This window comes from Leiobunum rupestre, chromosome 1 (assembly GCF_980474605.1).
Source record: "Leiobunum rupestre chromosome 1, qqLeiRupe1.1.hap1, whole genome shotgun sequence".
NCBI classification, from domain to species: Eukaryota; Metazoa; Arthropoda; class Arachnida; order Opiliones; family Sclerosomatidae; genus Leiobunum; species Leiobunum rupestre.
Window position 1 is genome coordinate 16,322,003 of NC_143384.1, and position 53,876 is coordinate 16,375,878.

At 33.6% G+C, this 53,876-nt stretch overlaps 1 protein-coding gene across 1 annotated transcript; it reads right to left on the reverse strand.

Moving 5' to 3' along the window:
* Positions 1 to 585: 585 nt before the first annotated feature.
* On the reverse strand, positions 586 to 50,993 carry LOC149961197 (uncharacterized). The gene is made up of 2 exons (XM_090175709.1): positions 50,356 to 50,993; positions 586 to 7,285 (listed from the first exon to the last, which is right to left on the reverse strand). Exon 2 carries the CDS (start codon positions 7,145 to 7,147, stop codon positions 5,528 to 5,530), a length of 1,620 nt encoding a protein of 539 aa, XP_090031835.1. The 5' UTR covers positions 7,148 to 7,285; positions 50,356 to 50,993; the 3' UTR covers positions 586 to 5,527.
* Between the last annotated feature and the right edge of the window lie 2,883 nt (positions 50,994 to 53,876).

A 53,876-nucleotide genomic window follows, 5' to 3' on the forward strand; every position in this document is an offset into this window, starting at 1 on the left:
ATCGCCCATTTTTTCGTCGCACGTGTAATTATTTATTCTGATAATAAAATAGAATCACGTGGGCTTAGCAATATTTATCTGCATTTGTCTTAGCCAATAAGATTATCCCTTCCGAGCAAGCACGCGCCAATTTACACAATGAACCGATGAAGATTTTCAAATCAATTTCTTTTAAGATCTATTCGGTCATTCGTAACTTAAGCCGTGTTCACACTAGACACTTTGGAACCGTTTTTAAACGGTTTCGAAAGCTAAAATTGAACATTTTCGGAGTCAACTGTATTAATAGCCATACGATAAATACATTCGACAGCAAAATTTTACAATTTGTACTTTCGAAATCGTTTTAAAACGGTTCCAAAGTGTCTAGTGTGAACGCGGCTTTAGAAACGGCTAATCGATTTTAAATTGATATCGATTCGACTATTTTCTCCTCTCCAATTTAAACATTGGAAAATGTTTTTCTTCTATGGAGGCCGCCATTTTAAATTGTCGCGGCTTTCGGCAGTGCAATCTTAACCCGTTAATGACGTTTTTCACGGGGAGATAAGTAGGATTTTAAATAAATCGAGAAATATTGCTCCAAACGTTTATTACAAACTTAAAAAGGTAACAATGTATGAAAACACATGATAGTGCACACTTTGACATAGAAAGTTTTAAGAATATTAGTTTGTATCTTTTCTTTTTCATAATATCTCTGGTATAACATGATTCAAACAACAACTAATGAAAAAAGTAAAAATTCGTACATTTTTTTTTATTTTATCGTTATTTTTTTGTTTTATCCGCCATCTGGTGGCTGAACTCTTCGGTCTTAAATAGAAACATATTCTTTTGTTTACATATATGACGGACTTAATTTATTAGATTTTTTTATTCCATTTTCGTTAAGGTTCTGAAATAACAATTTCTCTTTCGTGTAAATGGCTGATTTTCTTTTCATTTTTTATTTCATTTTATCTCATCTTTATTTCAGATTTATTTGCCAATATTCTAAGCAAAAATATTGATATATGTCTTTAATTAAATTGAGTATTACTCAAATGTAAAGTTAAATTAATTAAAATTAAGTACTTTAAGTTTAAGTTTTTATTTCGAACAGAAATATCATTTCAAAATTGCATTTTAATATAATTACGTTTAATATCATTTACAACGCATTAAAATTGTACCATTGGATATGTCGTTTAAAACTTATTTTTTTTTTAAATTTTATCAATGTTTTTGCTTATTTGGTGTTTAAATGCTGTTTATTTTTTTCGATTTATAGTATTTATCTCAATTTAAATATTTTCACTCCCCAGCTATTTATTTTTACTTTTGACACAAGAAACAAACACCTAATCATTATATTTTTTTCGAAAACCCACTCTTTGACTAACGTTTTTTTTAGGCCTAATCGTAATTATCCATTAAGAAAATTAAAAACAATTAGACAATTTTCCGAATATACTCAATTATTTTCTAATTATTTTTATCTTTTTTTTATATAGAAATATTTCACACATATCTAAATACGACTTTATATATATAGACTTTTATTAATTTTACGTAGGTTTTTATTTTTTACCGGTAATTATTATTTTTTCAATATATCAAGAAATGGTTGAATTAAGTTTTGCACGTAGAATTTCATAGAATTAAACAATTCTATAGAAAATCTATTTTATTACAAATTTTTTAAGTCTTAAATTTTCTTAAAAGGGGGGACTTTTTTGCTTTTTTTTTAAAGTGACGTATTACAGTATGACGCCATTTAGTTGTCGTGACGTCATGTTGTGGAAATATTTGTTTTATTTTTTCGAATAAATCGGTTTTTTGACGATTTTTCGTGTAAAAAAATTAACTTTTTTATATTACAAGCACATTTCAAGCATCGGCACAACAAATATTTTTTTAAAATTTAAGATTTAAATTTTTAAACCACTTTTTTATGGAGTAAAAAATATAGAAGTTTTGGTTTAAATTTCCACTTACGGTACATAGTATTAGACGTTAGCTTAAACATGTTCATTTTTTTTTAATAATCGACAAATTCGAACTTTTTGTCGGCTTAAACGTTCAATATTACGTTATACTGTTAACAGACGAAGTATCAAACATGGCGGGTTTTTACTCCCGAAAGATACGGTACATTTTTGAATTCCATTCTCTAGCGATGATATTAAATGAAAATTAAAATTATTCATTTTTTGAATTAATAAAAATTTAATAAATTAATAATTTAATATTTTAAGATTTTTCTTATATTCACATTTTTTCAAATTGTAAATATTATAATTTTAACAAACAAATTTTCATAAAAATTAAGTACGAAATAATAATAATAATAATATTATTAATAATAATAATAATAATAATAATAATACGGAGTTAAAAAATTTACTCATTTTAAAAAATTTCAATTTTCTTTCGAACACGAAATTTTTATTATTTTAACAATTTTCCATACTTTCACTACAATTTCACATCAAACGTAAAATAAAACATTTAGTAGGTTAATATAATATCGTTGGATGCTTGACGCGGGTGTAACTCTTAATTATGATTAGTATAATTATGATCGATAATTAGTGCAGTTGAAAAAACGATAAATATATATTATTTTTCAGTAAAAAACGTCTTTTTTAAAAATGGTACAAAAAAGGTATCATATAGTCTATGCTACTAAAAAAAGTACTTATATATTAGCTATATATTATCTCGATTTTTTGAAATAAATTACATTTTATCACCATAGTTGTTTTTATACATTAACGGTTTTAATGTTTTTTGGCTTTATATTTTCTTCTAAATATAGGATTTTTTCATTTATTTTTAAATACAATTTTCTTTTCTCAGGTATCTTATTTTATTTATGTTTGTTTATAGGACTAGATTTTCTTTGTTAGTTTTTGTTAATGTTATTTTTCCGTAAGCCGTTTAAACTCAAAATTGAATTTGTCCGAAGCCTTATTTTAACGTTATTTCTATGCGATATGCACATTTGTCTTCAATTTAACAAAAAAAAACTAATTAAATTTAGAATTCAAATTTCGTCACTTAAATTTTATAAAATATTTTTTTCCCGACAATCTTCTCATTTTCAACACACTGTACATAACAATCTCCCGTTGGTTTTATTTTAAACCATTTCTTAACCATAGACTATTAACTAAACAATTTAACATTTGTTTCTTACCTATATTCTTTTAGCTGCCAATTTCAGTAAATTGCTTATTTTTTTAATTAAAACGAGTTGAATTAACATTTAACTAATTAAAAAATAAATTTAACTTTTCATCCGCGATTTTTTTGTACATTTACGTACCCGTTCTAAATATTCAGTTATATTTATATATTTTTTCATTGGCAGGTCGTGTTTGTTTTATAAGTCATAATTATGGGTGCACATAGTTTGGGGTCCTTTTTTCCATAAAAATATATTTTATTTTATTTTAATAAAAGGGGTATTTTTATCGGCTTAAACCCGCCCATTTTCTTTCCAGAATTATTAAGAATGGTTAAAAACAATTAACCGTTTTTTTTGTTTAAACAAAATATTAATCGATTTTGTAATTACTAAAATTTTTAGGTTAAAAATATACTTTTTTGTTCGCGTTAACCATTCTTAAACCATCGTACCATGACCCTCATTTTTCCCATATTCTCACTTTTTATGTTAATTAGAAAAAAATCCTTTGTACATTATTATTGTTAACGATTCTTCGTTCCAAGTCCATTTGTACCTACCTAGTCCTTTTTACGGCAAAGACTAGCTTAGCTTTGTATGGCATCATTTTTTTAAACATCACAGCATTTTACCTTTTTTTTTCAAACCTTATAACACTCAACTTAACATTCTCAATATCGTCATCGCATTCGAACATTTCTACCGCTCAATGCGAAGTTTATTCTGTATGGAAGTCAAAACTGACTAGATATAGTTAACAACGCCATCTGTAGAGCTAACGCGAAACTATTCATAGCCGGGGATTTTAATTTTAATTTAATTTTAACGAATATGTACTTCGCATTGTGTACGGTAAAAATTATCCATTACCCCTGAACAAAAGTTTATTTTAATAAAACAATAATTTATTTTCGCATAGTCTTTTTTGTTTATATTGAAGAAGTAATCGATTACTTTTCAAAAAAAAATTCAAAATCGTTTTATCGTGAAAAAAATTCGTGTAAGTTTTCTTTTGCGATTTTAATCGAGAAAGGGTCGTTCATTAATTTGTACTAATATCTGTCCCTTCACCATGGAGCCAGATTTGTTTTTTGGGGTTTCGCTAATATTTGTTTCATTCCACAAATTTTTTTATTTATTTTTTTTACTGCACACCCCCTGAATATATAATTTTTAAATCTACAGTCTTGTTCCAAATCTTACGAGCCATAAAATAAAAGAACGTATACTTGTCTATTTTTCAGTTTTATCACAATATAGAATATATATTTTTATATTTATACATTTGTAATTTTTTTTTAAGTTTTGGAAACGGGGGTAGAGAATTTGAAAATTTTGTTTGGGGAGGGGTAAAGGAAGGGGGAGGGGGACGAAAACTTTAACGTAAAAAACTATAAAAAACATACCCTTAAATGTATTACCCTTTTTAAATATTTTTATCTATATAAATTAAATTTCATTAAAACCCTAATAGTTAAAAATCTATCATTTCCCAAGTAAAAAATTATATATTTTTTTAAATATTCTGACGAAATAAAAAAAAAACCCTAAAAGTCCATTCAAGCAAAAAAAACTTTGAAATTCATAAATCTTTAAAATCTTTTTTTTATCGCTTTAGAGTTTGTAAAACAAATGTCTAAACTTAAAATCTATTTTAATACAAACTTTCAACTAAATATAATCCTTTTTTTTACTTTTGTCTCACATTAAATCAATGTTAAATGTGCTTAGGGGGATTACGTGGAATTGTTAGTATATATTTAAGTAATTTTTTTTTCCAAAATCTTTATATTTTTTGTACTTTTTTTATATATACCTCAAACTTCGTGTTATTTCGAATATTTAAAAAATAATTAAGGAATTTAAAAAAATTCCAATAATTTATTTCATAAATACTCAAATGTAGCCGATTAATTCTATACCAAGCACCTTTTTTTATTTAATCCCATATCTTAAAATTTTTCATCGTGATATCTTCAACCAAATTCTCTTTTAATTAAACCCTTTTTTGAAAGGTAATTTACAAGCGATTATTAACAGATCCAAATGACCAATTACACTTTGATGTTATTATCCCAAACACAATCACGTACGCGGCAAGATTAGCTACCCAATTTCATTCCCGTCCATAAACGCTTGTAGACGTACCTTATATTTTCTCAGTTTCCGAATCTCAAAATCCTTTAAATAACACCCAGATTGGCATTTTGTATTATTGGCTTATAAAGTGTTTACGATCCGTAAGACGACGTCAGTCCGTGAACCGAATCAATCTTTTTCTTAAAAATGTAACGTACCGGTTTTTTAAGAAAACGTAAAAAACGAAATACGAAAAAGAAGGTAAACTTAGAGTTAGTTGGCGACCAGCAAGTGTTGATACTGGTTGGGGTAGGGACCAACGTTGAGGTTGAAGGTGACTCCATCTACCAACGGCTGTTGGAAGTTCTTGGCGTTGTTGGCGCCACCTGGCGATACCGAAGCGGCCGCGACGGAATTCGCGCTGGTTGATGACGTAACGGAGTTTCCGGACATGTGACCGGACAGGGACTGACCAATGGTGTAAGCGTCCAATTGCGTGTGAGCTTTGCTCTGCTCTGAGTGGTAGGGCGAGAACCTACTGGTCAGTTGATGACCCTGTTGTTGCGCGGGGCCGCTGGAGCCGGCGGACGTCTGACCGGGTGAACGTTGACCCAACTTGGAATTGGCCGCCGCCGCGAATAGATCTCCCAAGTAGCCGTGGTCGAAGACCCCGAAGGACCGTGGGGAGTTGCCGTTAGCCATCGTCGCGTTCTGATTGTTGGCGCCGAAGGGACTGGATTGGTGATGATGGTGGCTGCCTTGAGAACCCATCAGCAGGTAGCCCGGATCCAAAGGACTCAGAGATCGAGGTCGGCCTCCGTTGGACGCGTTATTCGTCGAGCCATTCTGATTGGAGGCTGCCGCCGCAGCCGAAGAAGCCGCCGCTGCCGCGACGAACATGGCTGCCGCGGCTGAGTGCTGTTGTTGCTGCTGTTGCTGCTGAAGCATGGCCCGTTGCTTGATGTAGGCGCTGAATTCAGTCGGTGACATGCGGTGAGATCGCTTGCTGCTGGTCTTCAATTTGGTCGAGCCGAACTTAGTCTGGGCGAAGGCGGCCGTCGTGAAGGTCAGCGCCGGGGTCTTGCCACCCAGGAAGGAAGCGGGTCCGCAACCGGGTGACGAGGCGTTGGACGAGGCCGTTGACCCGGGCGAACTGTTGTTTCCGTTGTTGCCATTGTTGCCGTTGTTGTTGTTGTTGTTATTGTTGTTGTTGTTGTTGTGGTGGTGGTTATTGTTGCTCTTGTTGAAGCCGTTCGGAGGGCTGACGGAACCGGTGGGTGAATTTGGAGAGGATGGCTGGCTGTCGGCTGTTGCGAAAACTCGCGTCGGGGATGATGATCCCGGAGATCCTGGACTGATTGGCGAAGAGCCGGTCGATTCAGTGGGACTGGTGTTGCCGTTAAACGAAGCGACGCCTTGCTGCAGACCGAGACCGGCGAGTTGGGACGACAGGGAGTCGATGGGTTTGAAACATTGCGCTTCCGGGTTAAATGTTCTGGCCACATCCCGTTCGTGACTGCGCTCTTTCTCGCCGTCGCTGTACAAGATTTTGACCGGAAGCTTCTCGCCCATGCGGTAGCTGACTTCGCCGGGGTCCACCCAGATGCTGAGTTCCCGGGGAAGGTTCTCTTGGATGTCGGCCAGGTCCATGCCCGATTCGCGGGCTGCTACCTCGAAGACGGGTTCCAAGGGAGGAGCCGTTTTCAGACATCGGAACGCCGACCCTTTGTAGGGTTTCTCCGGGTACCAGTGGCCCTGGAATTTCTCCTTCAGGGCCTTCTCCAACTCCTCGCCGAACTGGTTGACCCTTCGACGAGGGAGTTTGTTGTACAGGAAGGATATGAGGAAGTTGAGCGCCACTTGGATCTCCACGTGCATGTTGCGCCCGGACATTTTAACACTCTTTTGTATTTTACGGTGTTTTTGGATGAGTTTTGTATATTTGCTATAGATTATTTACGCTTGTCCCCTGTACTAGCCACCGGCGGATCACTCGGAGCGTCTCGATGTTTTGAAGTTTGTCTCGCAAGTCTGGAAATAAACGAAAATTCGTTATTTATATTGTATATTTGGTATCGTACGGTAATTATATATGAATACACTAGGAATGTCTAGGCCTTGATGATAAGCGGCGTTATAGATAAGTTATTATTACTAATCCGGGCCTAAATACCTAATTTGCTTTTAATTAACTATCTAATTACTAGACAAGTTTGGTGATAATTAATCAGAGTTTCGTAAGTCAATTTTTTAGTTATTTAATTTAACATGTGAGCATCCTTGATTAGCGACGGCAGCCAGCTAATGATGGTGTAAATACATGTAATTTAACCTAGTGTTGTTAATTTTCCGGAAACATAAGATCGGAGAAATAAAAAATTAAAACATAAATTACTTTTAATGTTTTTAACTTTTTATCGATATAAAATGTCGAATATCAGTAAACAAACTAAACATACTACAATACATTAATAGTGTTACATTGTTAATCAGTTTTAACTAGTCTAGAGGTTTAGTTTTACTTTCAGATTCGAAAAAAGTAGGCGAAAATGTCGCTTTATTTAAATTTGCAAAACAATATATTAGACTTATCATGGAATGAAAACTTTTTTTATTTTTTTCGGAAAAATTCGGGAAATTTTCCGACTTACAGCAATAGTTACACCAGTGTATACATATCCTATTCTATATATCTCACGTTTCAAATTATGATAAGCTTTTTGATAGTATTATTATTAATAATAATCAAGTACATTTATTCTTGCAGTAAGTGATACATTTTAAACTATTGAAATATAAATTAAATTATTCCTTAGAATAAAATATTTAATTTAGGAAGTCGATTATAAAATTTCACGTTTTGAGTGAAGGCATTTCCCAAAGCCGCCACCATGTCGCTAGTGTTGCTCGAAGCTAACTTAGCTGCCTATTGAGTGTACCTTCCCTTATTTGTTGGGGTGTCGAGGTACGTGAACCCCCCGAAGACCGTAAAATCTAAATAAAATGAAAACCCACAAACGTCGTCCATAAGAACAAATTCTTTAATTAACCCGAGATGGGCGTCGAGTATTTTTATTTCACAACAGAAACAAAACCGAATCGTCCGTTTTTAAACAATACATTTTATTAGCAAAGCCAAAGTGAGCTCAGAAAAACCTTTTTTACTGTAAAACGGCAACGACAGAACAACCATGGCACGATCCCTCTGAAGTCTATCCAGAAAACTATTTTGTGGGTGTTTTTTTTTATATTTCTTGAAAAGGCATTTTGGGCCTGACGCCAATTCTTTATTTTCAAATTCTCCGCTCGCTCAGAGCGGAAAGACAGAATTCCCTTTTTGAATAGAACGGGTAAAATGTAAAAGAGAAAGAATTGAAAATGGGTCTATTTCGGTAGATGAAATTTAGAGATATTTTACGTGAATGAAATAATTTCATTACTTTTATTATTATATTAAATTGGTTTGCTTCTTAAACAATTCTCCTTTGGCCACTGAATTAGTGTTTAAGGAATTTATCATGAGTCGAACAACATTACAAAGAATCGGGCATTTATTTAACTTTACTTTTTGTATTTTAGAGATGTGTATATATTTTAATTTTTCGCGATACGCACACATCTTGATTTTCCGAAATACTTACACATCTTGATTTTCCAAGATACGTACACATCTTGATTTTCCGAAATACGTACACATCTTGTTTTCAGAGATATGTACACATCTTGATTTTCCAAGATACGTACACATTGTGATTTTCCGAAATACTTACACATCTTGATTTTCCAAGATACGTACACATCTTGATTTTCCGAAATACGTACACATCTTGTTTTCAGAGATATGTACACATCTTGATTAAATTCCAAGATACGTACACATCTTGATTTTCCGAAATACGTACACATCTTGATTTTCCGAAATACGTACACATCTTGTTTTCAGAGATACGTACACATCTTGATTTTCCGAAATACGTACACATCTTGTTTTCAGAGATACGTACACATCTTGTTTTCAGAGATACGTACACATCTTGTTTTCAGAGATACGTACACATCTTGATTTTCCGAAATACTTACACATCTTGATTTTCCAAGATACGTACACATCTTGATTTTCCGAAATACGTACACATCTTGTTTTCAGAGATACGTACACATCTTGTTTTCAGAGATACGTACACATCTTGATTTTCCGAAATACGTACACATCTTGATTTTCCAAGATACGCACACATCTTGATTTTCCGAAATACTTACACATCTTGATTTTCCAAGATACGTACACATCTTGATTTTCCGAAATACGTACACATCTTGTTTTCAGAGATATGTACACATCTTGATTTTCCAAGATACGTACACATCTTGTTTTCAGAGATATGTACACATCTTGTTTTCAGAGATACGTACACATCTTGATTTTCCGAAATACGTACACATCTTGTTTTCAGAGATACGTACACATCTTAATTTTCCGAAATACGTACACATCTTGATTTTCCAAGATACGTACACATCTTGTTTTTAGAGATATGTACACATCTTGTTTTCAGAGATACGTACACATCTTGATTTTCCGAAATACGTACACATCTTGTTTTTAGAGATATGTACACATCTTGTTTTCAGAGATACGTACACATCTTGATTTTCCGAAATACGTACACATCTTGATTTTCCGAAATACGTACACATCTTGTTTTCAGAGATACGTACACATCTTAATTTTCCGAAATACGTACACATCTTGATTTTCCAAGATACGTACACATCTTGTTTTTAGAGATATGTACACATCTTGTTTTCAGAGATACGTACACATCTTGATTTTCCGAAATACGTACACATCTTGTTTTTAGAGATATGTACACATCTTGTTTTCAGAGATACGTACACATCTTAATTTTCCGAAATACGTACACATCTTGTTTTCAGAGATATGTACACATCTTGTTTTCAGAGATACGTACACATCTTGTTTTCAGAGATACGTACACATCTTGATTTTCCGAAATACGTACACATCTTGTTTTCAGAGATACGTACACATCTTGTTTTCAGAGATACGTACACATCTTGATTTTCCGAAATACGTACACATCTTGTTTTCAGAGATATGTACATCTTGTTTTCAGAGATACGTACACATCTTGTTTTCAGAGATACGTACACATCTTGATTTTCCGAAATACGTACACATCTTGATTTTCCGAAATATGTACACCTTGATTTTCCGTGCACCCCGAAACGTATGTACAATATATTTTTATATTTTTCAATTGTGCCCCAAACCATAATCCTGACTACGCCACTGATTTTTAGAGTTATTTAGGTGTTCATTTTGATAAAGCTTCGAATAGTAGTTTATGGTAGTTTTTAGTAGTTTCTTATAGAGTTTTTAACCCTATAAATACCATTTCTTTTGTTGGAAGGACTATAGGCTGATCCAGTAACCATAGCTAAATCCGTTAATTTAGTTACCTAGTCTAATCCTATAAATCTAATATAATTTGAAAATTAACTTTTTTGGGGGATTATAGGCCAATGCGGTAAACAATTTTAAATTGATTAAATTAGTGTCTTCTTTTTCACAGTTCATATAAATTTATAATCAATTTTTGCTCCTTCACATATTAGCCTAAAATTTCGGGATAATCTGTTTAATAAAATTTGGGGCCTTCCCTTAAATCTTCCCCATTTAATCCCCTTTTCAAGCCGCTACATTGTTTTATATTAATTCGATTCTTTCATCCGCCGCCAAAACCTCCCAGGCTAAATAATACTATTATTCAACGAACTCCATCAATTTAAAAATTTTCAATTAAGCGGGAGGATTTTCTTTGGGTAAAGGAGAAGTAATATATTTTGGGTAGCGCCTGCACGACCGCTTTTCGTGTAGGGCTTCTCGCGTTTACTACGGAGCCTCCTAGAAAGGCGTTAATAACCTTTAACCTTTAGAAAAGGAGTACGTTTTTTAAGATAATAAATAAGGCTTTCTTCTTAACTTGACGTTTATAAGGCTTAATTTTCTCTTTGGTAAGAAACAATAACGACCGGTATAAGTTGGATGTTGAGCCTAAAAGCAGGGCGCGATTACTGGGTGGGTTACGATGTTGTTAAAATAAGATAAAAATCCATACGCTGAATTGCTTGATAAGAAAAGGGGTTTTTTTTTTATTATGTTGGCCAAATAGGGCGGTAACCGTATTAAGTACTCTTATTTACCGGCTTTTGGTTGTTTTTTTTTGGGGGGGGGGGTTATAGAAATGTTAGTTAACGCCCTTTTAGGGTTAAATGTGAGCCAAGGGTTAAAAATATTATCCCGATTTGATCTGTTGAAATTTTTAAATCGATAAACCTATTCATATTTCATAAAACTGGGACAATTTTTAACTTGGGTAACGCCATTAGAGGGAAATTTTTAAATACTCGAATTCTTACGAGATGGCGCTAACAGGCCTTTTATGCCCAATTTTTCCAAGTTGAATTTTTATTTCTCGATTTGACATAAACCGTCGTTTGAGATAGCGTTAGAAGTAGATTATTGTATTAAATTAGTTAAGTATTTATTCCATTTCCGCTTAAAAGTTTAAATGGGAGTAAAAGCATTAAAATCGAACCTCTAATGTTATCCTCCTTCATTTTCGTTTCCCTGTAAGCTAATTGTAAATAGGACAAGTTATTGATCAAACTATAAATAGCTCGAATCCGAGCTAAAATGAGAATTAAAAGTATTCGAATGGTTACAAACTAATTATATAACTATCACACCCACTTAACGCGACGTCACTCACACCTTTTCCTACGCCACCCACGCTTTTTCTTACTTCACTTACGCTTTTTCCTACGTCACTCACGCTTTTCCTAGGTCACCCACGCTTTTTCCTACGTCACCTACGCTCTTCCTACATCCCACGCTTTTTCCTACCTCACCTACGCTTTCTTATACTTCACTCACGCTTTGTTCTACGTCCCACGCTTTTTCCTACGTCACTCACGCTTTTCCTAGGTCACCCACGCTTTTTCCTACGTCACCCACGCTTTTCCTACATCCCACGCTTTTTCCTATCTCACCCAAGCTTTTTCTTACTTCACTCACGCTTTGCTCTACGTCCCACGATTTTACCTACCCCACCCACGCTTTTTCTTACGTCACTCACGCTTTTCCTACATCCCACGCTTTTTCCTATCTCACCCAAGCTTTTTCTTACTTCACTCACGCTTTGCTCTACGTCCCACGACTTTACCTACCCCACCCACGCTTTTTCTTACGTCACCCACGCTCTTCCTACATCCCACGATTTTTCCTACGTCACCCACGCTTTTTCTTACTTCACTCACGCTTTGCTCTACGTCCCACGATTTTACCTACCCCACCCACGCTTTGCTCTACGTCCCACGATTTTACCTACCCCACCCACGCTTTTTCCTACGTCACCTACGCTCTTCCTACATCCCACGATTTTTCCTACGTCACCCACGCTTTTTCTTACTTCACTCACGCTTTGCTCTACGTCCCACGATTTTACCTACCCCACCCACGCTTTTTCCTACGTCACCCACGCTTTTTCCTACGTCACTCACGCTTTTCCTAGGTCACCCACGCTTTTCCTACGTCACCTACGCTCTTCCTACATCCCACGCTTTTTCCTACGTCACTATAATGCTTTTTGGCCACGTCACTAGCACTTTTTTCCTATGGATAATAGATTTGCCACCAAAAATAGCATCTCCTTCTACAATTTCTGATTAAATTTTAGTAGATATTTGATTTATTTAGGAAGCTCCAGTTTCGTTTTGAGGTTTAGAGGGTCCTTTTATAAATCCATGTAGATGCGCTATAATCGTGGTCCACTAAGCCCTGGAGCGTATGTTTGGGCTTAGGCCTAAGAGGAGAGATAGAATTTATCCCTAATCCTTGTTCACTTCAATCTATCAACTCGCGGACCGGCTTCAAAATTCCGAGTACTTCGCGAACTTTAATGGCAGCGGGCTCTACCCAAGTTTTTTTAAGTACCTTATTTTGATCTATTTATAGAACTTTTCCGTCGGGGAGTGGGACGATATTTAAGGTTAAGTAGAACACGCGAAGAACGGAATTTTAAAAAAAGATTAAATTGTTTTATGTCGAGTATACTTTATTTTTTGGATTAAGTGTAGTTTTTCGCTTAGTTACTGTTTTTCTTGCCTGCCATACTAACCTAATGGGCTCGTAACACTTCCTTCCCGAAACCTTAAACTCGTAGAATCTGCCAAATCAGCGGGTTTCTAAATGAAGTTTCTTTTTAATACAACCACTACATTTTTTGGAACGATTTTCGATGACATATTTCGGACTATTTTTAAAAACGTATTAGCTGTACGAAAAAAAAATATTTTACGACTTGTATTTGCGTAATTTTGTCAATATTTGAATTGAAATTATGGAAATTTTTATTAATTTCAGGGTTCGTAAGGAAACGTGATAATCTGGAATATCTGTGAGATCGCCAAATGGTGGGAAAGATCAGGGATTTAAAAAGTGACGAGGAATTATCAGGGATAAGTTAGGGATTTAAGAAGTGGTGGGGGAAATCAGGAATAAGTCAGAGATTTAAAAATTGACGAGGAATGATCAGGGATAAGTTAGAGATTTAAAAAGGGGGGGGGTCAGGGATAAGTCAGGGATTTAAAAAGTGACGAGGAATTATCAGGGATAAGTTAGGGATTTAAAAAGTGGTGGGGGAAATCAGGGATAAGTCAGGGAAAAGGGAGGTATTTTGCAAAATGGTGGAAAACAATCAGGGATTTAGCTGAATGGTGGGGAAAAGGCCGACATAAGTCAGGGATTTAGCTAAAGGGTGGAGAAAAAGCCAGATTAAGTCAGGGATTTAGCTAAATGGTGGGGAAAAAGACAGGTTAAGTCAGGGATTTAGCTAAATGGTGGGGAAAAGGTCGGGATAATAAGAGATTTCGCAAAATGGTGGGAAGAGTCAGGGATAAGTCAGGGATTTAATAGGCGTTGCGACAAAGTTAAGAATAAGTCAGGGTTTTAGGAAAATAGTGAAAAAAAAGTCGGGGATGAAACGGTTTGGTGGTCAGTGATTTGAAAAATATAAGGTTAAGGATGAGGGGCATCGTGGCTCACTATTTTTATTTTTGGGTTGCTTCGAAGGATTTATTTATTTATTTATTTCCTAAAAGCTAGTAAAAAATGGAGTTTCATCATCAAAATTAAAAAGGCTCCCTATAGTAAATTTCAGTAGAATTTTAAGAAACATAAAGTTAGCCTCTAACCGGTTTCTCTAACCTCTTGGTTGGACTTTGGTGGACCCCTTAAAATGTCAAGGTAGGTATCCCCTTGGTGCCATTCAAGGATTTTATTAACCAACCGAATAATTTCAAGAGTACTGTTGTAACATTTAATAAAGTTTGGCGATTTTTATTTATTCTGGTAGTTGTTCATCCACTTAAAAAATACGCCTAGAATATTACCAAAACGGTCGGTGATATTAGCCAAATTAAGTCCGGGATATTAGTCAAAATTAGTCAAGAATGTTACTCAAAATTGTCAGGGATATTAGCAAAAATTAGTCAGGAATATTAGCAAAATATTGTCAGGGATATTAGCAAAATATAATCAGGAATATTAGCAAAAACTGTCAGGGATATTAGCAAATATTAGTCAGAGCTATTGGCAAAAAATAGTCAGGAATATTAGCAAAACAATTGTCAGTAATAATAGCAAAACAATTGTCAGGAATATTAGCAAAAATTAGTTAAGAATATTAGCCAACATATGTCATAAATAACCTGAAAACGTCATGGATTTTTAGAACCGAATCTCTCGTACGAACCCCTCAATTGACTTTTTAAACTTAATATAATTACTATTTTTCTTCACTAAATAATTATCTACTTCATATATTGATTTTAAATCGCGTCCCTATTCAAACAAAAACACCCTTATTTTATTTAATTTTCCCTTAAATTCTTTATATTTTAAAGTTTGCTGGGAATTTGTTGGCTTGAGTCAAGATCTGAAAGAATTCCAATTTGTGTTCCGAGCGCCAACTTCTCAATTTGTCATTAGGGCCTTTATCATCTTTCCTTTCAGTGGAAAAAAAACAAAGCTAACAATATCTTGGCAACGAAGCGAAAGCCAAAACACCCTAATTATAATTACATACCGTCAAATAAAGACGAAAAGCGACGTACGCTATTTTGGCACAAATCGTTGTTGTTCTTACCAATCGCTGGAAATTGCCGTAAATTCGAGTGTAAAAACGCTTCATCTCAAAAATTGTTGCCATAGTTCCATTTAACGATCCGAGAAAGTTCCGGATAGTTTTCCGCCAAAAAACCCGTACACCGCGCGTACAGCGAAGCGCTGAACGTTAGCGGCTCTCGGCTGAAGGATTTACTACCTACTTTACCCCTAGCTCGTCTCGACCGCTTACGGAAGCTTAGTTCCAGCCGCTAGAACTCTCAGGAAAATCGATGCTCCATTTAACGTCCTTGAAAGAGGCTAGAAGTTGTAAGAATTCGCCCGTTTCACTTGACTCTAAACCAGCTTTTATTCGATATAGCTACTAGCATTCCGGCGTACAGAAAACTAAGATTGTACGCACTCAGGCGCGAGAACCTGCGACAAGAATAGATATGAGGCCATTTTTAGAGAATGAGGAACGATTCCCAAATAAACCATACCAAGCTTCTTTGAAGCAAAACTGACTTATAAATATTTTTGGAATTCTTTTTTTTTCTCGTTGTGGAAAAGTCGAAATTACTCCTTTGGTTAGGCTTTCCTTTCGAACGCGATTTAAAAATAATAATATTTCTTTCTTCAAAAATCGTATTTAATTTAATTTGAATCAGTATAGCGGTAGTTTAAAAACTGGAATAATTTACAAAAAAAATATGTATTCGTGTTTACTTTCCAAAATAACCCATTCCGTTATCCACCAAAATAAAATATTAAAATCGTTTTGAGAAAAATGGGATGAAAAACATTCGCTTTAATTTGAAACTCTCTATTGTTAAATGATGCAAATTTGGTCCCAGAAGAGGTACAACGGCGACTTTGTATTACTTTGAGACCTTAAAAAACGATAAATTTATGCAAAATTCTATCTTTTCACGTAAAAATGTTTAGTTTTTTCTTCCTTAATCCGTTTTGTTTTTAATTCTTTAACATTTATTCTTTTTGTGTAAAGATATTCATTTGAATATTAAAGTTGTCGAAGAATAAAGAAATTCTGGCAAACCCTCTAACGGAGATTGGTGATTGCTACCATGACTGACAATGAGACCTCCCGAAGTGTAACCCCCCGGTTTTGTTCAAACTCAAGGGATTTATTCAATGGGCAACCGTTTTGCCATGGCAACGAAAAATGTTTTTGACTACATAAAATGGAAATTTTACCATAACATGGGATTATGACCCCCCCTGGAAAAATATGAACAAATTTATAATATATAGATTTATTTATTTATTTATTTATATATATACAAAGACCACTAAGCCACAAGCGACTTTTGAAGAAATTGATTTATTTTGATCAAAATCGTTAAAAATAAATGAAATTTAGCTAAATTTTAAATTTTTTAAATTTCTTCGTATTTTTCACAGGGGGGCGGGGTCTTAATCCCATGTTATTTTCAATGGAAAAATTTCCATTTGATGTAGCCAATAACATTTTTCGTTGCCATGGCAAAACGGTTGCCCATTGAATAAATTCCCTTTAGGATTTTTCATGATACATAAAGTTCTACCAATCCCAGTGCCTAAATCTATAATATCAATCGTAATTTATATTGGAGAAATTAGTAGGTAGAAGATTTTGTTTTAAAATTACCAAAATTTCTGCCTGGCAGTTTACGGACGCAGCCTTAAATCGCAATGTTGCATAATTATCGCGTATTTAGTCGACGATTGTTAAGAGCTTTTATTTAGTAATATAACCGTGGAGCTCAGACTTCTACGCTGAATCAGGGAAATTCAGGCACAGCCTAGTTCCAGGGATAAGAGTAAATGCAGCTAGTGAAAAAGGGGCCCAGACTCCTTATCTGCCTATGGTCCCAGGATCTCTAAGTCCGGCCTGACCAATCCCCCGAGTTTGAACAAAATCGGTGGGTTACACTTCGAGATGTCTCCTTGTGAGTTGAATGGAAGCAACCTAAGCATTAATACCACGAGGATACGCAACCGGAACTTCGTTTCCACCTCAATGTCCGATGACGTCGCAACGATAAGTCGCTACTTCCGACTTCCGTTTTCATTTCCTCGCCTCCCAAAAATTGCCGGTTCATCCCCGCGAACTAGTAACGCTGTTGAATAGGACGGTTACGCGGGTTGAGTTGGATAAGCGATAGATACAAGACACCCGGAGTTATTTTTTTTATCTCATAGAGAAAACTCTCCTATCTATACACTCGAGACCAGACAAGTAGAGAGTGGTAGAATGGAAATATATTTCGAGAAGATGAGAAGAGGAGAGGAGTGTGATGGGGATTGAATTATGAGGGCTGGTGTTTTATTCTTGGAAGTCAAGTCGAAGTTGCAGCGCGCGCCCCACTTGACGTCATTATACGGAGAAGTTGTAGGGGGGAGGGGGGGAAACCACGTGACCTCGTTTTATAGGCCTTCTTTTCGACGGGTTCATTGAACTTAGACTTCGGTCGCCACCCGGGTTCGAACCCGCTTAGCCTCCACCGCTCTGTTGTGTTTACGCGATTATTGCGACGAGGGTCTGGTTGAGATCGAATTGCGCGATTTTGCTTTCTTCGTGGTTGGTTGAAGAAACGTAAGGTTTGCTATATATATATATATATGTATATATATATATAAATAAAGTTGTTTTTATCAACTTGGAAACGAATTTATGGATAAGAGTTTGTCATTCATCTATACACTTTTCAAGAGTATAAGATTTTGATAATCTTGAAATCCAATTTAAAATCGACTCCTTAGTCTCAAAAGGCGAGTTAAATATCTTGAAATCCAATTTAAAAGACTCCTTATTCTCAAAAGGCGAGCTAAATATCTTGAAATCCAATTTAAAAGACTCCTTAGTCTCAAAATGAGAGCTTAATATCTTGAAATCCCATTTAAAAGACTCCTTAGTCTCAAAAGGCGAGCTAAATATCTTGAAATCCAATTTAAAAGACTCCTTAGTCTCAAAATGAGAGCTTAATATCTTGAAATCCAATTTAAAAGACTCCTTAGTCTCAAAATGAGAGCTAAATATCTTGAAATCCAATTTAAAAGACTCCTTAGTCTCAAAATGAGAGCTTATCATCTCGAAATCCTTTATGATAGTTTTGGAAACATCCCAATTTCCAATTTCAATCATTTTGTTAATATTTTAGACATATCAACAAATTCAGAAAAATTAATAATAATAATCAGCTAGGCTAATACCCAAGGCACCACCTTAGGCCTAAGTCATCAAGCAACTTTTAAAGCCATTAACTCAGGTGGCCGGGTTACAATGCGTAGGAGGGTGGTGGCAAGCCCTGCAAAGATCGTAGAACGATTGAAAAGTAGTATCTTTTCCACCAAAAATTATTCTCTTTAGTGAACAAGAAAACTGCTACTCTTAAAATATCGTTGTTTTTGTTACATTAAGTCGGTCGTTTTTCTTCGTAGTAGCATCCTCCCCCGTACGTACTGCACATAACATAGCGCTAACCCACCCTCTTGTACGTACTAACAGTGTGCTACTATGAATATCGTTCTCTCGGGTGCGCCGGAGACAACTGGCTTGCCAGAAAGCAGTTGCCTATCTTCTATTTTTTATCAGGAGCACCATCCTAATAAAGATGTCTTCGTCTTGTTTACGAACGAAGGGAATGGCTCTTTGCCGGCCCCTTTTCCTGATTTTTTCTCGGAAAAAGTGACTGTACCCTGGTGGAAGATTTATGTTTGTTCCAAGATGGCAGAAAAATTTAAAGCAGGCTACAGGAGTGGATATATGTGTATTTTTCCCAGCGCCATCTTCTCGGAGATTTGAATTTATAGGGTGCCCTTATCGCACTGTTATAGCATCTGATGTTTACCCTGGCCTTTTTTTTGCCCGCATATTTGTTTGCTTCGGGGAAATTTAATATCTAGGTGGCTTAGCAAGGTCAGAGGTCAAATAAGTTGCTTTATTAGGTGGATACTGCGCGTTTGTTCTGGCAAAAAAAGTGTACGCTTTTTACCTCGGTTACCAATTTCATTTCATCTAGCCAAAGAAGCCAACTACAATTCATACTAAAGTCAAAGCAAGTCAGCTAGGTTGTACATTTTATTTTGCAATTGTCTTCCTCAATGCTGGTTTTATTCTTTCAACATGCAAAATGGCGATAGTTGACTCAAAAAATCCCGATTAGGCCTAACGAAATTTTTTCTCGTCGACGCAAAAATATTTTGGATAGGCCTAACACAATTTTTTCTCGTCTACGCAAAAACATTTTGGATAGGCCTAACACAATTGTTTTTTCGTCGACGCAAACATATTTTGGATAGGCCTAACATAATTTTTTCTCGTCGACGCAAACATATTTTGGATAGGCCTAACACAATTTTTTTCTCGTCGACGCAAACATATTTTGGATAGGCCTAACATAATTTTTTCTCGTCGACGCAAAAACATTTTGGATAGGCCTAACACAATTTTTTTCTCGTCGACGCAAACATATTTTGGATAGGCCTAACATAATTTTTTCTCGTCGACGCAAACATATTTTGGATAGGCCTAACATAATTTTTTCTCGTCGACGCAAAAATATTTTGGATAGGCCTAACACAATTTTTTCTCGTCGACGTAAAAACATTTTGGATAGGCCTAACACAATTTTTTTCTCGTCGACGCAAACATATTTTGGATAGGCCTAACACAATTTTTTTCTCGTCGACGCAAACATATTTTGGATAGGCCTAACATAATTTTTTCTCGTCGACGCAAACATATTTTGGATAGGCCTAACATAATATTTTCTCGTCGACGCAAAAATATTTTGGATAGGCCTAACACAATTTTTTTATTTAGACATATGCCTTTATAAAATAGAAGTATGTGTCATTTATTTCTCGTTTTCTTCTAGTGTCAGGCTTTGTTACTAACGAGGAGACTACCCGAGGTGATAATCACCGATTTGGTTGAAACTAGGTGGGCATTAGTTTTGCCATGGCAACCGAAAATGTTTTTGACAACACAGTATGTATATTTTCTCATTGAAAATAACATGGGAATCTGAGCACTTTGAAAAATTTAAAAAAAATTTCAAATTTCAAAACCAAAAAAAATAGATCAAAATTGACAAATGAAATGAAATTTATGATATTTTGATGAATTTTGGTCAATTTGATCAAAATATGTAAAAATTGATCAATTGTTATTTTCAATGGGACAATATACCGACTGTGTTGTCAAAAACATTTTCGGTTGCCATGGAAAAACTAATGCCCATTGCAACTTTTCCCTTGGTGAAATTTCATGTTACCATAAGGTCTACATACCCACCTAGTTTCAACAAAATCGGTGATTATCACCTCGGGTAGTCTCCTCGTAAGTTGGCCTTAGAAATAGCCTGTTCAGTTTACGTAAAGTCACGTTGCAGCCATCGCTAGAAGTTCATTAGCTGCTGAATTTATGCGCTTTAAAAATGCCAAATCGTCTACGGACGAAACTCCAGCAGCTAATGAAGGTCTCGCGTTATCTGTTACTTGGCTGTATGTAATTTGCAAAGTGCTAATTGAGCTAATACAACGTTCCCACTTTAGTTGTTCAACAGATGACGATGTGACTATCCGTTTCAGAGTATATTTTCTATACTTCGTCTGCTATAACACTCGGAAATATCGGCTTACTGTTGTTATAACTTTGAGGTCAATTATGCTGAAAGTTGAACTGAAAAAATTCGGTCAGGCTATCCCAACTTCCAATGGTACTGGGATACCATCAGTGTATAAAAACCTCTTATATTAAACGCAGTATCATAAATAAAAATCCCAAAGGTCTCCTAGGTCTCCTAGGTCTCCTAGGAAAACAGTAGCGAAACGCGTAATGCCTTGAAAGAGTCCAAAGTTATTATCTAGTCCATAAAGCGAGATATGTCTTGGACTTGGTAGAGAATGTATCTTTACAGCTCATCTATAAATATTTTATTCCCGCAGGACGCGGAGGGGTTATTGCAACTATTATTTTCAAAGGTCATTGGTCCTCGGCGATGTTTATACATTTGGAGTCTGGCTTAAGCCTATAACTTTTCGAGGCAAAGTCAACGTAGCCAAGGCGTCCTACAAGGCCGTCGCAACTCCCACACGAGTACGTTCTACGGAGCCAAGGTGGAAGTTCCAGTTTGGCGAGCGACTCCAATATCTATTGACCCATTAATATCGCGGATAAGAAAACCAACTTCCTTATAGCCGCGCGCGCGTGCCGTCTAGGAAATGGAGCAAACGTACGTGGCTCCCCCACCGGCCGGCGTCGAATTTTCCCGCGTCGTCATGGCGATAAATTAAGCGAAGATACAATGTTTTGAGAGCATTTTCGCAGCCAAATGGGACCTCAGATTTAGAACTTATATTCGCTTCTTATTGGATTTTTCTTTCGAGGAATATTTTTGGGTTTCTTTATTCCGTACAAACAGAACGTAACGAGCGACCTCTATAAATCCTACGTTGAACTAACAAGGAGACGACCCGAGGTGATAATCACCGATTTTGTTCAAACTCGAGTATATTGTACACCTCCATGTACCTTATAAAATCTGCAAGGGAAAAGTTTCGACGGGCTTTCGTTTTCCCATGGCAACCGAAAACGTTTTTGACAACATGATTTGGAATTTTTACATTGAATATAACATTTTAAGGATTTTAAGGACCCCTGTGAAACCTTTTAAAAAATGAAAAAATTTTAAAATTTCAAAAACGTTACAATTACATTTAAATTTATTTTAAAAATTAAATTTAATCAAGTTTAAATGCAATTTGGTCAATTGGGGGACCATTAAAATCCTTCAGATTCCCATGTTATTTTCAATGGAAAAATTCCAAATCATGTTGTCAAAAACGTTTTCGGTTGCCATGGCAAAACGAAAGCCCGTCGCAACTTTTCCCTCGTAGGTTTTTCAAATTACATGGAGGTGTACACTATACCCGAGTTTGAACAAAATCGGCGATTATCACCTCGGGTCGTCTTCTTTTAAGTTTGCGAAATGTTTCAGAATTTTATTATTGCAAAGGATTTGCTATTTTGGTGGGATTTTTAGGAAGTGTCAATTTAAATTTAAATTTATAATTTGATTTTTCTTTTCTACTTTTAAGTACATGATAATAGGCCAAGTCATCTTGCGACTTATATAACATAACAACTCCGTAATAAACCACTAAACAGTACCAAATATATTATATTATATGTATATATATTATTATATCTTTAAATTTGTAGATGAAATATAGACTAAAACGCCTGTAGAAGTGTTCGTCACGCAGTACTTCAGTGTTCAGGGTGAAGTAGGCTACCAAGATTCGATACAATCTCCAAAATAAAACGTTTAATTTTATTTATATTACTAATTAAATATTATTTGTAACCTTTCATATTCCCGGACTCATACAGACCTTGAAAGCCTGGAAATATCAGGGAATTAGATTGTTGACATAAAAGTCAGGGAAATATCAGGGAATTTCCCATTTTTAGTAATAATCACGGATATCACAGAAATTTATGAGGGTTCAGAAAGTTTGACTTAAAAATTAATTATTTTGAACGTTTCATATTATTTATATTACAAATAATTATTTTGAACGTTTCATGTTATTTATATTAAAAATTAATTATTTTGAATGTTTCATATTATTTGTATTAGAAATTAATTATTTTGAACGTTTCATATTATTTGTATTACAAATTAATTATTTTGAACGTTTCATATTATTTGTGTTACAAATTAATTATTTTGAACGTTTCATATTATTTATATAACAAATTAATTATTATCTTGAACGTCTAGAATAATTTTTATTATTAATTAATTATTATCTTGAACGTCTCGTATTATTTAAATTATTAATTCATTATTATTTTGAACGTTTTATATTATTTAAATTATTAATAATTATTATTTTGAACGTTTCGTATTATTTATATTATTAATTAATTATTATTTGGAACGTTTTATATTATTTAAATTACTAACAATTATTTTGAACGTACAATATTATTTATATTACTAATTATTATTTTGAACGTACAATATTATTTATATTACTAATTATTATTTTGAACGTACAATATTATTTATATTACTAATTATTATTTTGAACGTTTAATAAATTAAACAAAATGAATACATCATTCATTTAAAAAACAATTTGTGAAAAGAAATATCTAGTCATGACGAAGGGCAAAGCTGTAAGAATAGAAATGGAACCAAGGTTGTTTTAATGCCAACTTTGATTTTTGAATGACTTTCGAGAGAAGGAAATAAATATAAAAGAGAAAGGTGTCTTTAAGACGTTTTGATTGGCTGCAAGGCCGAAAAACCAGGAGTTGTGTACTTTTGAGTTGTACAAATAGCTCGCTTGTACGCTTGAGAAAATGGTTTTTATACACTCTTCCCCTAATCAAGGCCAGGTGGTGTTCCATTCCTATCTGCCATTGCCAAGAATGTCGATGGGTTGGCACAATTTCAACTCCAGCCTGAGCTAGAGAGAATGATTTTCGTATATTTAGATTATATTTTTCTTAAGGGATTCAAAAATTAAAACGGTGTTTTTTTAAAGACGAGAATATATGCAGTTTTTAAATTTTTGTTGAACCATAAAAATATTAATAATAATAATCATCACCATAGACCCCAGTCAGCTAGCGACTTTTAATGCCTTTAATTCAGATGGTCGTGTTTTACTGCGCCGGGGGGTGGTGACAAGCCATTCATGCTACTCGAGCTAACAGCTCCCTACACTCACAAGGAGAGTACCCGAGGTGTTTATTGCCGATTTTGTTCAAAGTCGGGCGTAATGTAGACTTATATGAAATATGAAATTTCCCAAAAGGAGACATTGCACTACCCATTCGTTTTGCTATAGCAACCGAAAATGTTTTTGATCACTTAAAACAATAAAATCTCCATTTAAAAAAGCATGGGATTTTCTCGGTTTCACGGGGTCCTAGCTACGAAAATTTAGAAAAATTTTGAAAATCACGAAATGTGTAATTTGGACCAGATTTAGGTAAATTTCATCAAGTTTGGGTAAAATGAAACATTTTTAGGGTAAATTTGTAACAAATTTTGGGTAAAATAAGGGAAAAATCTTATTTTGGTTGTAAGTAGTCAAAAACATTTTTGGTTGCCATGGCAAATCGAATGGGTAGTGCAACGTCTCCTTTTGGGAAATTTCATATCTCATATAGGTCCACATTACGGCCGACTTTGAACTAAATCGGCAATAAACACCTCGGGTACTCTCCTTGTCAGTATTACTGTTAACTTCAACATGTTTTTATGGTAAAGGAAATCAAAGAACAAGGGGGTAAACCCACATGCCCCAGTCTGCTAGCTACTTTTAAAGTTTGTAATTCAGGACTTTTGGTTGTACTGCGTAGGAGGTTGGTAACGAGCCATTCATACGAACAGCTCCCTACATAAAGTGTTTTTTTCCCGCTTGTTCCGGGATTTCGGAGTAGGTTTAGAAGAGTAAGGCTATGACGTCATTTTACTCCGATTCTGTTGCGAATAGCTCGAGTCGGAGTAAAAACGTTTTTCCAAAATGGCTGCCTGAGGCTTTTTCAGGAGATAAATTCTGGCTAGCAGACGACAAAATCCGATATACTCCTTTACACCTCCTTTTCAGGAGTAAAAAGATTAGCCCTAATACTCCGGAACAAGCGAATAGTTTATGGAGTAATTCTCATCTCCGGAACAGCAGAATAAAACGTTTTAAGGCAAAAAGAGTACACTTTTAGTCCGAGAACAGGCGAAAAGAAACAACCTACCCACTATTACCATTAACCTTCAAAAGATTTGATGTAAATTGGAATCCGAAGAAGTCGGGGAAGACCCCTTCAACCAGTGGTATAGTCAGTGGAGAAACAAAAGTCGAAGGTGGGTTTGGACCTTTTTGAGGCCACCAGGCGCGGTGCCATTTTGGGGCTATGTGTGAAATTGCCATTGATAATGTCTGAATACAATGTTCAGCTCCTTTTCGATGTTTCGTACTCATTTACGTTCGCTAGAATGCTAGATATTTTTGAAATAATTTCATTTACAAAGTTCTCGAATTCGGAAATTTAAATAGAGCCCCTAATAATAATAAAATTAATACTAGTAATAATAAAAATAGTATTATTAAAATACAATATGTTTCGCTCTAAGAAAAGTCAATATTTCCAATATCAGACACCGTGGTGCTACAAGCGGCTCTGCTCTAAGAGAAACAACTACTTATTTATATTTGGGTGGAAATCTTTACAACATCCAACATCGTGGCGCTACAAGCAGCTCTGCTTTAAGAGAAACAATTACTTATTTAAAATTTGGGTGGAAATATTTCCAATATCGGACACGGGGGCGCTACAAGTGGCTCTGCTCTAAGAGAAACAATTACTTATTTAAAATTTGGGTGGAAATCTTTACAACATTGGACATCGTGGCGCTACAAGCAGCTCTACTTTAAGAGAAACAATTACTTATTTAAAATTTGGGTGGAAATATTTCCAATATCAGACACCGTGGTGCTACAAGCGGCTCTGCTCTAAGAGAACCAAATACTTATTTAAAATTTGGGTGGAAATATTTCCAATATCAGACACCGTGGTGCTACAAGCGGCTCTCCTCTAAGAGAACCAAATACTTATTTAAAATTTGGGTGGAAATCTTTACAATATCGGACACGGTGGCGCTACAAGCGGCGCTTTTCCCAAAGAATGAAGTGCGATCTATATTCTAGTATATTTGTCCAAGATTTCTCAACACCGTTAGAACTGTGAGGCATTTACGTAACCGTCGCTATGGGAACCCGAGACATTCAAACACGTCACGAGGAACCATTGATTTAATTTATATCGGGGAGAATGGACAGGTACGCACCCGCAGAAACTATCATCATCTTCTAAATGTCAAGTTCGAATAACAAATGTAATCGGGTATTGGTTCTGAAAAGGAACCAAATGGATTCCGAGCTTCGCGTCACTTTGCGTGGTAGCAAATAGCACTTTTCTCAAACAATGCCATGCTAATGGTAGTTCTATACCCCCACTCCCCCCCCCCAACTTCCAACACGCGACTCCAATAATATCCGTAAAACTTACTTAAACGCGTTTACTACCAACTTTTAGCCAGTACGTAAACAAACCTACAGAAACATTTTCAAGGTCGAAGCTGAAATTAGGCTAAAGAGCCGGGTCGCACGCGATATTTTCGTACACCTGTTTTTTTCCGTGTCGAAATATTGGCAAATTGTCTTGCAAATAATAATTTATCCACTTATTTCAATAGAACGTTTTACAAATAAAAAGAGTTTTTACAACTTAATTTTATTTATTAAAACTAATAGCCTTGGCCTAAGTGAACTTGTGACTTGTAGGGGTTAACGGTAATAGTCAGTGTAAGCTAGGAGCAACAAACACAGCACCCCACACAAGGAGAACGCAACCCGTCAAAAGTCGTGGATTTTCTTGTGTACAGTTTTCATTGGCTAGATGCTTTAGCGCCTGCTGCCGTCGGAAGGGGAAAATTCGGAAATTGTCTCCCCCCCCTACCTGTAAAACGCTCAGCGTAAAGGCTAGTCCAATGAAATTTGTCCACAACACTGTGTTAGCGTGTTTAAAGGCTAGCTGCGTTCTCCTTGGGTTTGTTGCTCCTAGGTGTAAGGAGCTGTTGGCTCGCGTTGCATGAAGGGCTTGCCCCTACCCTCCTACGCGTTGTAATTTAATTAAATTAAAACTCACTAAAGTGGTGCCTTGGGTATTATCATTAGAATGGCCTAAAATCTACGTAGAATATATTTATTTTTACTTACCTCAAAATTATAGGAAATTTACTTGAATAAAAGGTGTTGATTTATCGTGGTTTTATTGGGTTAAATTATCGAAAAATATGTATTTTCTAGGATACATTTGAAAGGAATCAAAATAACTTTTTCACAAGGATTTAAAAAAAAATATGTTAGTCTGTAATCTGTTTAAACATTTATCAGAAGGCTTTCCACTAATAAATTGAGAAAATATAGAAATATAAAAAATGTAGGGTTTTATAGGACCATTCCGGAATTATAGGCTATAATGCCAAACAATAAATTAAAACATTATTGTTCCTATAGTTTCCTATATTTATAGGAAAATATAGGAACAATATTGTGTTAATTTATTGTTTGGAAAATGCTTTACACCTCAATCGCTTCGGAAAACGTCAGTTTTAGGGAACCAATCAGATACTGGGCTGATTTTGATTGACTTTTAAGGGGAGGAGTTTACTGTTAGACCTGATACGGATTGGATGAAACGTTAAAAATCGTCTAAACTTGCAAGATTGTAATTACGTATGACCATGACATGTCTACAGTAAACTCGTCCCCTATAAAGATAATCAAATTAGACCTTACTAGTGCTCGCCATTCGATTAATTTTTATCCATGAATAAAATAAGCTCGGCGATATTTAAATAACATTTATTTAAATAACCAATAGTTGAATAAAAATTGTAAAATGTTTAAATAATCGAAAGTGAATAAGCCTATTATTTAAATAAAACAAACAATTATTTAAATAAATACCACTTTTATTCAAATAAATGCTTGGTTGCGTAAAAAAAACATAATTAAATAAGTTAAAATGATATTCTTTTTATAAACGTTTTTTAAATAAATCGGAAAATTTGTGGATAATGAATAAACAATTCCGACCACTAGACCTTACGGCGTTAATATTTGGGGTTTTTGATTCGCTATGAGAAAAATTGCTGGAGGGAACAAACGTACTAGTTATTGAGAGGCATTTAAAGCAATAGATTTCATAGGCACGTGTTCATTTGCATAAGTTTTCAGAGCATTTGAAAATAATGCTCAATCACTTAAGCGACTCAATGTATCAAGAAAATTTAAATGGTTACGTTGAATGTAGGACAGTATTTACTTAACCATACACTCTTTACCCTTACATAGCTAAGGCCTTTAAATCAACAAACGATAAGTTCAAAGCAGTATAATCTAAATAGAACGCCACTAGCGCCAATCTCTCATATCGTCTGTTAAACCTGGCGGTATAAATGTGAATAAATATGGAAAAATAAGAAAATATTAATACTTGGCACGCAATTTTCAGATATCTAAAGATAAACAGTTAGCGATATCAGGTTTATATTCCACTCACACAGCAATCTGATCACAAATTTTATCTGATTCATTATCCCAAGTAACCGATCTGAACTTATCTGCTATTATATTCATCTGAAGACGATAACTTAGTCAGATCTGGTTGATCTTCTATATTCTTCCCTACCAGAAATCTGATCTGAAATTGTGCTGATTCATTCTTAAAAGTAACCGATCTGAACTGATCTGATTCATTCTCGAAAGTAACCGATCTGAACTGATCTGATTCATTCTCGAAATTAACCGATCTGAACTGATCTGATTCATTCTCGAAAGTAACCGATCTGAACTGACCTGATTCATTCTCGAAAGTAACCGATCTGAACTGACCTGATTCATTTTCGAAAGTAACCGATCTGAACTGATCTGATTCATTCTCGAAAGTAACCGATCTGAACTGATCTGATTCATTCTCGAAATTAACCGATCTGAACTGATCTGATTCATTCTCGAAAGTAACCGATCTGAACTGACCTGATTCATTCTCGAAAGTAACCGATCTGAACTGATCTGATTCATTCTCGAAAGTAACCGATCTGAACTGATCTGATTCATTTTCGAAAGTAACCGATCTGAACTGATCTGATTCATTCTCGAAAGTAACCGATCTGAACTGATCTGATTCATTCTCGAAAGTAACCGATCTGAACTGATCTGATTCATTCTCGAAAGTAACCGATCTGAACTGATCTGATTCATTCTCGAAAGTAACCGATCTGAACTGATCTGATTCATTCTCGAAAGTAACCGATCTGAACTGACCTGATTCATTCTCGAAAGTAACCGATCTGAACTGATCTGATTCATTCTCGAAAGTAACCGATCTGAACTGATCTGATTCATTCTCGAAAGTAACCGATCTGAACTGATCTGATTCATTCTCGAAAGTAACCGATCTGAACTGATCTGATTCATTCTCGAAAGTAACCGATCTGAACTGATCTGATTCATTCTCGAAAGTAACCGATCTGAACTGATCTGATTCATTCTCGAAAGTAACCGATCTGAACTGATCTGATTCATTCTCGAAAGTAACCGATCTGAACTGATCTGATTCATTCTCGAAAGTAACCGATCTAAACTGATCTGATTCATTCTCGAAAGTAACCGATCTGAACTGATCTGATTCATTCTCGAAAGTAACCGATCTGAACTGACCTGATTCATTCTCGAAAGTAACCGATCTGAACTGACCTGATTCATTCTCGAAAGTAACCGATCTGAACTAATCTGATATAATTCATCTGACCAGATTCAGTCAGTTGAACACATAGTATATATACTTTTGTGAAAAATGAATCAATTTAAACAGTAATTAAGTCTTATGATACGTAAAGATCGATGGTCTTGTGAACATAGGTTTCAGAATTCAGGAATGAATTCAGATTAGTTTCGGGTTTAAACTATCTGGTTTTCATTTCGAGCCATATAAACTAATCTGATTATGTCGAGGGGCTAACAACTTCCTGGAATTCTGTACACCGATTACAGCGAGTACAGTCTTTGGCAGTGCTAAATCTGTAATCGATTACGTACGGTGTAAATCGATCTGATAATATCTTAGCGTAAATGTACATAATTTGATACCTGATCTATAGTAATTATTGCTAGATAACGTAAATATTATCTGAGAATTCGTTTGGAAACACTTAATTATATAAAGATAATTAATAGGTTGTTCTGTGATTTGGGAGAAGGGTAACAAGAGTAACCCTATGAAGCAATTTTACTCTGATTCTGTGTTGGCGAATAGTTCGTGTCGGGGTAAAAACGTTTTCTCAAATGGCGGCGTGTAACCATTTTAGAAGATAAATTCTTAAAAAGAGGATGATTTGATTAATTTACTGGGAACAGGCGAATAAAACGTTTTATAGAGTTAGGGCCCGGTGCAGAGACGTTTTGAGATTCCTTTTAATCGGCGACGCTGTTATTTTAACGAATTTTTATACCAAAGTCACCGACCAATAGGATAGCTCGATTTTTGACGCAAAAAGCTGTCACGTGGTTATGGTTGGCTTGCATTTTGACGATGAAATCCTGGCTCTTCTAATTAATAATTTTCTTACTCTAATTTTATTATTAGGTTTTATAATTTTTATAGTTAAATCCGTTATTTTATTAAAATATATTTATATAATATAGCCACGAAGGGAAAACAAATCAGTTTCTGAAGAATGAGAGGTTATCCAAAATCTTTTTAAAGCAATAAAATAGTGCATGAAAATTAGTTTCTTCTTATTATATAATTTTCTTACTCCTATTATTTATTAAATTGGTTGAATTTATTACACAGTTTAATGGTTTTGTTATTTTAAAAATATATTTTTATAATATGGTTGGTACACCAATAAAATAACGAATGAAAATAAGATTCATTACTATTATAAGCCAACATTTTCCGAAAATAATTCTGTTAGAAAATGAGCCGTATCATTTGGTTTTCAGGAAAATATGTATTTAAAAACTTAGCTGATAGCAATTAAAATAAATCTAGTTATAACATAAATCAATAAATAAAAAAACAGCAATTTCACGAGTGTACAAAAATTGGTAATTGTCTAAAGCAATTTCTAGCGAAATATCCTATATTGATCACACGTAAAACCATGGTCCTGCTTTTAGATATAAGTTGTTGTTCTACTTAATTACCTGGCATAGCCTAGTCCAGGTATAAATTGTAACAAATGATATAAGCGTGTAGAATTAACTGACAAACACTTTTAAGGTAATACCGGGTAATACATCAAATTGGCTTGGTAAGCTCATGAATATTCCAATACATCTTTTATCGCAACTCCTAGTCTACCTGAGGAAAGGTTTATCTTGGTAGATGATTTGGTATAAACGCTGGTTGATCTTTGATACACTGAACAAATTCACCAAGTGCTGCATTAGCGACTGCCCAAGACCACTCGCAAAATAAACAGAGCGACTTCCTGTTATTTTAGCGAGTGAGATGCCTCTGCACACCGATTTGGCGCGAAGTTCGATAGCAAGCGCGTTTTCTGTTAATTTAGCGAGGAATCGCTATTTTGCGATAGGAAAAAATGTCTCTGCACCAGGCCCTAAAATATTTACACTTTAAGACCGAGAACAGGCGAATAAAACGTTTTAGAGTCAAATGTTTACACTTTAAGACCGAGAACAGGCGAATAAAACGTTTCAGAGTCAAATGTTTACACTTTAAGACCGAGAACAGGCGCATAAAACGTTTTAGAGTCAAATGTTTACACTTTAAGACCGAGAACAGGCGAATAAAACGTTTTAGAGTCAAATGTTTACACTTTAAGACCGAGAACATGCGAATAAAACGTTTTAGAGTCAAATGTTTACACTTTAAGACCGAGAACAGGCGAATAAAACGTTTTAGAGTCAAATGTTTACACTTTAAGACCGAGAACAGGCGAATAAAACGTTTCAGAGTCAAATGTTTACACTTGAAGACCGAGAACAGGCGAATAAAATGTTTTTCAGTAAAATGTTTACATTTTAAAACCGGTAACAGGTGAATAAAACATTTTATAGAGTAAAATGTTTACATTTTAAGACCGAGAACAGGCAAATAAAAGGTTTTAGAGTAAAATGTTTACACTTTTAAACCGAGAACCTGTAAATAAAACTTTTAACGGTAAAAAGATTACACTATTAGACCAAGAACAGTTGAAAACAAAACACTTATGATTATTTAAAGGTTTAAAAGGTAAAGCACGAACTTTATTCTTTGTTTAAAAACAAATTATATCAATGTATTATTTCAATGTTTACCCATTGGAATAAATAAATAAACACCCTCCACTATAATACTATAGAAATAATATTTAGGTTAATGGGTTAAAAAAACATGATTGAAAAATATCGCGAAAACATCGAACGAGTCGCGCACAATAGCTCTTAAAAGTGTACCTATAGCACTAAGATATTGATTGGGAAGACAGTCAAGGCTAAAATTAGACCAGCAGGAAACGTTTTTTCTGCGTCGTTTCTACAATCGATACTTCGAATCGAAGCTACATTTGAAAAAGCCGACAAATGGGTCAAATAATGATTATCGAACTTATTTCTTTACGCGATTGAACGACGGTAAATGTAATGTTCATTAAAATTAATGTACGTCGAAATCAATTGAGGTTTAGATGCTGGTTATTATGTTATTCTGTTATTCTATTACTTTGAAATGGTTAATTAACACGGAATCTTTAAATATAAATCAAATTGTAATTTTGTTTTACAGGGAGAGAAATTGGCGACTTGCTATAATTCTTATAGCTTGTATTCCTGTTGGTTTGGACGTGGAAACGTTACTGATTTACTGATGGTTTGATCGTGTACGAGATAGTTTGAGCATGTCAAAATATTGATTTACTGATAATTGGGGCATGTAAAAAGTATTAGTTTAATGATGGTTTGGTCGTGTACGAATTATTGATTAATTGAAAATTTGGGTACGAATTACCGACTTACTGATTATTTTGGGATAATTTACAGATGTTTTTGTACATTACGAGTTGTTTATTTTCCGATTATTTGAGCATGTACGAATTACTAATTTACAGATGATTTTGGACATCTACGAATGATTGATTTCCTGGTGATTTGGGCAGTTAAAATTATTGATTTACTGATGGTTTTGTGCATGTACTAATTACTAATTTACTAATGGTCTTGGAATCTACGAATGATTGATTTCCTGGTGATTTGGGCAGTTAAAATGATTGATTTACTGATGGTGGTGTGCATGTACTAATTACCAATTTACTAATGGTCTTGGACATCTACGAATTTCTGATTTTCTGGTGTTTTGGGCAGTTAAAATTATTGATTTACTGATGGTTTAGATATAGAAGAATTACTAATTTACTATTGGTTTGGACATGTTCAAATTACTGATTTAAGTTTTGTTTGGTAATGAAAGAATTACTTATTTAATGATGGTTTTGAGGCAGTAGAGATTATTTAACTTTCCTTCGACTATTTGAAATAACTATATTAATTTAAACACACGACAAATAGACAGGTTTCAAACAAAATAAATCAATGACTTTACAAACGCTACAAAGTGTTTTTGCTTCAGCTATTTGAAGATACAGTTGTTCTGGGGATTATTTTAATCCTTATTATAAACTAAATTAACTATATGTGAGAATGGACCCTCTTGTACCTAATATACTATGAAATGAACGTAACCCACTATTGTACAATAATTTTTTTATTTAAAATACTACAGCCGTTTCGGCGCCAAAACTAGCCTTCGTCAGGCAATGTTACAATAATGACATTGTAACATTGCCTGACGAAGGCGCTAGTTTTGGCGCCGAAACGGCTGTAGTATTTTAAATAAAAAAATTATTGTACAATAGTGGGTTACGTTCATTTCATAGTTCATAATAAACTAAATTAATATTTCAATTAATTTTAGTCGTCTAATTCGTTAATAATAAAATTTCCCTTTAACAAATTTCAACGAGAAACTACAAAGAAAGATTAAATTATAATACGATAACAGAAAATTTAAAAGCCACATTTTTAAAAAAATTCTTTCAAATTAATAATTTAATCCTAAAAAGGGCTAGTTTTTAAAAATAGGCCTTTGTAGAGAATAATTTCATTATATTTTAACGTCCATAAATCTATAAAATTTAAAACATTTGGAAAGAAGCTGTTGTATAAATAAAATTCAACGATGGTCTTTAATTTTCAGACACGAAAAAATCACTTAAGGAATCAAACATTTTCAACCTTCGTAAAAAGTGTAGTGGCTTTAGAAGGTGGTAAAAAGGTGATTTCATAAAGCGACTATTAATCATAAGTCCAGTTGGTCTGGTCATTTCCCGTTTTTTGTTGGTCAGTCAAGGTACGCTACTCCGCCCTTTGTAATAAAACAAACTTGAAATAGCCTTAAGGTAAAGGGCATACGTTTTATCAAAGCATTGCTTAGCTTTCCTAATTTTGGTGTTAATTGGGTTGCGGCTAATTGAAATTCGGGAGGAGACCCTTATGACTTTGACTAATTACTAGGGGTCGCAAGTAGGGGGGACGGCAAAAATGACAAAATGGCCCAGTCAGCACTCGTTGGTGGAGTTTCGTTGTTTGATATTTGTTCGTACGTGATTGAAAGCCTACTAAGCGATTATCGTCGAGGGAATTTATTGGGATGGAAATATCGAGGTGAAGCGTGACTCGCGACGGAGATAAAAATGTCAGCCGGGTTTTTGAGTTAACTAGGTCTGTAATTGCTATTTCGCGAATTTAAAATATTTTTTCTCTCGAAATTTGTACTAAATTAACTATAGAATATTCTTCGGAATTATTTTGTGAAGCGTGACTCGCGACGGAGATAAAAATGTCAATTCGATTTGGGCTTTACTACATTTATATTGCTATATTGCAAGATGAAAATATTTATTTTTATTTGGAAATTTGTACTGATTTAACTATCAAATATTTGTTGGAATTATTTTGTGAAGCGTGACTCGCGACGGAGATAAAAATGTCGATTCGATTTGGGCTTAACTACATTTATATTGCTATATTGCAAGATGAAAATATTTATTTTTATTTTGAAATTTATACTGATTTAACTATCGAATATTTTTGAGAACTATTAAGTTAAGCTTTATATTGCTATATTACAAGATGAAAATATTTATATTTATTTGGAAATGTGTACTGATTTAACTATCGAATATTTGTGAGATCAATTGGGTTAAGCCTGACTCGCGACGAGGATAAAAATGTCAACTCGATTTGGACGTAACTAGGTCTTTATTTACTGTATTTTTCGGAAATATTGAACGAAGTAAAAACATTTTTACTAATATTTTAATGTTATACGATTCTAAAAATATTATTTAAAAATCTAAATAATCTCCGATAGATGTCGTTAAAAGAAACGTATTCAAAATAGTACAACTGTTCCCATTTTGGAATATATAATTAGTAAAAAAAATATATTTATAAGCCTCCAAAAAGAAAAAAGGAAATCTAATCATCGCGTACCCAAAATTATCTCTCTTTGAAAAGATAAAACCACTCTACCACATTTCTATGTCAGTGAAAAACGGATGAGAGAGCTCACGCAAAAAATAGGTCTGCCAAAAATTCTCTTCCCACTTTAAATTTAGCTTGACCTTTTCCACGCCCTAGCGACTACGGTACGGGCAAATTCGCGTCACACTAAAAAAACAGCGCTCTGAAAGGGAGGGCCCCTCGAAAAGAACACGGCCATAGAGAGAGAGAGAGAGAGATAGAGAGAGAGAGAGAGAGAGAGAGAGAGAGAGAGAGAGAGAGAGAGAGAGAGAGAGAGAGAGAGAGAGAGAAGAGAGAGAGAGAGAGAGAGAGAGAGAGGGAAATTTTCCACGTCCAATGGTTGCTAAGCAACACGTAAAGGGTGAGGGAGAGGAGATTTGTGGATCGGGGACTTGTCAACGTTGGCCCGTGCTTTCCGCCGCTGCATTTTTGGCTCGAGAACCATCTTTTTCTTATTTTCCCTCCTTGACGTGGCACCAACGGTTCTTTATACCGCTGCTATAGCCTCGGGTTCGCGATGCTTATTAATCTTGCCACCAGGGAGATGATTGGCGCGATATGCCTAAAAATCATATTCAGCCGATATAGGCCTAAAGTATTCTGTCATTCTGTTTGCTTTTCGTTTTAAGAGCTTAAACCGCTTAACTAAGAATTAAAGTTGAGGTTTTTGGTGTAATAAACCTCAATAGCGTTTGAAAAAGTCGGTTTAATTTGGGGGGGGGGTAGTTACTTAAGTAAATAGATGTACAAACCCACCGTAATCACGCAAGTTTATTTAAAAAATCATAGTGATAAATTAATGAAAATCAACGAAAAATAGTGCTAAGTCATTGTAAATCACATAAATTAGTGACAACTCGATGGAAAACACAAAAAACGTGATAAACCAATTGAAATCTCGTATAATTGTGATAAATCAAAAGAAATAAAAGAAAAATTGTAATAAATCAATGAATACCAAAGAAAAATTGTGATAACTCAATGGATATCAACGAAAAATTGTGATAAATCAATGGAAATCACACAAAAAGCTATAAATCAATGTAAATCACATAAATTAGTGATAAATCGATGGAAATCACAAAAGATAGTGATAAACTAATTGAAATCTCATAAAATATTGATAAATCAATAGAGATCAATGAACAATTGTAATAAATCAATAGAAATCAACGAACAATTGTAATAAATCAATAGAAATCAACGAACAATTGTAATAAATCGATTGAAATCACATAAAATAGTTATAATTTAATGTATATCACCTAAATATGAAGTGATAAATCAATGGATATCACCTAAATATGTAGTGATAAATCAATGGATATCACCTAAATATGTAGTGATAAATCAATGGATATCACCTAAATATGTAGTGATAAATCAATAGAAATCAAGGACATATCACAATTCGTCATTGATTTATCAAATACAAATCAATGACGAATTGTGATAAATCAATGGATTTCAACGAAAACTGTGATAACCCACCCGAAATCACAGAATATTTTTTCGGAAATCAGTAATCAATCATTTTTTGTGAAACGTAATCAATCATGTGTTGTGAAACAATAAAAGGTACTATTTTGTAACGATTGAATCACATTATCAATAGACCATTCTCTTTTCCCTGAATTTATGGTCTTCGTGACTGCTACACCTACACAATGACTCTGACGAAATACGTTTTCTGTATTACTACACCTTGATCCCCACAATGACTACAAATCAAAATATTGCCAACGTAATTTATATACATTTTTTCAATGTTTATCCTAGTTTTTTTTGTGTCCCAAAACCTTGAGTTACTTATTGGGCAAAAAAGCGTCATTTTGTATACGTGTGTTGGCGTACGACGGACAGGTGTCGTCGACAAATTATGAATGTATTGAAAACTTCGTTGTCACCTTTCGAAACACTATTTTTCTGAAGCTCCTCCGTCACAGCATCGTACAGATGTTATACCGCTACGTAGGATCTACCTTACAAAGAGAGCATTTGCTTTGATCCGCAATATGTATGGTGTTATCATTTAATATCGGATTCCAGAAAGACGTGATATAATTTCATTTTAGAAGATCTTAAATTATCTTGTTAATAAAATATTTCTTACTAGGGAAGTATTTATTTAGGGTAATTAAAATGAAACATGTATAATAATTAAATTATGTTGTTAATTAAAGTACGTAGTACCAGAAGTTCATAATATACTTCTTACGAGGGAAGTAATTATTTGGGGGAATTGGCCTTTCTATAAATTCATCTACGCTTGCCGAACTTGTTTTTATGTTGCTCCTACGTCACGATGCCCTAGCTTTATTAGAAAAGTTTTGACACGCTCTTAATATTACCGAAGTTAAAGCAGTGACGTAGTAGCTGAGTTAAAACAAGAAGGCCACGTTAATTTATAGAAACATCTATTAAAATTACACTTATAATAAAAATAATAATAATAATGAAATGAAATGTTTATTTATTAAGCATAACAACAGTATTCGCGACCAAAACGAGTCTACCTTCACTGAGATACAGCCTATGATCTAGCGTCTGCTACGGACAAATTAAAAAGTTATAAGAACGTTTTTTCTTAAATAAACTTATCAAAATACAAGCAAACGATGCCAAAATTATATTAAAATGCAAGTATCATTATTAATAAAGTCAAATTTTCGAAAAACGATGAGGAAAAACTAATAACGTCTACTTTAGCCGCTACCTATCTAGCTTTCAATGGCGAACCAAAGGGGGCGTAGCGATAGTTTTCGGTCAGTGTTTTAATATTTATAATATTAATATATAAGATAATATTCTCCTTATAAGTATAAATAAATAATATATAATATAATATTCTCCTTATAAGTATAAGTAAATAATATTTAATATAATATTCTCCTTATAAGTATAAATAAATAATATATAATATAATATTCTCCTTATAAGTATAAATAAATAATATATAATATAATATTCTTCTTATAAGTATATATAATATATAATATAATATTCTCCTTATAAGTATAAATAATATACAATATAATATTATCCTTATAAGTATAAATAATATATAATATAATATTCTTCTTATAAGTATAAATAAATAATAAATAATAAAATATTATCCTTATAAGTATAAATAATATATAAAATAAATAACAAATATGAAATATAATGTATAAAATATTTAGCTGAATATATCATATAATTCCCCGAAATTTAACCAGGCTTATAAATCAAATTACTACTTTATTCATCCATAATAAAAAAATGAGTATTTTGGCATAATCGCGTCAACAAAGTCGGTGGAAAACCGAAGATATTACGTAAGTTAGCTTTGAACATCCACGGCTTTATAATGTCAATGGGCAAAAGGGCAACGTCGCTATGGCAACCGATAATCCCGCCTCGCGCGCTCCTGGCTGATATACATTCGCCCTTTGCCATCAGCTTCGAGGGGGACGCGCGCGCGGGCTAGATCGGCGTCACGCGCCTTTCAAAGGCGAATGACGATGACGTCAAAGAATAGCGGCCGACGTCATCCGGTGGAGCGCGCGCCCGAGGGGGTCGGAAGCCGAGAAGGGGGGGGGGATAAGTAATACAAACTACTCGCGGCTTATTTGTTTCCTCCCAAATCCTTACGGAAACAGGCGAGATGTACGTGCTATTAAAACAAAATATCATATTCAACCTTTTTTTACGAAATATTGGCTTCATTCTGTATTTCCCACCCCCATTAAAACCCCCAAAGATTTTACGTTGTGTTTTTTTTTTTTGGTACGTAATAGTTTTCAATTTATTTCCGAATTTTGTAACGATTCTTTGTGGGGAGGGTTTTATTTTTGGTATAAAGTGTGAGGGTTTGGAAAGTCTATTATTACAGAGATTAAGCACCGTACAATGAAACGTGTACGGAGAACGCCTAAGACCAGTCAATTTACCCTACACGAAAATAATTTCACATTTAAATATCGATAAATTAGGCTTAAAGGCCACAAAATCCTTTAAATTTTTGGGGTGGAACTACAAAAATCACGTGTTTATGGAAAGTTATAGTAGAGGTGGAGCTACCAAAAATTCATTCCGAAATTTTCAAACGATACTTTGGCCCTTTAACCTCTCTACCATCATTCTCAGGTCGATACACTTGGGTGCAATTGGACTCGCGATGGATATATTATTGTTGAGAGTATTCTAGACTAGACTAGTCCGCTTGTAGTTGCCACGCAACACTATTTATTTAGAATAAATATTCCGATTATATCAAGTTACTTCTAAAATATATCAAGTTACTTCTAAAATATATGAAGTTACTTCTAAAATATATGAAGTTACTTCTAAAACATATGAAGTTACTTCTAAAATATATCAAGTTACTTTATAAAATATATCAAGTTACTTCTAAAATATATAAAGTTACTTCTAAAATATATGAAGTTACTTCTAAAATATATCAAGTTACTTCTAAAATATATCAAGTTACTTCTAAAATATATCAAGTTACTTCTAAAATATATCAAGTTACTTCTAAAATATATCAAGTTACTTCTAAAATATATCAAGTTACTTCTAAAATATATGATTTTACTTCTAAATTATATGAATTTACTTCTAAAATTTATAAATTTACTTCTAAAATATATAAATTTACTTCTAAAATATATGAATTTACTTCTAAAATTTATAAATTTACTTCTAAAATATATCAAGTTACTTCTAAAATATATCAAGTTACTTCTAAAATATATGAATTTACTTCTAAAATATATGAAGTTGCAATATAAGTAACAAAATAAAAATAAGTATGTCAAATTACTAAAAATAATAACTGAACTGACTTTCAGAACTACTGCGCAATCTAGTTTTATTTCTTAGCACAGAGCCCCCTGGTGTCTAAATAAACCTAAGGCAAAATATACTACTAGCAAGGACGATAATATTCTACTCGGTTCCTAGTGCCAGTCCAAGTCGCAGCTTGTCTAGAATGTTGTGTCGAAGAAAGGTTCGGTCAAGAAATTGGCATTTAAACAATAGGGCGTTTCACACTTACTTGTATTATATTACTTATGATTATACCCAAAATATGTTAAGTTATACCTAAAATACATATAGATCTTGGAAATTTGGCAAAAATCCAGATTATACATTTATATATGTGCGACTATTGTATTATGTCGCGCGGCAGCTGTGATGGCAGACTTTCGACTGCTCTACTGACTTCCATCGTCAGCCATTCTGCTGGCCTATAATTTGAATTTTTTTTCCTCCTTGCCGGGCCATAGATTCTATACCCCCTTTATGCACTTGCTTAGATTACCTAAAGCTCTTACTAAAACCTTTGCCATTTTCCAAAAATCACGTGTTATTATTTGGCCGTCAGCCAATCAGAAACCGACTTCTGTATTTCGCTTGCTTCAATGCTGAAAGCTTTTTTATTTTTATATTTTCGATTCACTACTTCGTCGAACGTGACCGCTTTTAGTTGACGGTACTGTTAAGGATCGACGTGAGAGTACAGTTTGCGATATTTAATCGAAGATCGATATCTCGGGCTATAACGGTAGTTGTAGGTTGAAACTTTTGTACGATATCTGTTTTCTCGCCAAATCACGGAACAAACCTGCAATAAAGCTCGACAATTTAGCCTCACTGACAACTGAACATGTCACTCGCTATTGATTTTGCTTAACGAGTGCCTTTTAAGCGTGTCAGTACTTGGCTAGCGCGGGTTATTAGGTATTCGAGGATTGTTTATTGGTTTATGAACTTCAATGTCTGATGCTAGTTTAAATAAATGTATTATTAGTAGTATTATGATATTATATTTTTAGAATATTTTTTAATATTATTTTGATAAGCTTACATTATTTAATGTAATATATTATAATATTATAATTACAATATTTCACAAGTTACAATATTATAAATATGATATATTATATATTTAATATTTAATATTCATATTATTAGCTACAGTGCCGTAGCTGAGAACTCAGAGGCCCCCCGCACCGCGGGCCCTGCGGACCATCAGCTACGCCACTGATTAGCTACAAACATACTGAATAAAATCCAAAATGAAAGCAATAAGTTACTAGATTAAAAAATTATTATAATATTGTAAAATATTTCAATTTAATATTATAATATAATATTCATATTATTAGCTAAAACACACTAAATAAAATCAAAAATGAAGGCTATAAGTTATGACCAGATTAAAAATGATCATATTATTATATTATATTAAAACATTATAATATTATATTATTTTTTATTAGCTACAAAACGTACTAAAGATGAAGTCTAAGCTACGACTAGATTAAAAAATATTATAATATTCTAATTATAATATTCCATAATTTATAATATTGTTATATTATATTCATATTATTAGCTACAAAGTAAAATCAAAGACCAGTTTAAAAAATGATTATATAATATTAAAGGAATATTTTATTTACGATTGTATTAAAACGTGATTGATTCAGTCTTATTAAATTATTAATTATGTACTATCATTCACCATTGTTATCAGTACCTCTATAGCTGAATACACTTGTGGTTCAGATCCAAATTCACAATTCATTCGTCCATTTAGTACACACAAGGACGCGTAGTTTAATTCCTAATTAGCAATAATCATCGATTAAAATGGACGATAAAGATTACGGTATTGGCTTTAATGCTCTTATCAAAGTAGGTCTGTTTCAGTAGTAGCTCAATGGGACTTATCAACACCCGTGTCGATACAGAGGTTACGATTTTCAATCTCATCGTGTACAGTATTTTGTTACGCAATTATTATGAAAGCTTTTTTTTTAAAGCAGCTGTTATATTAGGTTTAGCGTCTCAGATGTCAGCGGTAAACAAACCATCTTGTAGTGGTACTACAAAATATTAGGGCCAAAAATAGGTACCTCAAAACAGTACATTTATGTAAAAAAATCATTTAAGTTTTAAAACATTGAATCCGAAATGTATTAAAGGGGAACGGTCAAGCTTTAACCAGTTAGATAGCCCTATAGCCCGTTAAAAACTAAAATTTATGGCTAAAACCGCATCAAAAAATATTGTGTGGTTAATTTTTAATAAAATATAAGAAATTTCGGGAAATTGAAAAGCGCGCGTCCGCCGCGACACCTGGTGAGAAATCGGTGAGACAGCAAAATAACATAAAAGCACGCGCCGCTGAAGATTCGAAAAATTTGTTTTGCTTGCGCTTCGCGTTCCAGTTATACGAGACCTAAGCCTAAATTGCGCGATTTTAAAAGTTAGGATAGTTCCCAAATCGCTCACTAAGGTGCTGCTGGAGCTGGCGATATGCCTTAAGATGGCGGCGAAAATTCAAACCCAAATACTTGGCGTTATTTTGCGTTTCAACTTTTTAGGCCAAGAACAATTTTTTCAAGACAAAATAAGCTACGTGTAAGTATATTGAACGTCTTGTTGATCTTTTGATATTTGGAAAAGCTTGTCCGTTCCCCTTTAATTTATACTTAGGGTAAAACATTGTTCCCCGTACACTTTTCCGAGGTAAGAATTAACCTGTCTAATAACTACGCTAAGACGATCTGTAATAGTATTTAGACGTAGTGTACAGACATCTCCAATTGCCATGGAAACGAAATAGTTTAAAAATAATAAGCTACAATAATTAAATAAAGACTTGAAATCACGACTGGTACTTCATGGTATTTTTAAAACATTTATCTATTTGTCAAGCGTACGTTCTGAAAATTTTCAGACTTTATATAATTATTAGATTTTAACCATGGTAACAAATTTTTATTTATATGAATAAGCTACAGATCTTAACTATATTATATACCATAGTAATAACCTAGCACGTATTAACATTATATATACCGTTGGTTTATTTTCGATAGTTTTTCGTTTAAAATAACAATGCATTTTTGTAGTTATTTTAAGGAAAACATTACAACGGTTTGCGGGTTTTTTTTGATCTACCGTAGAAAAAATCCCATATCGGTAGCGAAATTTCGGTTAAGTGAACCGTTAATAAGAGCTATATTTAGATTTTCGTTGTTTTTCCGGAGGCCCGTTTTCAGTCTTTTTAAGACGCCCCTGGTGGAACTTTAAGAAACTAAAGAAATCGATTTTTCTGATCAATTCTTTATATTTTTTTGGGGGTCTTTTTTTGAAAGCTCCTTTTGAAAGAAGAATGAAAAAAAAAATAACATTTTCTGTGGAAAGAGTGAAATATATTTAAGTTGAACCTTTTTAGAAGTTTCCGTGTTGTAAAAAGGAACAAGTTTTACAGTGTACCCCTTTTACAAAAAGCAATGTTTTCTGATGGGTATAAATTGGCGTTGTCAAATTCTATCTTTTATTTATATTTATCGCGATACTGTTATTTTTGGAAACCGTTAGAATTGATTTGAACTCTTACAGTGATGTTGTAAAATTGAGTTTTATTAATATTATTTATAACATTAACAATATTAATTTGTTTATTCTATGTAATGTTAACAATATTAATTAATAATATGAATATTAAATTATTAATGTTAAGTAATATTAATAATATTAAATAATAACATGGCTATTTAATTATACATTTTACGTAATGTTAACAATATTAAGTAATAATATGGGTAAATATTTATTAATTTAATGCAATGTTACAATATTAATTACTAATACGAATATTAAATTACTAATATTATGTAGTGTTAACAATATTAATTAATAATATGAATATTAATATTAATTAATAATAATTATATGAATATTAATTAATTAATAATAATATTATGAATATTAATTAATAATATGAATATTAATATTAATTATTAATATTAATATTAACATTAATTAATAATATGAATATGCACATTAATTAATAATATGAATATGAATATGAATATAATATGAATATGAATATGAATATAATATGAATATGAATATGAATATAAATATGAATATAAATATGAATATGAATATAATATGAATATAATATGAATATAATATGAATATGAATATGAATATGAATATAAATATGAATATTAAATTATTAATATTATGTAACGTTAACAATATGAATATGAATATAATATGAATATGAATATTAAATTATTAATATTATGCTACGTTAACAATATGAATATTAATATAATATGAATAATAAATTTTTAATATTATGCAACATTAACAATATTAATTAATAATATGCATAATAAATTACTAATATTGTGTAGCGTTAACAATGTTAATTAATAATATGAGTATTAAATTATAAATATTATGTAACGTTAACAATATTATTTAATAATATTAAATTATTATTAGTGAGCCCCTACCTTAAAAATAACTCCTAAATTTCTAAGTAAAAATTATTTAAAATATTTCAATATTTACTAAATTTAATATTGATTTAAGAATAATATTGGAATGCAACGTATTCAAATTTAAAAAAAATCTAAATACATTTTCTTTTATGAAAAACTGAGCTTTTCAGAGCAGTCCATTTGGAAACAAGGTATAAAAGGGAAGGCAGCCGGTTTTTGAATATCACTCCCAAAATAGAAATAGAAAAATTCCATTAAGCTTTCACCATTTTCTCGTTTAAAAAAAATCCAAGCACTGCTCGACGAAGAGTGTATTTAGGTTTTCAGCTTCTAATTTTTATATAGCTTTCACTTCCATTACGAAGATGAGTTGCCTCCCCCCTCCCCTCAGCTAAACCGAGTCAAATTAGAATTAAGTTTAAAACATTTTTTTTCTGTTTAGGTAATGTTGAGCCATTCACAAGTATTTTTAATTTATTTGGAAATATAATTTATTTAATTTAATAAGTAAACGATAAATCTACTGAATTAAATTAATAAAATTATCTTTAATTTTCTACTATAATATGAGTGTATTTACTAATTATACTTATTTTTTGATTCGTTACAACCTTAATCTATTACAGATGTAACTATTTTTGGTAACGAAATGATGTATAATTAATAAATTAATTAACGAAGTACTAATAATTTAATGAAATTCAACAAAAATGCTAATTAAATTAGTAAGTTTTGTAAATTAAACTTAAACTTTATTCAAAGAGGCTTATAAAACTAAGTTCGGAAGAATCTCTTAGAGCGTGCAGTTAAATTCCAAAGTAAAGCGCAGATGAGATCAGCCGAAACATTCCGTAATTTTGCCGACGCGTATTAAAATAACTACGTGTGGCTCCGTACATTGCCGCGTATATTGATTGTCTCAACAGCTGACTCTCAGTCGTGAATGTACAAGAGACGTTGCAATTCCCCCTTTAACCGTATTTTGGTTATAACCTTGATATTGTATCTTAACTGGATTTTTTAGAATTTGTAAAGTTTAGATGCATTTTTACCGTGTTCGGGTCGAAGTTTGTGGGATTAAGTAGGTACATTGAAACGTCAATAAAAAAACTCGTAGACTGCGTTTAATCATAAGTGTATAATATAACTCTTACGAGAGAAGTAAGTGATATGTACATCGCGTTATTGCTAAAAATTTACCGATTGTATGACTTCTCTTAAAGGAGTTAAATGTAAAAATTAAACGGTGTAAGAATATTTAACTATTGTAAACCATATTTACCAGATAAAAATAGTATTTGGAGAATCACAATCTTTTCTTTCCAAACGTTTTTGGAAAAATCAAATTAAATTACGCGAAAAGGTAGAATAGTATTTAATAAAAAGAGGGCAAAACACATTTAAAGTTATGATAAACTTACGAAATTATCCTTAAATTATCCTGTCATAAACGTTTTTTGAAATTAAAATTAATAAATGCAACTTTAAATGTAGGTCAAAGTTGTTTAAGTTCAAGTTCTTGGACTCCCGATCGACAAAATTGGTATTGGGCCAGGTGATGGTTTAATTTCATAAAATCAATGTTGCGTATGTACGTAGGCGTAATACCAATTATATATAATTAAAAAGTTGTACATTATTATATATCTATCAGAAATTAATTTTAAATCCTGATAAAAAAAATTCCGGTTTCCAGAAAAAATTAAATTGAAATCGTGAAACTCGGACCAAATAGATCTTTGAGTCAAAAACAAATTAAAATAGAAATAAAATAGCCAGAATTTCCAGTGGTAGATTGGTTCCGCCCTACTTGCAGCTCATCAGTACTGCGCAGGGTCCAGGTATCAATTTAGTCTCAGTTTCGTGATTTAATTTTAATTTAATTCTTGAGTATTTCGCAAGTTTTATCATTACTTTAAATTTGTATATTTCGTGGTCATTGGTTAAGAAAACAATTCAATTTTTATTCTATCAGGATTTAAAACTAATTTTAAAACTAATTTAATTATATAGAAATGGTATTACGTCTACGTACATACGCAACATTGTTTTCATTAAATTAATGTCAATTTAATTGAAATTAAACCATCACCTGACCCAATACCAATTTTGTCGATCGGGAGTCCAAGAACTTGAACTTAAACAACTTTGACCCACATTTAAAGTTGCATTTATTAATTTTAATTTCAAAAAACGTTTATGACAGGATAATTTAAGGATAATTTTTGAATAAATTGTTCATTTTTTTCGATATCCTTCTTCAAATCTACATACCTTATATCTTCATGGTTATGGTTATGGTTGGTTATCATATTTTTTGTCACGAACTGTATGAGGTGTTAGTTTTTTCGCTCTTACTAATGGACAGGTTGATTGAAAAAGTGTTTTTTGTAAACAGAATGATTGGAAAATGGTTCATAATGAACCGAGTCATTGATAGAGCAATTTATCTTTATGATAAAGTAATTCTTAGGTTGTTAATGCTTAGTGCACTAATTATGTTAAAGTACAAGACAGGGTGATTGAGAAACTGTTCTTTGTAAACAGGGTGATTTAAATAGAGCCTGAATTATCTGTAAAAATAGCTCTCAGGTTGTTTTAACGCGTTTATTACGTTAATGTACAGGGTGATGGAGAAATTATTAAAAGTTTATCTCTAATATGCACAGATATAGTATAAACGGGGATTGTGTAGCAAAGATATAGTTGAAACGGGGATTGTGTAGCAAAGAGATAGTTTAAACGGGGATTGTGTAGCAAAGATATAGTTGAAACGGGGATTGTGTAGCAAAGAGATAGTTTAAACGGGGATTGTGTAGCAAAGAGATAGTTTAAACGGGGATTGTGTAGCAAAGAGATAGTTTAAACGGGGATTGTGTAGCAAAGAGATAGTTTAAACGGGGATTGTGTAGCAAAGAGATAGTTTAAACGGGGATTGTGTAGCAAAGAGATAGTTTAAACGGGGATTGTGTAGCAAAGATATAGTTGAAACGGGGATTGTGTAGCAAAGAGATAATTTAAACGGGGATTGTGTAGCAAAGAGATAGTTTAAACGGGGATTGTGTAGCAAAGAGATAGTTTAAACGGGGATTGTGCAGCAAAGAGATAGTTTAAACGGGGATTGTGTAGCAAAGAGATAGTTTAAACGGGGATTGTGCAGCAAAGAGATAGTTTAAACGGGGATTGTGTAGCAAAGAGATAGTTTAAACGGGGATTGTGTAGCAAAGAGATAGTTTAAACGGGGATTGTGTAGCAAAGAGATAGTTTAAACGGGGATTGTGTAGCAAAAAGATAGTTTAAACGGGGATTGTGTAGCAAAGATATAGTTGAAACGGGGATTGTGTAGCAAAGAGATAGTTTAAACGGGGATTGTGTATACTCAAATGTCTGAGACACCTGATTACTAGTATATACAAGCTATTGTTTCCAGGCAATCTGTTCAATGTTTACGCTAGTGTTAAACGTACAATTTGGCATCACAGTTAGCCAGAATGTTTTTGGCCAGGTTTATAGCTGTGATCTAGATCCACTTTTATTTTGCCCGGGACCCTAACTACCTCTCTTTCTCGCTAGCTAACAGCAATCTGTCCACGTTCATACCGATTCCCGTACGTATATAACTAATAATTTCCAATGAACGGAAAGCCAGTGGATGCTACCCGTATTGGGAGTAGTGCCCGACGACTATCTCTATAAATTTGAGGTCAGTTTTGTCATTTTGCTAAAGGTATTATTATAATAGTTAATTCGGTCATCCCCGGGCATTCATGGTCCCATTTTTCTACTGATGCGTTATTATAACTCTGTGAAGCCCATTTTGAAATTCAAATTAGGTTTAATATTTTGCTCCATTCTGTGATTTGTAAAGCTCATTTTGAATAGTTTAAATATATTGGTTTTTTCGAAGATAGGTTTGACCAAATTAAAGGTTGATAATTGAGTAAAGGCAAATGGTGGTTATCTAGAATTAATGAATTTGTCCAGAATAAACATCTAAGTAATGGTAACGTAAGACTTGATTAAGTAAGGGTGTATCGATATTTGGTATTTGCTCCGCGAGTTAGCATAATCCGTGTTTAGACCATAATTAGGAAATTGACTTGCAGTAACGAAAACTCAGCCTCATTTTATTAAAAATAGCTTAGGCTTTAATGTTCAAATTAATTAATTATTATTAGCTATGAAATTAATTATTACTGCGTAGGCGAATGGATCTGCACTAACGATAACTTGGCACGTGAAACATATAATCAAAAATAGCATTACTGTTAAAATTAATTAATTATTAACTATTAAATTAATTCTAAAGGAGTAGGATTATTTATCTGCAGTAACGATAACTTGGAACGTTAAGTATATAATAAAAAATAGCCAATTTTACATATAAGCAAAACTATTGTTGTTGTTAAAATTAATTAATTATTAATAACAATAAAATGTATTTTAATGTGTAATACTGTGCCAAATAATCTCTCGAATTACATGGTTTAAGTATATTTTAGTTTTAAATTGGTGCTACAATTTTTTCATAGCATGAAATAACGGTAAATTCATCAAATTATACTTATGGGTACTACGGTGCTAAATAAATTCACCAAATATTATAATTATAATAAATACTACCATGCTAAATAAATTCACCAAAAAATAATTATAATGAGTTACTGCAGTGCTAAATAAATTCACCAAAAATTATAGGAGAACTACGCTGCTAAATAAATTCCCAAAAAATTTTAATTATAATGAGTACTACTGCGCTAAGTAAATTCACAAAAAATAATAATTATAACGAGTACTACCGTGCTAAATAAATTCACAAAATATTATAATTCTAATGAGTACTTCTGCGCTAAATAAATTCACCAAGAAATTAATTATAATGAGTATTACCGTGCTAAATAAATTCACAAAAAATTATAATTATAATGAGTACTACTACGCTAAATATATTCACCAAAAATTATAATTATAATGAGTACTATCGTGCTAAGTAAATTCGCCAAAAAATGTATTATCATGAGTACTACAGTGCTAAATAAATTCGCCAAAAATTATAGAAATAAATTCCCCAAAAATTATAATTATAATGAGTACTACTGCGCTAAGTAAATTCGCATTAAGCAAAAATGTATAAATCCGCTCGAATATCATCACTGACGGTCTTGGTGTTGTAACCCAATCCCCTGCCCCAGCTCAGCTGATTTCACGTCCCCACCCAGTCCCGCGTATACAAAAATAAACCGTTTTAAAAATAGCATCTTTAACCAACGTCACCGAGTGTCTCAGATAATACCATTTTTAAAAAAATTTGCGGAAAAGAAATATTTTACACTCCTATAAATAAATAGTAATATAATATAGAAAATAACGATTTAAATAAAAATTATTTTTTTACGTATATTAGTAAAAGAATAAATTATTCAACTTACCTTATGGCAAGATCTTTAAAATTTCTTCTATCTTTTAATAAGTCTCAATTCAAATCATCCTGTGAAGATCATTTTCGCTTAAAATCAGTCTTTTGTTGTGTTAAGATGGGGGCTCTGAATTATGAGGTTGAGTTTTTTTTTCTTTTAAATGTATAAAAATACAAAAATATTGTCCGGAAAACACGAATACACGGTTTTGCAGCACTGAGTCGAATCCGCCCCTGCCAAAAACTTGTAATTTTTCAAATTTCTTTTATATTATTATTATTATTATTATTATTTTTACAAATATATAAAGGAAATTGCAACAGAATTTAAACTAAAAAACCTTATCGAAAGTAGGTTTTTGAAATTAAAAATTTCGCTACCACGACTATTGAAATATTTAAAAACTTTTATACTAAAAAAATACCTGGGGGAAACGACATCAGCGGGGGCAGGATTGCTTGAGATTTCTGGTCGTTCTTTTTAAACTTTGGAAATATAAAAACACTTGTAAAAAGGATTGAAATGTACCGTTGTTTGTTTACTACAAAACCCGTTTCCAATTTGTTGTTTTTGGTTGGAAATTTGCAGCAACGCGCGCTGAACGAGCCCAAGCTCCGTCTACACCACCTTCGACAGTGATCGCCGCTTCGAACCGCGCACTAGGTTAAAAGCTAAATGGAACCGCCACCGCTGGGTGGCGCTGCTGTTCTCTCTACTCCTACTCCTACTCGCACGCAGCCACTGCCTTTCCCAAAGCCCGGGGATCTCTGAAAGTACAGGTATTATTGGTTGCCTCTTTCAGACGCTAGGTGGCGGTAGCCGTAGGAACTCTCGGGTAATAATATTTTGCGCGAAATACATTGTATTTCAAATGGGTGAGGTGGAGAAAGCGGGTGGGTGTGTGTGGAGGGGGGGGGGGGTGTATTCTACGTCGCTTCGCGCGCCCTCTGTCGCGGGGGCCGAAAAAGGCTTCTGCGGAGAATCGGGGATTTTCGGATGTTCGCGCTGGAGGCTAGCACTTTCGCATCGCAGCAAGAGGAGCCGGGTTCGATCCCAGCTTGTGGCACTGCGTAGAGTTTGTAAGTTCTTTCCCCACTGGTTAAAGGGGGCGAGGGGCAGGTCACTTCCTTGATTAACGACGCACCCCTCAAAAGATTAAATCCGATTTAATCGTAATTATTTTGATTAAATTCAATTTAATCACGATTAAGTTGATTAAATCACGTTTAATCATGATTAGAATGTTTAAATCTGATTTAATCATGATTAAATGATTAAATCTGATTAAAATTATTAAATCCTGATTAAAAAAATTATATCGTGATTAGTATGATTAAATCATACTTTAGTTTTGATTTTAATGATAAATTCTCTATTCGACCGATTATATTGATTAAATCGTTATTAGATTTTATAATCTCGATTACATTTTTTAATCTTGATTACCCTGATTTAATCACGATTACCCTGATTTAATCATTTTCCTATGATTAAGACGCACTCAAAATGGAAGTGACCTGCCCCTCGAAAGGGGGTTAGTGTAGGAAGCTGTTGGCATGAGGGGCTTGCCACCATCCTCCTACGCATTATAACCCGGGCACCTGAATTAATGGCTTTAGAAGTCGCTAGATATCTAGGGTCTAAGGTGGTGTATTGGGTTTTATCATTATTAAGCCTATTTACATTATTATATTGTTATCATAAGTAATATAATTAATGAGTCTTACTATGCAAGTCTAATATATTTGGCCTAAGGTGGTGCCTTGGGTATTAGCCTAGCTGATTATTATTATTATTAAATTATTTTTCTAAAATAGAAACGCCTCCCGAAAAAGCCAACCTAAAAAATAATCAGCTAGGCTAATACATAAGGCACCACCTTAGGTCCAAGTAATCTAACTACGTTTAATACCTTAAATTCAGGTGATCGGGTTAAATTGAGTAGGAGGGAGGTGACAAGCTCTTCATGCCACGCGAACCATCAGCTCCCTAGACCCACTATGACCGTTAACCTCTACAAGATATTAGAGAATGAGTAAATCGAAGAACTCGGAGGAAAACCCCCTTTGACCAGTGGGGAGAGAACTTGCAAAATCTACTCGGAAGGATTTGTTCCAAGTTTACAACCAGTGCCACAGGCTGGTTTCGAAGCCGGCACCTCTTGCTGCGAGGTGAAAGTGCTAACCACTGCTCCACCCCAAATACCATTTATTAACTATTACTACCAAGAATGAATTTAATTATACTTAAGGGGGTTTGGTTAATTTGGTTTTATTTGGACAAAAATAAACAAAATTTTATATATAATACTTTAATAAATTAATTATTTGTAAGTAGAAGTATGGATTCCTGCCTTAATATAATCATTCGCCCCAAGTATAAATAAACTCAATCTGGGATTTAGCTAATTGGAACGTTTGTGGACACTCTTAGTAATTTTTTTGGCTCACTTTGGATTTCCGATTCCTTGACAGCGCCACTGTCCAAACTCATTAGATCTCCAATTAATGAAAGGTGGAGGGCTGCCACCTATCGGCATTTATCCGAAACCTTAAATCCTTACGTAGTGTCTGCCTCCTTGGTCCAATTCAGTCCTGGACTATCATAATAACATCCAGATGCGGTACAAATTGACCGGAACATCTGTTCTGATTTCTTAAAAAGGGGAAGGAAGCCAATGTTTCCCCTTTTCATCTCCCCCGCTCCAATTCTCAGAACCTTGTCTCTTTTAATTAGCTTGATTATTAGCATACAAACACGACCCGTTCTTTCAAACTAATTCCGAATACTTTTAATGGAAATGAAGTTGGTAGTTTCTTGTTACGCTAAGATTACCCTTACCCCGACTTCAATAAAAGGAAAAGACGTAGTATTTGGCCTATTTGTAACCTACCAGCGCCTGTAGAAGTGTTCAGCACGCGGTACATCGGTGTGCGACGGGTTTGCCTATCCTCGACAATCTTGAAGGGCAGATTCCCATTATATTTTTATTTTTTAACACACAATCCCATTAGGATTTGTGCGTACTATTTTTACCTGGTACGTAGCCGCCGCCGAAGCCGCTACTATCGCCGCCGTATTTGGCATGTTGTCAGATATTTGTTAACCAGTGCTTCAAGCCACTACCTACGTAATTAATCAAGGCCCGTGCATGCTCCTTCGAATTCGCCGCCAATTCCCGCTAGGTGCGCATGTACGTTGAATCTACTTCTCATGCCTTGTATATAGCGTAGGCCATAGTGATTAAATAACGTAGGCTACGGCTGGTAATGGCTGCAAATCTCAATATTTATATTTCATTATTTTAAAATCGATATATTTACTTGTTAATTTTTGCAAAAATATACACTTTAAACAATAGATATAGGTTAACTAATATTTTAGAATAATGTAATATAAATATAGAGATTTATAAGAAAAATACTTAAAAATTAGTTTTTTTCTTCAAATGCTGTCCTACGAAGCTGCAATGCAGCCACTACCAGCCGTAGCCTACGTTATTTAATCACCACGGCCTATGCTATATATATATA

Bases quoted from the DNA above. Each gene is read 5' to 3' on its own strand.
- LOC149961197 (XM_090175709.1), bottom strand. From the start codon at position 7,147: ATGTCCGGGCGCAACATGCACGTGGAGATCCAAGTGGCGCTCAACTTC.